The sequence below is a fragment of the Thunnus thynnus genome, chromosome 7 (assembly GCF_963924715.1).
Source record: "Thunnus thynnus chromosome 7, fThuThy2.1, whole genome shotgun sequence".
NCBI lineage: Eukaryota > Metazoa > Chordata > Actinopteri > Scombriformes > Scombridae > Thunnus > Thunnus thynnus.
This window is the reverse complement of record NC_089523.1, coordinates 30,932,828-31,004,419: the sequence shown is the minus strand read 5'-3', so window position 1 is coordinate 31,004,419 and position 71,592 is coordinate 30,932,828. Positions and strand designations below refer to the sequence as shown.

The window sequence follows — 71,592 nt, the reverse complement described above, 5'->3', positions numbered from 1 at the left end:
CTCTTCAGAAGTCAACCAGGGAGAAGTTTATGAAGAGGCCGAGCAGGAGGAGAGAGGGGAAGGGGGCAAAAAGAGACAGTTTGCATCTGCGGCGTGCAGCTTTTCTAATAACAACAAAGAAGAAGTTGAGGAGAAGAATTAAGCGTATTGAATAAAGGGACAGGAGCAAAGGAAGGATAAAAGACAAAATGTGTGGGTGTAAAGTTAAACAACTATCAGCGACGTCATGTAGCACACACGGTCATACAGACAAAGGAAGTAATCTGTTTCTTTCTACCTTTTGTTTTTACAGGTTGCTGTACAGTTTGTATGTGTTCATGCAGCAACTTTGCCTCCTAGAAATGATGTGTTTGTACCACAAAAACTGTTTACCCAACTAGCATTAAAAATCATAACCTCTGCCTGGATTATGTTCAAAGACAACGTCTTTTTGAGTTAATGAAGCAGTATATTTATATATCTCACTGAGTCATTTGCAGGTCAGAGAAGAGGATGAGGGTGAAATAAATGTTGAACAATGTAAAAACTTGAATTTTAAAGTTTTGTCTCAAAGTTTTTGGAAGCCGCCAGTTCTGAATCTGGAACAAGAAAGTACTGTCAAAGCAGATCCATGTTCCCCCGCAGTGTCCAGTCTTCTGCCATGGAAGAGTCTGCAGGTTTTCATTCCAACCAAGCGTTTCAGCTGCTGAGTTCACTAATTAGAAGTCTCTCTCTTTGATTGAAGATAATTAGTGAAATCAGCTGCTGCTGTATTTGGTTTTGATAAAAAAAAAAACTCTGCAAACATTGTCAGACAGCGCAGCACTGGAGAGCGGCGGCTAAACGCTGAGCTCACAGTAGAACATTTAGCTCAAATCACCATCTGGAAGAGTTAATTTACGTTATTTTGTCGGGTGATGATAACAACAGGCTGTACCGGATAACTGACGTATTCTAACTAGAGAGGTGCGGTGTGAGAGAGAGAATATGCACCAAACTAACAAGAGACATGAAAAAGCAGAGTTTGAAACTAAGACTCAGAAATGATGTGAAAGTACTGTGGTGTCCTCCCAGCATGCACTGGAGCAACAGGTTTATGGACATCATACATATGTCCTTATACACTTCATCTATAGTTATTTCAGTTAGTTTTAGGAGGTTTGCAGGTTTGTTGACCCACCTTCAGATGGTATTTTGCTGTTCTGATGCTCAGAAAATCTGATATTAGCTGCTGAGTTCTTATGAGAGAAACAATCCTAGTTTTCCCAGCTGTTTTACTTGCCTGTGGCTGTACTTGAATATGACAAGCCTAATTTTCTAATCTTTAATTTTAAATATCAATAGAGCCGATCTCACTGCACAGCTGCTGTCACCGACCTGGAGTTTTTATTTGTTTTGTCAGATGATGTGATCATAAAATAGCTATCTGCAGAGCAGCGTTTTGGTAATGACTACTGGTTATTATTTAGTATTTATGAACTGTGATCAAATTTCACACCACCTCTGGCATCTGACGACAGAAACAGAAAAATATGTAAATGAGAACAGCATTTACATATCTTGAATTCAGCTGCATTAAAACACTGAGTTGGTGATCATATAGAGCAGGAGACTGAATAGAGGTTCAAACAGACTGTCTCTTTCTCAACACGTAGCTTATATGTGCTGAGACAAAGTCAGTAACAAATGAAACACATAATTAAAAGTACATTTCAAGTCAGCTGTCAATAAAAACAAGCACTTCTATAAGTTAAACAAGTTAATATCACACTTAAAAGACGTGAGCTGGTCCAGCGAAAACAGTGCATAAACATAGTGGAGCAGGGAGAGACCTGGTGCACACAAACACCAGCTGGGATGGCGGCGGATCATCTCCAGCAGCAGCAGCGGAGCCGGAAGGCAACACAGACGCTTGCTGTGGGTTGTAATAGTCATAAGTTTGCATGTCCATTAGCCGATAGTAGACTGAGTCTTCCTACTACGACCTGCGTTCAGCATCTACCGCACATCAGCAGCAGCTCCAGGGGAGCTCAGAGGACAGCGGCTGTCCAAACTGCCTTCACCAGGCTGACTGACAGCAGAGCAAATTCTTCTGTAAATGTGTGTTTCTGTATTTCTGTCACAAATTTGTATCACTGCCGGTATGAATAGTTTTGATGTGAAATGTTCGCAGGTGAGTATTTTGCATTTTCGTGTCATTTATTTGTCATGTCCTCAGTGTGTCTACAGTTGCATCATTCAGTATGTTTTCATTCTTCTTCTTTGTTTTGATTTCTAATCATTGTTTTCTCCCAGGTCCACTTCCTGGTTGAGGATGGTGTTCTCATGAACGCGTGCACATGAATGCCACTTTCTCCACCAGGTTTTGGCAATATGGACTGTACCGAATGGGACTGTGGGATGGAGGAAGCAATTGGTTTTGTTTTGTATTTTGTTTTCCTAGCATCCTCAGTAAAATTAACTCTAGCCTGAATGGCAGCTTTAATTGTCTGTTTGATTTTACCCCAGATATTAGCTAGATGGTTTGACTGGGCAGTATTTAAAACTACTGTTTAGTTCATTTGACCTTTTGTCTGTGGGCTGGGGGACCCCCTGTGTGTCACTGAGTTTTCCTTGTTTTGCATTCATGGTATGTATTTTGAAACTGAGAAACAGAAAAAAAAGCAGAGATCTGAACCAAGTTCCTGGACTTTTGTGCTCTTTTCTGGTCCTCAAAACTTCACAGAACTGCTTGCCAACATCCTGATCAACAGAGTTGCAGATATCTAACCTACACGCCCCCTAGTGGCTGGGTACAGTATAGATCTTAAATCCTGCCCCCTCCATGTTAGCAGATGAAAAATCAAAGTGCACGTCAAATAAGTGTCCCAAAGATGGTGTCTGTCATTTAAGTAGTTCTTATCACGCTGATGTATGTTCAAGTGCTCATTTTTCTGATTTTTTTTATTTTTATTAGTTATCCGATGATATAAAAAGTGGGTGTGACATCATGATTGACAGCAGCCCTCTAACCTCCGTCATATGTGGCAGATGAGCTGAGTGACCGCAGCAGTTTCTAATGGAAGATGCAAATATACATTTTCAATTGTGATTCACTACCAGCTGTAGCTGCTAATTACTGACTGGTTTGAGCTGGTTCTACCTCAGTATACACATGTAGTTTTGGGACACTTGCTGAAATGACAGATCCTGTTTTTTTTCTCAGGAGGACAGTCTTCCTGTTTCATTTCCTGCACCACTGTCACTCTGACAGTACATTCACTCTACCTGGTGACTGAGGTGACTGAACACAGTAGACAGAGGAGCTCTATACAGCTGTCCTGAATCCAAGGCTCAGTTCTGACTTTCATAAGAGAATAAAAAGCCTTCAGAAGATAAAACACCTTTTTTTCTCAGATGTAACACAAGATAAAACATTCCCTTTCATTTCTCTGTCTGTTTTTACTCTTTTATACTGCAATACACATTGCACATTGGCAAGATGTGTGTGTGGGTGTCTGTGTTTTCTTGATGAGGTAAAATGATGCCATTAAAGAGGAGGGTGTTTGTGTTTTTTTTACAGGGTGTAAACAGTGCCAGAAAGGTCTGGGAAGGTTTTTCAGAAGCTTTGGACTGATTCACACATAAATCTCAAAGTATACATTCATTAAATGTTCACAAGCTGCAGTCTGGAGCTCCCTCCAGCTGATTTACTTGCTCATCAAATCTGAAGCAGACACCCACAGCCCTAAAACGGCACAAAAACAAGACAACAATACAGAAAACCAAGACATGAACATATGGAGGTATGTCACAGAGGAGCTACGAAAAGAGTTTGAATTATTTTGAAGTAGGAGGAAATTTCTAATGCACTATTTCAAATGCAGATTTACAGACTGATTACCAAAACAATGTTTGATTCATATGTCAACATTACTTTAGAAGTTTGCCTGCTGGAGCATCTTTGGGCTCCTTGGAGAGTTTCACAGACAAAAAAGTGAGAACAGTAACAGCCAAACCACTGTTACCACTGTAATGAGAGGCTGGGAAGATGCAGGATGGTATGTGATGTATCTTATATCAATGTCACCTGCTGTTTCTGAATACAGCAAATACATAACTGTAGATTTCCCAGTGCAGCTCTTAGTGTCTGGCAGTGGTGGAAGGAGTAAACAATGTAAAAATACTTGATTATAAGTAAAAGTCCTGCATTTAAAATAATCCTGCTTAAGTAATAGTATAGTATTACTAGCTAAATATACTTAAAGTTGCAATACACAACATTCGGCCACTAGATGTCACACTAGAGCACCAACATGTCAGACCAAAACAGACGTGTGTCGCTTACTCAATAAAGTTGGATTAAAAAAAAAAGAAAAGAAAGCCGACAACTCACAAAACTCAGATCAAACTGTCAAACTAGGCAGTGCTGATCAAATATGGATCAAGATTCTGTTACTACTGTTTTCAGAAACATATTTTAGCTGTAATTTAAGAACGTTTGTGACACGGCCACCATCTTGGAAACAGACATGGAGGACACTGAGGGACTCACATGCACTAACATGCACGCGCACATGCATTACATGCACACACTGAATTCCAAACGAGGATTTTTTTTTATTTGAAATAAAGTGAATCATGCCAATACCAAAAATACTGACAAGCTGAACTATATACAAAAAAAACTATAGAATGTCTAGAAATAAAAACATATGGGGTAACTTTACAGAAAAAAAAATATAAAAAATGTGTATAGAAGAAGAAATAGGGAGTAACTATACAGTATACATACATATGTATATGTGTGTGTGTATGATGTTTGGTGTAGTGTGATGTGGTATGATGTGTCTGAGGTGTGGTTTGTGTGTGATGTGGTGTGGTGTGTGTGTGTGTCTTGTGTACGTGGTGTGTGTGGTGTGCTGAGGTGTGGTGTGTGTGATGTGTGTGAGTGTGGTTTGGTGTGTGTGTGTTTTGTATTGTGCTGTGGTCTGTGTGTGTGTGTGTGTGTGTGTAAAAGATGTGCTGCTGTCTGTCTCAGGTTGCATAAAAATGACAGACTGCAGCCAATGACAGATCCAAGGCAGTCCTGGTGTTCTGATCGGGGGCCATTGTCTACAGTCCTTTCTGTGTGTGCCAGTGTTGAAACAGCCTCTCTGTGCAGCACATCACATGGCACACAGCCAACTGGTGTTTTCCGGTGACAGAGCGTACAGTTCCTCCTGCCTATAGTGTCTGTATTCCATTTCGGCATATCAAGTCCCTCTGCAAAGTACTGTAACCTGAGTGAAGCTGCTGGGTTAGGGGGTGCAGTGTTTCTCTTGCTAGAAGAGCCATGATCTGCAAACTCCTCAAAGAGGGCTTGCCAGAATTCCTTCTGCATCACAGCAGATTCCCTCTAGGTTTGTTGATTGAGAACCATTGAACCATTGACAGCCTTGTGGATGGTGCAACACATGACAACCTCTCGGGTGTCCATCCACTTCACAAAAAGCTGTCTCTGATCCACCTTATGGTGCCCCAGGGAGTACCCCTGGTGGCCTTGGTCTTAGGGAAAACAACTCTGTTTGAACGAACGGTACAACAAGCCCCAGTCCTCTTTTTCAACAGGCCCAGGAAAAGTTGAATATTGGTGTAAAAGTTAACAATATAAAGACGATAACCTGATCTCAGAAGACAAGGTCCATGAGGGACATCACTGAGTCATAACTGTTCCCAGAGCCAGATGACTTGCCCTCATACACATAAAGGTTCCATGTGTAGCCACAATTGAATCAGCCAGTACAAACAGTTTGTACCCCCACATAGAAGGCTTGGCTGGGATGTATTGTCTGAGATCTTTGCCTTTGATGCTACCGTTCATTCATCAATTGAAATGTGCTGACCGGGTTGGAAGTGTGACTTTCATGATTCAACAATGTGCTTGTAGAGGAGCTTTATCTTGTGTCCCCCTCTTGCCATCATTCTCCTCATCAGCTTTGATGTCACTTATGTGCAGAGCACAGCAAATGGTGAGGAATTAGTTCCTTGACATGACAGAGGAGGGGAATGGGAGACTGTAGAGTCGGGATCCTTTCCAGAAGTCCACCAGCATAGAGCACTTCACCAAGCCCATGTAAATCACCATAGCAATGAAGGACAACATGTTATTGATGATGATGTTGCACCATGCTCCTCTTTTCCCTTCTTGTTTCCTCACACTATATGCATTTGTGTTTGACAATAAAGTCCTGAGCACAGCATCTGTAAAAAAAAACAGTCTAAAGAATTGCAGTGAACAACCCTGGTCCCCTACTGCAGTCCAGGCTGTCTTACTGGCATAAAGACCAGTGGAGCAGGCTAAACATCCTCATCATCCACAGTATGTCACTGCTGTCCCGCTGTGTGTGTGTGTGGGGGGGGGGGGGGTGGGGGGGGGGGGCACGAGGACAGCCTGATGCTCTGGCTGTCCTACCTCTACCCTGAGCACCTCTGGCAGCACGGGAACATTGGTGTGCTGGAAGCAGCATCCCCCGATCCAGTGGGGGTGGTAGACGACCCAGCAGGGGAGGCGGCACTGGTGGCTGCAGAAGAGGAGCATTGCTGCTTCGGCCTACTGACAGGCTCCCAATCCAAACCATTAACTTTAGTTGATGATCTACAAAACGTGATGTAATGCCCAGGTGTTAGCAAAATATCCCCAATCAGTCATTCACAAGTAATATAAGTGTAATGTAATGTCAAAGGTAGGGAGTCACCACTTTTTTTTCCTGTCTTTTGTTTACCATGCCAGTAAATCTGAATGAATTACACTTAGGTGTGATGTGTAATATGTCCACATTGGCAAAAGTTTTAAACAATCTTTATGCATGATGCTAAGAACTGGCTTAAGCGAGTCGCCAGCGACCTGGTGGATTTTAAAACACTAGTAATAAAGGTGCTTAAAGTGACTGTGCTGAGGTCTGAGTTAGTGTTCAGTCAAAGGCTTTGGGAAACAGGTGAGCTTGAAGTCAGGATGTAAATGTATCTACAGATAGGGCCTGTCTCAAAATTTCAGGAAGTTGATTCCAGTGGTAAGCAGCTTTATACTTAGTGATGACCTGAGGGACACCTGATGATCTGAAGATTTTAGTGGGTTCAGAAGGAATTAACAATTGAGAGATGTATTTAAAATGGATTGTAAAACTGATTGGAAACCAATGCAAGGTTTTAAGAATAGATGTGATGTGTTTGGCTTTTTTTGTTCTAGTGAGCACCCTTTTGTAGCATTCTGGATGAGTTGTAGAAAGGCTGCCGAAAGGCTTATTCACACAAGCATGTGTGTGTGTGTGTGTGCGTCTGTGTGGGAGGGGGTATCTGTTGGCTAGGGATGAACTAAATCCCTCCTGGCGGCCTTTGCTCGGCTTTGCTCAGCAGTAAAGGAGTGACTCAGCTGACAACAGAACATTTGCGAGCAGCTCTGCCGCTCAACAAAGAATCTCTGCTCAGTCACAACACAAAGTCTCACTGCTTCACACACACACACACACACACATCAAGCAGCACAGGACAGGACAAGTGCTCCAAAATATGTGTACGTTCTGTTAAGAGTGGCACTTCAAGGGATGCAAAGACTTCGACTGAGCTCTGTTTTGGTTTATTCTGATCTCTGCTGCACACATCGCCGCTACTCATCTGTAGTCAGCAACGTCTTCATCTTCGTCTTTCATCTCCTCTCTGCTGATTCCTCCCTCTGTCCTCTCCGGGTTGTTTACAATGTCAGCGATGTAAGACTTCACAACTACAAAATGCAACTTTTGATCTTTAGGCAGCTAAGTGTATTGTTAGTCCTGCCCTCCCCTTCCTTGTGGGCTGAGCAGGTTTTCTGTAACAACACTTGTCACTTATCTTCCTGTGCTGTCTTCGCGAGGTAATCTGGCACCGTTCACATGCTCTCCAGAAAAACACAGCAAATTGGCTGTGAGCATATGAGCTGTGCAGCAGTACACAGCCAGCTCCTCTGTCACTGCTCATTCAGCCCTTTCTTCTCCTCAAGATGGTACCAGCCAGGAAAATCAACTCTGATGGTTATTGTGGGTTTGAACAGATGTTTTTTTTTTCTGCCACACATTCATTTTTCCTGTACCATCGCCGTGCCATCTGTGCTTTGGCTACTAGCTTCGACTTAAAAGACACACTATCACACACATGCTGACCATGCCCGTAAGACACCTCTGGTCAAATGTTTTAGGAAACCTCTATTTTCCCAGTTTTTATTGAAATTTAAGCAGTTTAATGTCCCAGTGTACTCAACAAATAAACAATTGCATATAAAAGATTCCACGATTTCTCTTTGTTTGACAAAATTTAATCTAAAATTTCTACTCAAAGTCATAGGCGCCTTAGCAATGGAGCAAGTGAAGCAAATGCTCATCATACGGTCCCCACAATCAAATAAAAAAATCAAATAAGAACTGGAAAAATGGGGGTGTTCTATAACTTTTGACCGGTGCTGTAATTTTGAAAATAGTAATATTAATAGAGGAAAAAATGTAGACAGTAGATAGTGAAATAATAATAAAAAAAGATAAGGTGTGTCTTATCTCCTCCGGCAGGTCATCTCAAGTGGAAAATGATGTCAGTGGCCCAGTCTCTTCTGGTTTGTCAATGTGACCGTTCATAAGGACCTACTGGATGATCTCTGACTGCCATCAGGCTCATATGAGGTTAGAATATAAAAACATTAAAAGTTATCATTAAAATCAACTTTACATTGCACAGCATTTCATCGTAAGTTCTTGGAAAATAAATGCTAGAAACTTTGTGAAGCTTTAAGGTAAGCAGTATCTCATGCACGTGCACAGATGCACAAAAACGTGGGGATGCAAGACGCCTTACCTGCTAATGGTTTCACTGATCAACAGGTGACAGTAATGCACCAAGAAAGGAAGCAATGCATCAGTAAAAGGCAGTGATGAAGAGGACTGCTAGTCAATGCTAACAATGCTGGATTCAATATATTCAAAAAAAATTGGCTTTGCATGTTTGTTAAGCTTTAAGGATGCCCTCAACACATCTCGGTTCTGCAATGTGACGTGAAATTAAGGGACAGTGACCCCAAGTTGTGAGGAAATAAGAATGTGATCTGCAGTCCTCCCTCAACAAGGGAGTCCTGCAGATTGTTAACTTTCACTTTGATGTCGGAATCGAAATAGATTTTGATGTCATCTGCACATAAATAGAGACTGATATTGTCTCTGTGAGCTGTGTGACTTAATAAGAGGGTGTGAATAGAAAATAATGAGGGACTGATCCCTGGGATATCTCATAACTCAAAGCAAAAAACAAGCTTCTTTTGGAGAGAAAACACAATATTTTAGACAATAAGTTCCAAAATAAGGAAAATGCAAGAATGAATACTGTCAGATGCTTTCATTAAGAGCTGTAAGAAGACCATATCTATCCATGAAGACAACTGCTTGTCTTAAAGATACAATTATGGATAGATTCATGTACAGACATCTTGAATGGATAGGTTGAAAATCCTGAATGTGTTTTTGCTGGCACCATGCAGCTGAGTCTCATTCAGAATGTCCAAGCTATCGAATAAAACACACATATGAAAGACTCACTATCCCTCTCGGCTCTCGCTTTCTAACTTCTTTCCTCCTTTAACACTACAGCAGCACTTGTTTCTTCTCTTCCCATCTCATTTTCTAATCATCTTTCTTTCTTTGTTCTCTCTCTTTCTGCTCTCTTCTTACGTATCCTGCCTACTCTTTATTTTTACCCCCTGCTTTGTTCTAAGTCTCCTGTCTCCTCTGATCTTCTCCCGCCTCCCAACTCTCCTCCTTTACCTGTAAAACGAACAAATGAATATTTCAGAGACAAGTGGTGTGTGTATGTGTGTAGCTGACTAACGCTGTGGCCTCCCATGATGCCACTTGCTGCAACACGAAAGCGTTCAACACGGAAAACACAAAGATGCTGCTGGCAGCTGAGGAAGGAAGGAAGGAAGGAAGGAGGAGCAGAAAGAAAAGAAGAAAAGATGGGGGAAGAAAGAGGAGAAAGGAGGCTGTGGACTTCTGTATTTTACTTTAAATATTTTATGAGGACAACAATTAATTCTAGTGGATCTTTAAGAAAAATATCAGTGCTCTTTCCTTCTTTGTTGCCTCCATGTCTGAGCTGTACCGTCTATAAGAATGGCTCCATACGGTTCTTAGTTAATTTCGAAGATTCATTTTGAGAAACATCCGTCCATCTATTTTCCGCTGTTTATCTAAATCCGGCAGCAGACTGAGCTAGAAGAAGTTAGCCCATCTGTGTAGTTATGTCCTGCAGCTCTTCCTGGGATTCCTGAGGCGTTTTCAGGCCAGATTGTTTATAAAATCCCTCCATTGTGTCCTGGGTCGCCCAGTGTCATTCAATGGTTTCACTGGAGCCAGTTTGAAAACCATAGTTGCAGCTTATGGTTGCCGCCATCTTTTCTGTTTGGAGCCAGGACCTTCCAAAGTGTGCAGGGTGTTTCCTTTCACGCTCTGGAAACACAATCTCGCTACCTTGGACGCAAGCTAATGCTAGCTTTCTGGGAACATCAAGTGCTGCACAGTTGGACTAACATTAGCTGTTTCAGTTCAACTGCACTAATCAGGGCAGGTATTGTAGTCCTGGTGAGCCAACTGTCAATCATAGCTGTCATCAAAGCTACTACAAGTCCTCAAATCTTATTAACAGAACAATAATTTCCAAAATGACCACCAGCACACTTATTAGAAGGCATGAATTTAGAGATTGAGACCATAATGACTCTTTTTTTAAAGAAATGATTGATTTAGTATTTCTAGAGAAAAGTTGAGGCTTTTTGAATGGGAGTCAGTTGGAGCATCTAGTGGCTGTCGGTGGCACTTTAACATAATTCTGCATTGGCCTCAGCCTCAAGCCGTGGTAGTTGCCGCTTGCCTGTAATGTCCACATCACCCCATATGCCCACAATACCCCTTCACAAGAAACCCTGGCGGACATATTGCTTCGATCAGACCACACAACATTTAGATTTTTCAGGATGGTCACTATATCAGATGCCCTCTGGGACTTGGTGTAGAGACATCTGACTACATGTAGAACCATGATCAACTATGGCTTGCAGTCTTTCACAACCTGCATGACGCACAAAAGTGATCAAATATCGTTGTCAAACTTGGTGAGATGAGGCAAAAACGTCCGATATGCTAATCAGTCATTAATGTCTCCAACACCCCTGCATACGTGAGTCAACTCTAGCAAAATACATTAACCACAAGTAATATTAATCCCAGTGCATAAAAACACAGTGCAGCACAGTAATCCAAACCTCTCCACTTTGTTTTACTGTGAGCTGTGCTGCTATCTCAGCAGACACACAGCCACCACAAGTAGGATTTATGGATAATTTGACATTTTATTATGTTTATCATGGGCAATGAAATCATCTCTGTTGTAAGAAGGACACACACAAATGTCTGCACACACACAATTAATGAAACAAACTTTTTTTTTTCTCCTCTGTATATCAGCAGCAGTGAAAGTCATTACAATGATTAGTTTGACACACAGACAAAGGGGCACACACATGTAGCAATGCTTTGACGTTATTCTGCTTATCAGTGATTCTGAAAGCTTTTGCTATAAATAAGGGACACATTCAAAACAAATGCATGCATTAACATAGAAAAGGGCATAACTCGCAAGTGAATATGAATGTATTAAGACAGGAAACACACACACACATACGCACAGCAGCCTGCGAGCAGAGTGAAGAGGTTGAAGTGGTGTTCCTGATTGTGCTGCATGAAATTAATAACCTTGCATTTATTAATCTCGGTGTTGTCACGGAGCTCAAAATGAAGGGAGTTTTTTCCTGCAGCTTCGGTACCAAAACTTCTGGGAAACTGATTTCACATGAAAAAATAGTTTGTTAGGACTATCAGTTGAAACCGCAACTAAATAACGTTGGACAGCTAGAAACGAAGCAGAAGAAACAAGGTTTCTTATGCTGTGACACAAGCCAAATCACACTGGTCTCATAATAAAGTTGTTCTTTATATTACAAGTGTTGCAGGAGTTTTGACCTCTTCAGACTTCTTTCCTTCTCCATACACCTTGGAAGTAGGTTGAAACACTCAGAAACCAATCTGAACTATGTTGGTTTCCCGGGAATTGTTTGGTTTATTTTGTTACGTTTTACGGACATGTTTGCAGATGCTGTGACTGTTTTAAGGCACCTTGTGACCCTATGTCCCTACTGTATGTACACCATATATGATGCACAGTTTTACTCATTCACTGTTTCAAGATTCCCCCAAAACACCTCAAAGGTCTACATGGATGTATTAAGGAGAAATGGATCAAGATGGTGTCCATTTATTCCTATCAAAGTTGCTCAATGGTGCTTGAAGCCAAAAAAAGTCTGTCATGTTTTGCAGACTTCCTCACATGTCTGCATTGTTGGGCCCATAGAGCATGCTCAGTAGAGTCCTTCTCCAGCTGAGACGGTTCAGAGCATAGGCGTCCAAGACTCCCTTAATCGGCTGAGCTGGCAGACTTCTGGTCGGTTCTTTGCTTACTTGAATGGGATAAAGTAATTTAATCATGCAGCTCTTCTAGACCGAATGGATTAAATTCTGATAATAAAATGAGTTACTTCACAGGGGTTGTGATAGAAGTTGCAATTACACGGTGTGGCCACTATGTCAAAAAGCTTCACAGCCCAGTGCACTTCCTGGGGGCTTGAGTCTATAGGAGCCCCCCTGGTGGGAAACCTGTAGCAATATGCTGGGGACACAGGCCGTTCCTGTAACAGTGTCAAGGCCCCCCTTGAACTCTGTTCTCACTGTCCCCATCACAAAAATACACAGACATGCCAATCTATAGTTTCCCTGTTTCAGGATGCCCCATAACCACTCTTTACTTTGACCCTCTCAGGTGACTTTAAAATCACATTGAATAAATATGGGAACAAAAATGTACAAAAATGTATACCAGCTGCACAAAAATATCATCATGATATGTTTTGGTCAAATGTCAAAATGGGTCAAATTTGACCTGAACAGCTTGTGAGGGTTACATTTGCAATCAGTAATATTTTCCTTTCTCTTTGCACAAAATAATCGCCAGCTCTGTTTTTGAATGCTATAATCTCCCAGGCCCACTGAACTACCCACAGCAAGCTATACACAAAGTCTTGTTTTTACACAACCTAGTTAAAGGTTAGACTCACTTTTTTTTTTCAACTAGTTTTTGAAGATGTCCTCAACCCCTGTTCTGTGCAAAAATGTATTCCATGTTTATTTATATGAGGCTTCAGCAGTCTGAGTTTTATATTTCTGTGCTAAGCTGCAGTAACACAAAGAGAGAATTTTGGACTAGAAAGACACTAAGGTTGGAAGGCAACCACTTTATTTGACTGACACAAAGGACACAGCACTTCCTGCACTGGTGCTGAATGTTGTCCTTGGATGTAAACTGTGAGGTGGCTTCTTCTTATTTAGCGTGACAGTTGTTTGGGTAGTGTGTCTCGTGCCAAAAAGTGTTTGCAACCCTGAACAATGTCACACAAGCACACAGAATATATGAAATGCACCAAACACATGCACTCACTTATACATGCAGACATAATGTACACTGACTCACTGAAGCAAACTCATACTTGCTGCAGGATAAATCAGCACAGACGTGCTGCACACACACACACACACACGCGATCATGAGCACTAACACTGTACACTGCATTTAATTCAGGCTCTTTGTGTTCGTTCTGGCAGATATAGTAACTGCTGTGAGTGAACATTTCACTAATGCAGAAGATGCCTCTTTTCAACAGATGTCAAGCACTCAGTGGAGGATAAACATGTCGCTGCATACAGTCACTGGATGTAAAGTGTGAAATAAGGTTTAAAATAGGCTGCGTGAAAGGAAGTGTTATGCTGCTGAATGTGAAACAAATAGCGTTGTTGTTTAAAACCCTGAACAGAAGAACAGAGTGAACAGATGCTGCTACTTTTTTCTTTCTGAGCTGACGTGAGAAGGGAAAACTGCAACACTAGATTTACATTTTTCAAGTCTGTAAGGTGTCAAAATGAACACTTGGCAAAGAGGGTTTTCTTGCTGTAATCATTCCTCCTGTTCATACTGACCATTAGAAGATCCCTTCATAATGCACTTAATGAAGTTTATAGACTTATAAACAAAGTTCGGGAACCAAAGACCACGCCTTGTACGCAACTCATTTCCGCACCACAGGGTATTTAAACACCATATCCGCTCCTCTTCCCTTCGTCTCAGCTTGCAAGCACCCTGTGACACACCAGCATAAACTTAAAAAAAAAAAACTTCTTACTCACATCATGGACCTCGAACTGCTCCTCAACGCCTCGGACGAGGACTTGTTCGAAGTCCCGGAGTCCCCCGGCGTCCGATCTTTCCGGCAGCCTCGCCTGCGCTCCTCGGTTTCCCTCATCCCGGCCTCTCGGCCCTCATCATCCGTCGACGACGGTATCGTCGAGCCCTTGATCCCCAGCGGCTCCAGGGGAAGGTCCCGTACTCGGTGTCCGAAGGAAGCTACTCATTCCCGACGCTCACTCCAGCCTCGCTCGAGATCCCGGAGCCCGCCCAAGAGGAGCAGCCACCGCGCGCAGCGCTCTCCTCGCCACCAGCGTACCGACCGCTCCTCGGCCCCAAACATGTCCGAGTGGACCGTCGCTCGCTTAAAGCATTTCCTCAGCCAAAATAACATTCCCTTCCACCGCACCGACAACAAGGCAAGACTGTTTCAATTATACACGAATTCCCTGCAGGACACCACTCTCTCCCGTCCATCTTCCCACGGTCTTCCGGGTTCCCGGCGTCGCGCGTGCGACGACGTCCGTGACGTCACGGCTCGTCACTCCGCCAGACGCACACCCTCCTCCTCAGCAACCTCAGCCTCTCCAGTACAGTCCGTCTCTAACCCTATGCAGGCTCTCTCTGCTCCACAGCCATTTCCTCCTCCTACTTTCTCTTCAGCCGCACTTACATCCCACGCATATAAATCCCACCACCCCAGCATCCCTTCCTACACTCTGGCACCTATCTCTGCTGCCCCTTCCCTCCCGGCCATCTCAGCCGCTCCTCCACCCGCACCAACCTCGGCAGCCGGTCAGACAGCACAAACAACAGCGGGCCCCAACAGCTCCACGAGTTATACCCAACCTTTTCCCCCCCTTTCTTCTTTTCATCCTCCCTGCCTCCTCCCCCACCCCCCTCCTCCCCACCACCCGCACTCTAGCATTACCTGTACTACAGCACCTGCACCTCCTTATCCAACCGCCTCACACACGGCCAGCCTCGGCCTTTTCCCGGCTCTCGCACCTCCTTCCAGCAGCTACACCCTGGCCACCGCCCAGCCACCAGTGCGCCCCCCAGCATCCGCCCGGCCCTCCCCTGTGTCTCCCACCCTCAGGCAGCAGATTCTAACCGGTAATTACATTGATCTCGCTCAACTCATTCACCCTACATCAATCAATCCTCACATCCCTAGGGAACTGCTCACCTCATTCGGCCCCTTGGAACTTAAACAGCCACTTCCTGCCCGCTCCAAGGACCTCACAGTCGCCGAGTTCGCTTTTGCTTTCTCTCTGTATAGGGACATAATTTGTTCAGCCTTCCCCGACCGCAGGTCCGAGCTCGATGATTACTTGTCATTAATTCTCGACCTGGCCTTGCGTTTCGGCGGCAACGGTTTCTATACCTACCATATCCTCTTCGCCTCCCAAGCCGCTGGTCGCCTCCAACAGTTCAACCAGGGCACGTACTGGGGAACACTGGACCACGAGCTATATTGCCGAGTTTTCGCAGCCCGCGCTTCTCTGCACTGCGAAACGTGTGGCGCCCCTTCCCATCCCGCCGCAGCATGCACCCTCTCCGCCCCCCTGCCCCACGCCTCCGTAACAGACAAACGAAGTCCAGCCATGCCATACCACTTGCCATCGGCAGCTCCCCCACCATCCATCACCCCCAAACCTGCCTTAGATCACCCGTCCATCCTCGGCCCCCTCCCCAAAGGCACGGACAGGAGAGGGAGACCTGTCCTCTACCAGGGAGGACGGATGATCTGCAATAACTTCAACGACCTCGGCTGCAGCTCCTCCAGCTGCAAATTCCTCCACACTTGTTCTTTCTGTGGGGGAGCCCACGCCAGAGTCACATGCCCACACAACCCGACAAAGCAACAGCTGTAGTCAGGGCGGACATCACAAGTGCCTTCAAAGTCCTCCCCATCCACCCCGACTACTGGCACCTCTTCAGGGTCTCCTGGAAGGGCGCACACTATTTTGCCGTGCGTCTAAGAGCAGCCCAAAAAAAAAAAAAAAAAAAAAAAAAAAAAAAATTAATTAATTATAAACTCCCGTACGTCATCCACCTACTTGATGACTTCCTCACGGTCACGCCACCATCTTCGCCCCCGTCATACGGTCTCGCCACAATGATTTCCGCATTCATTGATCTTGGCGTTCCCCTATCTCCAGAGAAAACAGAAGGCCCAAGCACATCCTTGGAATTCCTCGGCATCACCCTCAACTCCATTACACTCCAAGCATCTCTGCCCACTGAGAAACTCCACCGCATTTCTCTACTCATTCAAAACTTTCTCATAGCCAACACATGTACCAAACGTCAATTACTCTCTCTGCTGGGCCTTTTCAACTACGCCACCTGCATCATCCCTCAGGGCCGATCCTTCTTGTCACACCCTCTCTCCATAGCCACCGCCGTCCCATCCATCCACGACCACGTCACGCTAGACAGCGCGGCGCGTGCAAGATGGAACTAAAAATGTGGCACCAGTTCCTCTCTTCCTGGAACGGCATCTCCTTCTTTTACGACGACCACGTCACGGATGCCAATGACATCCAGCTATACACCGACGCCGCCCCTTCAGTCGGCTTTGGCAGTTACTACGGCGGCAGATGGTTCTCTGCCGAATGGCCACCCGACTTCTCTTCCCTGGCCCCTTCCTCCACCATTTCGGAAATGTACCCGATTATCATTGCTGCCATCCTTTTGGGGGCATGAGTGGTCCAAAAAGACCATCGCCATCCACTCTGACAACAGTGCCGTTGTCGACATCCTCGACAAAGGCCGGTCACACAATCTGGACATCATGCAGTTCGTGCGCAAGCTCACATTGGTTTCAGCCCAGCACCAGTTCATTATCCGAGCACTCCACATTCCAGGCCACAAAAACGCAATCGCTGATTCACTCTCTCGTTTCCTTTTTCAGAAATTCAGACAACTAGCTCCAGCCTCCAACCCTTTTCCAACTCCAGTCCCACCGTTTTCAGCTACAATCTACAACTGAACCCGCAACTGGAACAACTGGTCACCATTTCACGGGACAACATCATCAACAGCGTCGCCCTCGAACACTATCTTCGTACCTCACCGGCTGGAATTCCTTTAAAGCTTTTCACGTCTCCCGCGGACTCCCGTTCCCTTCACTGGACATTCTTAACCTCTCCTGCTTCATTACATTTTCCCACACTCAACTCAAGATCAAGTCTTCCACCATACAGACCTACCTCAGCGGAATCAATTTCTTTGTCAAATTGATTTACGGAGCACCATGCCCAGCCTTGTCCCACTCTCATATTAATATGCTGATCAAAGGTCTCCGAAAGGCGGAACCGCACCCCGCACCAAAACGTTCACCCCTCACGTCGGACCTTCTGGTCCGATGCATTCACACACTCCGCACAGGCTACTTGTCTCCTCACATAGACAAAACCCTAGAGTCCATGTTTTTACTATCCTTTTTTGGCTTCCTACGCTGCTCAGAAATCACAGCTCCTTCCTACTCCTTTGATCCAGCACTACACGCCACATTGTCCGACATCTCTTTCCACTCTTCAGATACACTCATCTACTACCTCAAACGCAGCAAGACCAACCAGTCGGGCCAACCTCAACCCATCTACCTTTTCCGCCTAGATTCATACATAAGTCCTTACGAACCCATCCACGAGTACATCAACACAAGACTAGCCAACCGAGCTTCCTCTCAAGACCCTCTGTTCATCACGGAAACGGGAAGGGTAGCAACACGTTTTTGGTTCCATCACCACATGCGCTCAGTACTCGCCAGATCCGGAATACCCCCAGACCAGTTCTCAGGACACTCATTCCGCATCGGAGCCGCTTCCACCGCCTCTAGACAAGGCATTCCCGACAACATCATCAAAATCCTCGGCCGTTGGTCATCCCCCGCCTATCATACCTACATCCATCACGACCTGGATAACATTAAGCAATCCCATTCTCGCCTCTCCGGTTGAAGTCTCTTTGGGGGCCTCGTACAGATGCCGGATCATCGAGACAGCACCCCCACCCTGAGTCTCAACCCCCTGTTCCCACTTACCTCCCCGACGTCGACGCCTCTCCTCCTTTCATCTATCACTCTCCTATCCACTCCCTCCTTCCCCTCTTTCCCGCCTGCTCTTCTTTCTCCCCATCCCTCGACCCTCATCCCATTCGACCCCTACCCCCTCATCCCGCATCCCACGACCTCGACCCTCACCCCCGCATCCTCACACCCCCGACCCTCTCCCTTCCCCCATCCATCCTTCCCTCTCCAACCATCCCTCTAACTATCCTTCCTCCTTTTCACCCTGCCTTCCATCACACTCCCAATAAACCATTAAATCCATTTTCTAGAAGGAGTGGTCTTGGTTAGTGAACAATGGAAGTGATGGGGGACAAAATCCACAGTCCTGCTTCTGTGCAAAAATGTATTTAAAAGTTTATTTGAAGCTAATATGAAGCTTCAGCGTCCAAATGAGTCAAATCAAGTAGATATCTTTCAAAGTTACAGTCTTTTTAGTGCCAAAGTTCCTCTTTTTGTCACTATACTAATGAAGCCAGATGAACCCAATCAGTTAAACAAACTCCAAACATGCCTTAACGACATAAAGACCTGGATGACCTGCAATTTTCTACTACTAAATTCAGATAAAACTGAAGTTATTGTGCTTGGCCCTAAACACCTTAGAAACACATTATCTAATGATAAAGCTGCTCTGGATGGCATTACCCTGGCCTCCAGCACCACCGTAAGGAATCTGGGAGTTATCTTTGATCAGGATATGTCCTTTAACTCCCACATAAATCAAATTTCAAGGACTGCCTTTTTTCACTTATGTAATATCACAAAAATCAGGCACATCCTGTCCCTAAAAGATGCAGAAAAACTAGTTCACGCATTTGTTACTTCTAGGCTGGATTATTGCAATTCCTTATTATCAGGCTGCCCTAACAAGTCTCTAAAGACTCTCCAGCTGGTCCAGAACGCAGCTGCACGTGTATTGACTAAAACTAGAAAAAGAGATCACATTTCTCCCATTTTAGCTTCACTACATTGGCTTCCTGTAAAATCTAGAATAGAATTTAAAGTCCTTCTCCTAACTTACAAAGCCCTTAATGGTCAGGCACCATCATATCTTGAAGAGCTCATAATACCGTATTATCCCACTAGAACACTGCGCTCCCAGTATGCAGGCTTACTGGTGGTCCCTACAGTCTTTAAAAGTAGAATGGGAGGCAGAGCCTTCAGCTATCAGGCTGCTCTTCTATGGAACCATCTACCGGATTCAGTCCGGGGTGCAGACACCCTCTCTATGTTTAAGAGTAGGCTTAAAACTTTCCTTTTTGATAAAGCTTATAGTTAGGGCCGACCAGGCTCGCCTTGGATCAGCCCTTAGTGATGCTGCTATAGGCCTAGACTACTGGGGGACTTCCCATGATGCACTGAGCTCCTCTCTCCTCCTCCTCCTCTCCATCTGTATGCATTCATGTAACATCAATGCATGTCACTAACTTTGCTTCTTCCCCGGAGTTTTTTGTGCTTTCTCATCTCACAGAAAAACCTGACTCCCGGGCCGAACCTTCGCGGTCCTTCACAGTCCTGATGGCATCCTTCCCTGGCTGTTGCTGCTTGTGCTTGTTGTTGTTTGTTGTTGTCATTGTTTTTCTTCTGTCCCCCCTCCCCCTTTCCCTCTCTCTTTCTCTCTCTCAACCCAACCGGTCAAAGCAGATGGCCGCCCACCAAGAGCCGGGGTCTGCTTGAGGTTTCTACCCGTTAAAGGGGAGTTTTTCCTTACCGCTGTCGCCAAGTGCTTGCTCATGGGGGAACTGTTGGGTCTCTGTAAATTAAAGAGTACGGTCTTGACCTGCTCTATGTGAAAAGTGCCTTGAGATGACTTCTGTTGTGATATGGCGCTATATAAATAAAGATTGATTGATGATTGATATACTTCCACCGCAGCTCAACAGGGAAACACTGTCCGAGGAAACACAAAAAGGGAATTTGATGCTAAAAAGACTGTAAATGACTAACTCAGACTGCTGAAGCCTCATATAAGCTTCACATCAACTTTTAAATGACTGTGTGGACACACTGTGGATTTTGGCCTCCATCACTTAAATTGAAAGCACATTTGAAGGATCTTTTAATATCCAGTATGAACAGGAGGAATGATTACAGCGAGGAAAACCTCTTTAACTGTTCATATGAACACCTGATTGAAGACATACTTGAAAAATTGTGAACCTATCCTTTAAATTCTCTATGTAAATGTCAACTGGGGAATTACCATGGTATCACTATATTAAGGTATTGGTTTCAGTGTTGGGTAAACACAGCTGTGGTCAGTGATATTGACACATATCTGTCAACTCAAATCTAATCTTACACCTGGAATTAAGTGAAATGAAATAACACTAGAGAATAATGTATTTTCCTTTTTTTGTCTTAAAACTGTTGAAAACCTGCATGTGTCTTTGATGTGTTGTGAGAATAGTCAGTAAGCAGAAGATTTGTTTATTGAAATGTTATATTCTTCAGGTTCAGATAGAAGTGTGATCAGAAAGCAGATTGCTCCTGTTTTTTGTGTTAGCTGAAAACACCATTGTGGTCAATGTCATGTCCTTGTAGTCATGACTATCCATTCAGATCGTGTGGGTGTAGAGAGCTATTTCGAGTAATGGTTTTAAATTGGGGTGTATATAATAGCAGTCGTGATGCATATTGTCTGTTGTCTGTTGAAAAGATATTCTTAAACCACATAGAGTTTACTCTCTTTTATACCTCACATCTACTACAGAAATATTTCATCCAAAAAAAAAGGTATTTTTATCATTTAGTCTATAAAAGGCTCATCACAGGTTCTCACATGAAGAGGATGTGTTCAAAGATCTTATTTTGTTTGACCAAAAGTCCACAATCCAAAGATATTCAGTTTACAATGATATAAAACAGGGTAACAGCTGTAAATCATTCAGATTCTAGTGCTCTGATATTTGCCAGTTAACACCAAAAAACTCTTGCGGTGCATTCCTACACAGGAAACCGATGATGAATGTCTTTCAACCTTCTACCAAGCGGGACCCTGTTTGTCACCAAGCCAGTGAGTCCATTCAATGACCGAGAGGTGTTTCTTCTAAGTCTCCAAATAGTAGACTTGTACATCACTGATGATGGTGGTGCCTGGACCCACATGCATGACTGCTGTTGGTACAAGTTGCTCCGGTCTGCTTCTCTTTACAAGTCGCAGGACTGGATGTCGCTGCTCATCCTACTACTGCCGAACACCCACTTCCTTCGTCTCCAAGTTGTGGCTGCCCTCCCTCAGCCATGCTGTAATAAGAGTTATAGTAAATGACATCACATGGCTGATCTGCAAAGATCTTTGACACAAAAAAGATAAAGCAAGTGGCAAAGAAAAAGTAAAGAAATGTCTTTCATATTAATATTTACACAGTGACAACTGCATGCTTAGTATGCCTGCAACGGATCAAAAATGTATATTAGATTTAACAAATAGAGGCAACAGGTCGGCCTTGGCAAATGTGGCACAGACTCAGCTGCCCTACAGCAGAGAAGAGTTGATCTATTTGCCAACTACTGTTGTCATCATTTGCTCATAATTGGCAGGAGTTAGTATTTCTTTTAAAGAGGAGAGCAACTGCAGTCACAATGAACAATCTTCAACAGCACAAAGTTCACCTTTTAAAGAAAAACTGGAGAATTTCCTTGTTGTTTGCAAAGAAAGATGTCTATATTAAGGCGATTAGCACCAATATATCAGAACTTGCTAAGAACAGAAAAGGACACTATTTACTGCCTAATGCCCACATTATTACTAAAACACCAAACATGAGGACTATCAGGTTTGCAGTGAGCTGTATGTTCTGTTACCAACTACACAACTCCAAAGCCCCTGAGTTTGAGGACCTATCTTTATCCAAAGTGGAGCATGTAATCATTGAGGTAATACACAAAAGCCTTTGTGATGTTTTTAGTGAATATTCTGTGGTGACAGAGACAACTCTGAGCTGTCACCCCTTAACTCACCTTACGTTTATGACGGAAGCTGCTTTCGTCAGTAAGAGCAAATTCTCTGGTATCTCCAACCATTTGCTCACTTCTTCTTGTATACCGACTCTTAGTACTCCTGCAAACTTCTCTTAAAGTTTCAGTTTAAAGTTTTTCTGAAGCCATTTTATGAGCCTTGCTGTAGTCCTCTTAGTGGTGTTCCTAATATTTTGTCAACTCCATTAACATACATAAGAGGGGACAAAATATTAGGAACACTCTTCAATGTAATGCACTTTAGTACATCACCACCACTCACTACGACCTCGATAATAAACATAAAGTGGAATTATCACCTTTCTGACAATGCCAACAAAAAACTGAAAATGTATAAGCTTCATAAATGTAGAATTTATGGCAGAGTTGTTGTATTGGATTGCATTAGATTGCACAGGTGTACCTAATGAAGTGGCCGGTGAGTGTACACTTCCTGTGTGAGGGACGCTGGCCAAATGAGTGTGTATGTAGGTCCTTCAACGTTTGGCAAGCCGGTGACTTGAGGCTGCTCTTTGATTGGTTGCTTCAGATTTTTCACCGGGGTGCAGAGAGCTCCACTCAGCAGCTTGTCAGTCGGCCAGTACTGCAGGAGAGACCAGTTCAAGTTGAAGAGTTTCAGATTGGAACAGCCACCAAAATGGCTTTTGACAATTACATTCAGACTTGTGTTTGTGTATTATTATTTCTCCTCAGTTCAAGACACACAGCAGATATAACTGTCTCAATGTCCTATTTTTTTTCTGTGACAGCCCTAAAACTGAAAGCTGAAACTGCAGAACAGTCACCTTATCAGAAACCTACAGCGTTCCAGGAGGCATTGGTAGCAGAACTTACAAAGTCTTCAGATGAGTGCAGCTCAAATGCTTAAGATACATCAGAGTCAGAGTCAAAGAAAAAGAAGAAGGACAAAAAGAAGAAACAAAAAAAGAAGAAATAAAAGAAATCACAGGCTGGTGATTTCAGAGGTGGATGTTGAAAAAACAGAAAATGTGTTTGAAAAGTTGTGAAGTGACAGGTGTACAGTATATGTGTAATTCTGAAACATGTCACATGATTTGATACAAACTCTGAATTAAATCTATTTGATTGAATAGTTTAGTTAATGTTAAAATGACTGTAAGTCAGTGCTATGGCCTTAAATGTAATGTAGCTGCATGTATTGATGTTGGTGGCGGCAGTGTGCTGTATGTCTATAACTCAGAATGATTTCTCCTCATTTCCTTTTTTATCTAACTATTGATATATGCATACAACTATTAGTGCATTTATTTCAGTAAGAACCCCTGAAGAGTCTATCTTGTGATACAACAAAGTCCTCGACCTTGTCAAAGGTGGCTCTACAAAGGCAAATGCCTCCAGCAGCGTGAGGGTGGACAGAAACACAATCGTCAATCAAGCATTGATTGCGGAGCTGGCAGCAGTCGGTCCTGAGATGTGCAGGCTTGTGAGAGCTTCTTTCAAAAAAGGTGATAGCCTCCAAAAGTTTGCTGACAAACGTGCGGCTCAGGGTGTTTTGGAGCCAAATGCTGGCCTCATCATTGTCATGAAACAAGCCAATGACCTGCTAGACATTGTGAAAAAATAAAGGTGCTACATTTGTCCTGTTGACAGTGTGGCATGACTACAATTGTTTTTAATGTTTTGTAGCCTATATGTTTTGATGTTTAGTTTAGTTTCACTGCTCTATAGTACAGCTCGGCCCATAAGCTAGGTTTGACCTCTGTTTTTTTTTTCTTTGGTGAGAGCGTGTGTTTGGATACTGTTGAACAAAACAAATGTTAAATAAATGGCTTTTACAAATTCCAATGATGATCACCATTGACATTTTTGAATGTGGGATGCAGGCTTCAAACTCATAGTTAGTTTTATTGTTAGTTGTTGGCTGTACTGACTTTATTTTTGTCGCTACTGGCTATTGTCTAGAAGGGAAATCATGATCAGCATGTTTTAATAAATCATTAACTAATGATTTGCGAAGATGTTATGTTATTTCAAGAAAGAGAAAGAATTCACACAGTGCTGCTTCATGTTGCTGGGTGAGCCAGATGTGCAGGAAAGACCAGAAGGTAATCCATGTGTGTATTATTTTGAATTCTGCAGGAGCAAATAAACATGTCCTATCAACACTAATTAATATTCCATCAATAAACTAAGATGATCCGTTGAATCATTTTGGTATTAAACTCAAAAAACTTACTCAGATCTTTTCTGTTGTTACTGAATTTGATCTGGAAAGCAGATTTTGCTTTTTGACCGTAATGTATCTATAAAAAGAAAGAGTCTATTATAATGTGCAGTACTTTGCACACGTAGTAGGTGTGCATGAACTGTATGTCATATGGAAATATTGCAAATGAATATCTGTTCGCACAAAGGTTCTGGATTATTAAACCAGCTTTAAGTGTGTCTCCAGGGACTCATTTCACTTATTGCATATTCCCTCAGGTACAGTTATATGTGCGTATAACCACGGAGTGTATAGCAGTAGATAATGTGTCCCTGTGTGTCCACGCATTTATGCCTTTTAGTATGTTTCATTCTCAGGAAGAAAAAGCCAATTAAAGTGATGGTTTAGAGGAAGAGAAGCAGGATGAGATGATGGAATAAAAACAAATCTAAAACATATTCAGTGTATGACTGTATGTTGCTCGTATCTGTCCCTTATTTTCACTTCTGTCCCTTCTTTATTGTTCTGCATCAACAAGCGTCAACAAATCCCCAAGCAACTCATTTTTTATTTTAGTTTTGCTGGAGAGAGACTGCATTGTCTTGAAAGACTGGACTAGAAAAAAGTTAAAAAAAAAGATTTCCAAAGAAGTCTCTATCAAAACATGTTTCTACAACATCCTCTGAAGTTGTTGGATATCTGAAATAAAACCCCCTCATGCAGTCTTAAAGGACACAACAGGACAGTTTGGTTGAGATGGGAACAAGACTTTTCAACTACTCTGCCAACCCGCAGTAACATGTCCTCTGCTGTACCCACAAGGTTGTCTGAATCTCCGAGGCCCCGTACTGAAACACAGATCCCCACATTTTCCTCTTTCATGTTCTCACCAGAATTCAAAATTACAGGACCACAGTTCTGCTGCTGCTGGCAGAATTTATAGCCATAATCCATGTTTTTTTTAAATGTGATATACTATTCTTTTTGTGTTTTTTTTCTGTTATTTTTATACTGTTATGATGTTGGATGTTAAATATGGTCAAAGTTCCCAAACTTGAGGTGAACGTATGTAAAAATGCTCCCTGCAAGTCAAAAGTCAGGGCTTTGACCTGCTCTAAATGCTTCATATGCAAAGTTTCCCTTTACTTCCTCCTTGTGACGACATCAGATTGTTTGAACTTGCTCACAAACGACCGTCCGCTCTGCAGCATTTATTGCTAAAGTTGTTCTATATGTTGTTTGCGTTGTCCACTCGCATATTTCAGATCTGATTCAACATGTACGTTTCTATTTGGAGTAAAGAAGGAAAAGAAGTGAAATCCTGCTACTACAGTTTGTTTACGTAGCCTCCGGAGTCGGAGGAAGCTTCCTGAAGCTGACCAATCAGAACAGAGTGGGCTCATCAGGAGGCGGGCCTTAAAGAGACAGGAGCTAAAACAGCCTGTTTCAGACAGAGGCTGAACTGAGGGGCTGCATAAAGGACCAGTAGAAGATAAATCAGGAGTTTTTAACTGTAAATCATGCAGTAGAGCCCTATCTCCCCCTCATGGAGGTGCTGTGGAGGTGCTCATATTTAATACAGTGCACATATTTAAGGGGGCGGTATACTCTGTTAGGACATTACTACGTCAAATTAGGGGACTGTGTCCGGGCATATCTGTAACTAAACCAACAATTTCAACATTCACACCCTCTGCAGAGCTGGTAATTTTTACTTTATTTTTGTAATGTCACACCGGGAAACACAAAAACAATATGAACATACTGTATCTCTCAAATATGAATGAATGAATGTTTGCATTATTAGGAACTGTACAAGTCGTCGTTATTGTTTTGAACTGAGGGAATGTTTTGATTAACACTGATATCAATAAACATACACTCGGCTAACTGAACGGGTACAGTCACTGAAATGTTTCCAGATCATGAGAATAATGTCAGTACAGGCTTGTTGATGCTTCCCACTCGTCTACAACAGCAGCTGATAGAAGTCTGATCACTTGCCCCTTTAATTTCAGACTGACAGCCTTAAATTAAAGGGGCATGTAAGACATGACAGCTGTGTCATTATAAAGTTATAAAGATTTTCAGTGTGCTCTCTTCAGTCATCAAATGAATACACACACACAAAAAAAAACACTATAAAGAAAAGATTTAAGGGCAGTTTCAAGCGGTTGATATTTTTTGCTTTCTCTGTGTGGTCATGTCACATTATATTATTTTTACTTGGTCTTGTTGGCCACGGACCAGCCCTCTAACAGCAGCTGTCCATGAGTGAGTGACTGAGTGAGTAATGAAGTTTCACTATTGATCAGCTGGCCGAGTGTTGGAGTTTCCCCATTGACTGTTGCTCTTTCAAAGGACATCAGCGTGTTTCCTGCTGGCTGGTTAGATCCTAACTTGTAAAATGTGGACTTAGCCGCAGGAGACTGCTGTTCGTTTCCCGTTTCCTACCACGAGTGTCACGTTTCCAACCAAGTCTTTTGAAAATTAATTACAATTGTTGTGGTGTTTACTGTTCCCATGACAACAAAGGTTGCCTAACTTTAAGGATGTAGTAACTTTAACCCACACCATGTTTCAAGTGATCATTTTAACGCAAACCACAGTCTTCCCTAAACCTAACCAGACCTTAACCACAACATTGTCACACCATAGAACATTATTTGTTTTTGGACAGATGTGTAAAGATTTTGGAAGGCAGACACAAATGATGACTTCCTGCCAATTACTGCCGATAGAGGCATCTGATTAGAAAATGTGTCACTCTGAAAATGCTCTGGAGTGCATATGGTCGTTTAATTTGGAGAACTTATTGGATCATTTGCTTGAGTAAAAGCACCAACACAGCGATGTAAAAATTCTCCATTACTAGTAAAAGTCCTGCATGAAAAATCCTACTACAGTAAAAGTATTATGAGCTTGATGTAGTTAAAGTATTGCAGTAAAAGTAGTATTTTGGTCCCTCTGACTGATATATTATTATATATGACATCATTAGATTATTAATAGTGAAGCATCAGTGTTAGAGCAGCATGTTACTGTTGTAGCTGCTGGAGGTGGAGCTAGTTTACACTACTTTATATACAGTTAGCTAGTTTAGTCCAGTGGTTCCCAACCTAGGGGTCAGGCCCCTCTAAAGGGTCACCAGATAAATCTGAGGGGTCGTGAGATGATTAATGGGAGAGGAAAGAAGAAAAAACAAAGTTCTGACACACAAAACTGTTTTCAGTTTTTGGACTTTTTCTCTAATCTTTGATTTTTGGTGAAATATTGGATCATTTGAACATTTATTGAAATGAAAGCATGTGAGACTTCTCAAAATTGTACTTAAGTGCAGTATTTGATTAAATGTACTTAGTTTCTTTCAACCTCTGCAGACATGATTCATAAAATGAACATGCAGAGTTTGACCCTGAGCCCTTTCAACAGTCCTGATGCAGCAAAATGTATCACAGCTTGAGTGTTTTAAGTAACTGCTGCCGTACATTACTGGGTCGGCCCAGTGCTGTCAGGCTGAACTTTGGTTCGTGTGTGCTTCTCTGAACCCTGCTGTGGTTTAAAGCCAGATCTCCAAGTCCTTAATGCAGAGGAGATGTTAGAAACAGTCTGAGTCTAAAAGCTTCTGTGAGGCTGCTACTTTACTAAAGTCACCCGATTGTCTCTGTGCTGTCAGGCTCAATAATTTAACTTACTTGTACGTCTGCAGATCAGATATTTCTGTCACAAGCTCTTTTTTTTAACTTTTCTGTTATTGTTTCTCTTACATGGTCACACTCGGGTCAAGATGTTGTGGTACGTCTTAAGTACTGAGCTGACAAAAGTAAATCCAGCTTCAGTAGTTTCAAGGTGTCTCTATCAATCCTGAATGTTGTGGTGCTTCTAAGAAGGAATGTAGGCAAATAATTTTAGTCTTTTGATTCAGCTGCTGAACATATATTCAAATGCCGAAGCTAAAACATTATCATTTCCATGTCATCACACCTGCTTTAGTTTGATTTTTCTGACAACATAGCTCATGAATAATTCAGCAGCTGACTGTTAAATATTTGGTGCCACAGCTTTTTACCAGGATATGAATGCATCACCATGACAGTCAGTCAAGTTTCTCCTCTGATACAGATGGTGTCAGCAGCTACTTCTATACACGTACCACAGGAAGAGGAGCGTCTGAGATGTGGTCCTGCTCCTGAACTTAGTTAAAATCTAATAAAACAGCAGATGCAATATCCACCCAACTTGTACAGTGTGCTACACTGTAGCATATTAACATCAATGAACAGTGTATACTCAGCAACTAGTCAGCCTCTGTCAGTCCAGTCACTCTCTAATGTCACTTATTCAATAAAGACAAAAAATACCACATATATAACCAAATAAAAGAGTGTTGTTCCTCAGCTGTTACTGGACTGAGGGTGAATGCTATCTCTTTTATATTGTAATGTAATGGGGAATATGCAGCACGCTGGTCATTATAGTTAAATAGAGCCAGACGTGTTGATTCAGTACCCAACATGAGGCCTGAAGGGACTGATTTTGCAGTAATGACCTGCCTGCTGTACATTAGCTGCTTTATTACACAGCTGTTTAGAAAGACATTAATCATTTATTACAAGCTTAAGTAAGGCGCAATATTCTGCCTAAACCAACTGTATTATCGAAGGATCACAGTGTTTTTGGTCAAAAAAACAAGTTCTTTGCAACTTCTGTTCTGTTTTGTACTGTTTGTACTGTACTGACTGTTGGAAGACTCAAAAAAATCAACGAAAAGATTTGGAAAAAAAAGTGTCACAAGTTGATTTATATCCAAAACTGCCGTGATTCAGAAACAACAGACAGCAGCTGTTAATTTTTGCATGATGATGATGTTTCAGGTTTATTTTAGATGCCACAATGTTGATGAAAGAGTTTTAACCCACAGGTCAAGATACATTCACAAAATTCTCAGTAAGTGAAAAGAAAACCACATGGACCTTGATGATGATGATGATAAATGTTTATAAATGACTGTTGCATGACTATATCACCACCACACAGCTTCCCTAATAAACTGAAGAGACAAAAAGTATCTGCAGATGAAAACATCAGATCTGTGTGAAGCGATGAGGAGACTGTGACAAACAGAAATGTCATATTTCCATCATGACTGAAAAATTTGTGCCACCAGCTGTTTATCTTGAACCAACTCTTAATGCTCCTAATATTTGCATAATGTCTGTGGGTGGAAACATGCATTTTGTCTATTTTCTGGACTTTTGATTAGAATTTCTGTATTAATTTGTATGGAAACCTCGCTATAGTGGAAGACAACCCGACAAAAAGATTATTGTCAGAACTTTTTGCTTTCTTTCATCTGGTGTTACAACTTCTGTGATATGATCAGTGACTTCTATCCACTGAAAGCACTGAAAGCATCACTGTGCAACTGTAAACATGGCAAAGCAAAAGAAGGATGATGTCGGTGTTGTTGGGTGTCTGAGTCAGACCAACAGTATGTATATCACACAAGTGTTGAAAGATGGCAAACTATGATTGTTCAGGGTCCGACGTGTACGTGATCATCTTAAAAGATAAAAACAATGGACCTCATGAAAGAACCACTCTTACGAACAGATTCATTCTTAACAGGCACGTATGGGTGATTTAAGAAAATTTATGGCATTCGTCAATTTTCTCCTACTTACAATTTTCTCTGAAGTACGAATGAAATTTATGAGTCCAGACGTTTTGCAGGAGAGATGAACAGATTCTTTACAGTAGAGAAACACTCATTTGACTTAAAATTATAATGTCTCTAACTGTTTAAATATGACACTGAAATCAACTAAAACTACTACTAAAACAAAATTGCAAAAATTAATATTCTGTTCACAATATCATCATCATCACTACAGCTGCCAATTTACCGAAAGGCTTTTATATTTTATGATTTTTATTGGCATATATTGGCGCATCAACTTCTACATTTCAGTAGTTGCCAGGAATCTTCTCTCACTTTGATAGCAGCCTCAGGGTGTTTCTGCAGCTTTCTGTATCATGCTGTGCTGCAGCTGACAGTGTAACATCACCTACTGTAGGCTATAATATTCTCTCCTCTAATATCCCTGTGACTGTCACATGACCTCCTCCCATATTAGTCATGGAGCACTTTGCTTTAGGAAGACGTTTTTTTAGCATCTAACTTCATGTCAAAGCATCCCCTCCGTTCCTGTCACAGTAGAGCGCTGCTCTGATGGATTCATATTTTCTAATTGTTTCTGGTCTCCTACTAGTGACACTACTGAATTTGTTTCTCGTCTGCTGATTTCTGACAGCAGGACTGGAAGCTCTGCAGTGTTTTTACTCTTTGGTAACATTTCTGTGAATGCAACTCGCCCAAAAACGGAGCAGAACATGGAGCCATTTATGTCAACTTTGTGGGCATGGATTATGCTGATGATCACATCTCGCCTCCTCATGAACAGGTGACATTCATCAGGCTGAAACGAATGATTTATGTCAAATTCGGCAGTTAAGAGAATTTATTGAGTCTTACTTCGAACACTTGTGAGAACAAACCTCAGATATGTGTTGTCCAATATTGGAATAAAATTGCCGCCATAGAGGATGAACCCTTAGGATGTAGGTAACAACATGGCCATTCCTCTGCTGCTATCCTAATGAAAAACTTCAGAAGTTAGGATGCGGAAGTTATCTTTCCATATTGCATCCATCCAACAATGTTGCATCCCGGTGTGTAATCAGCGTCACAGCCTCACAGGGCCGCTAGCGAGGCTGTAGACTGTTGACTACAGAGTTGCAGTTCTTCATTTCTCTGAGTAATCAAAGTGTCTGGATGAGTGGAGATTGGCAGACGTGGACGTGAGACCCATCAGAAGCATCTGAGTGTTGTGAACTCCGAGCACCCCGACGTCCGCTAATGGATTTATAACAAGCAGGAAAACGGACAAACAGTTTAGCCTGAGAGCAAGTGGAAAACACAGGGGCTGGGAAAATTTTCCGGAAGGTCGCTGCTTGATCACAGCCTTGGAAAATATTGCTGATGTTATTTTTCATCTTCTGAGAAGGAAATAACTGGTCGTGACAAGGCTGGAAGAAGGAGGGAGGGAGGGAGAGAGAGGGAGAGAGAGGAGGGAATAAGGGGGGAGTGGAGGTTAGAATTACCAACACCAGCGCAAAGAGCTGTTTGATGTTGAGATGCTGTGATAAATTATTGATGTGGAGCCTGTTAAATAAGGCCAGTGCTCATTTGATTACAAATCTCATTAGGGCTTTACAAAATATGCTTTAATAACAAAATCCATCAACATAATCGCTATGTAAAGAGATTGATCACTGTCATTACACAAAGTATACAGCTGCAATATTGTCACTGTAGGCTACAGATTTAGCCTTACTGTGTTTCTCCTCATACTCACACTGTGAATTTATTACATTATAAAGAATGTCAAGAGTTACTATTACAAAAAAAACAGATATCACTGGGACATATATTACTATACCTGATGTTATATATCTGAGAGCAGCTGAAAATGTTGATGTTTTATTTTACAGGTCCCTTCATTTTATACTAATTTCCTGGAAATTTGCAGGTATTTAACAGTTAATTTTTAGGACATTTTACATAAAGGCTGGTGCAATTTGGTACAAATTATGAGAAAAAAGTTGGTTTGGTTGGTAAGTATATCAGTATATTTGGGTTCATACATAGTTGTTAATTTGCAAAAATTCTTAATAAATTATATTATTGACAATTCTTCGACAGAAAATACTTAGTTTTCAGTGTGTAGCTTTGTGTGTCAAACAATGTATTAGCATATTAGGTTTTTTCAGTAATTTCCTCTCTGTAACTATTAATTCTTAGGACATTTCTTTGAAAGGGTTATGTGATTTGGTAGTATTTGGGAAATATGCTGATTACAGAGTTTTTAAGACAAAAAGCTAATATGCTAATACACTGTTTGACACACAAAACTACACGCTGAAAACTAAGTATTTTCAGTTAGTTTAAGATTTGTCAATAATCTAATTTATTAAGAATTTTTGCAAATTAACAACTATGTATGAACCCAATACAATGAATCAGCTCTTACCAACTAAACCAACTTAACACTTTTTCTGTTTTTTTTCTTCGCCACCGGTACCAAAGTACCAAATCACACCACCCTCTCCATAAATGTTGGAAAAAATGTTTCCCACTAAAAATGCATCAGCTCAGTATGAAGACACAAAGCATAATTGGATCAACTGGAGCTGTTGGCTTTGTGCAGGATAAATCTTATAGACTCAGTAATCATGCCTTTGATTTATAATTTTAGGTTCACACACGTTTCATTCATGTATGAATCAGACCTTGCCATGGTAAGTGTCAGCATCAAGTCCAAAGTGTGGCTTCACTTTCAATGATAGCTTGATGAATGGAGGCCAATGAAGTATCTGAATTACAGCTGCAGCTTACATTACTGAGGCAGGAAGTGTAATGTACTACTTTGGCAGCTTTAGAGGCGACCAGCAGTTAAAACCAGCAAACAAGTAATGATTCTCACTTCTGTTACAGATGTAAATGTTTCAGGGTACTTTATAGTGAGTTGATTCAGCACTTAACACCACTCGACCCTCCCTCTGAATCTTCTTTATATTTCTCTTATTCTGTTCAAATCTCCATTTGATCTCCACCAATGTTGCACATCGAGATCAGTTTACTTGTCATGTTTACTACAACTGTGAAAATAGTTGAATGTCTTCTGTAGCTTTGTCAAGTCTGAGGAAATAACCCCTGATGATGGATGTCATCAGTGCAGAGTCCCCAGACAGTCACAGTGGAAAATGTTTTGAACTACTTTTGTGATTCCTCACTATACTTGTGCACTCTCCCCCCTAGACTGCTCCAGCCTTGGCCATCATAACAGCCACAGTCATCACCAGAGCTAAAGCTTTGCCATAGTCAAAGAAAGCTGTGGCTCGTAGTGATGAACCTGCAGAGAATTATCAGTGACTCTGCAGCTCCCCTCGGCTTTACGGAGGTTTATAGCGAGTTCAGCTCCTTGTTCAGCTGCCTGGCTGCAACTTTACTGTTTTGGTTCACTTTCAGCGCTCTCATAGCGTTGTTTTTGGCCACAGCAGGCAGCTGTTTTCAGAAAAAAAGCTCTAAAAAGCCACTGTACACTACCTGCTCAGCACCAAATGGCAAACAGACGCAGTTAGCTGTAGACTAGCTGGTGAACATAGTGAAGCATTTAGCAGCTAAAGAGCCAGATATTTCCAACAGGAGTTGGTAGAGAGCAAAACCAGAGCTTAAATAGAGTGAATGTTGGACTTACAATCACCAGGTGGACGGAAACACTCCAGATGAATGATAATGTTGCTCCGTAACTGCTGGAAATAAGCAACTGTTTGAGCTATAAAGCTCCGTAAGTCACATGAGCCACGCCCAACACATTACACACTGACAGCTCATATATTATTAAAAACAATATCAATTACAGCCACTTAAAGTAAAATATCTTCTTCCATCCTGACAACCTGTCATAATCACAGCCACGACAGCAACCAGTAAAACACAGTGTAACACAGTGATCTTCTGTATTTTTCTTCTTGTCAACAAATCTCATGTTTAGATCCAAACAAACAACGAGCTGATCTACTAACAAGCATTGTGTGTGTATCCAAAACCTGATATATCTTATTCCTCTGTGCTGTAGGGTCTGAGTTTGTTATGTTTTGATATTTTGTTTATTGGATTAAATCCGAAGTGGCAGAAACGAGAAAACAAATTGTATTTTTGTTGTCTTGTTTTTTAACAAGATGCAGAAACAAATAGTCGAATTCTTCTCGTCTTGTTTATAGGTATAAACCCAAAATAGACAGTGGAAAAACAGTTTGTTTTTTTGTTTTCTCTTTTTTTGACTGCAAAACAAAAAAAACAAACTTAATAAGCTATTCCACCTGTGGGCAGGGTTGCTCCTGATTGGTTACTGCACACTGTCAATTATTTTTCTACTGTGCCACCTTTAAAATGCCACCTGCTTCCCTCTTTGCCAGCAGGTTGACACCTCATCTGATTATGAAAAATGCATCAATCTTCAAATAAATTAAAGTTGAGTTACCATAAAGCATCATGTCTGTTTTCAAAGTTCAAAGAATAAGTTTGTCCTCATTAATGCTGTGGACAGTGTAAATAGACAGTTAAGAACAGTGGGATGGAAGTAAAGGACATAATGTCAAGAACTGTACTTACAAATCCTGACCAGCACTGTGTGTGAACTCTTCATCATTAGGACTACACAGAGCTCTGGGCATCAAGGTGTGCAAGCTATAGTGTTGAAAAATAGCATTTTATGGTCTGTAATACTGGAAAGCTTTCAACATTTTTTGTATAATTTAAAAATGATGAGTGTGGTTTTACACATCAAATTTCTTTGCCCCGCCACATAATTATGGCATCGCTCACCCAAATGTTCTTTCTTCCTCAGAAATTTCATAATGTAGGCTATTTGGTCTAAAGACTAATTTTCCACTGTGCTATATACTGTGTGAACACTGTATTAGGAGTTGACTGTTTGTCAAAATTTGAACAATTTTTCAACATAGCACATACATACTTTACTTTCACATACATACTTTATATGGCATAAATAAAATGTCATAACAATACCATTAATTAACATAAATGAACAAGCTATGGCTGCAGAACACTGACTTGGAAGCCAAAAGGGAAGGTCTTCAAGACCTGCAGGGCTGTAGAGAATACAATAAATAAATAAATACTAATACTAATACTAATAATAATAATAATGATAATAATAAAATAAATGAAAAATGAGCTGTCAACACTGAGAATGTCTACTTGTGATGTCAATCAGTCCTTTCAACCCATATTTAAAATGTTCTGGCTGATTATTTACAGCATTGTCCAACAGTATGCTCACATCTGGGCGACGCAAACAAAATTCTCCACATATAAAGTATAACATCAACAAACTGAGCCTAACAACGAACAACAAAAGTTTAAAAGTGAATAAATAACAAAAGACTACCTTGGCATAAGGCCTCCTTAATTTCTGATTGTGTCCCTCAAAGCATTGACCACCTCCTCCATTTCTGTTATTTCAAAGAGGCCATCTGGGAAAGCTTCATCCCTGCATTTGGGGCAGATTTACTCTCACATACATACTTTGAGGCAGAGTATGTATGTGAAAGTAAAATTTGTATGGACCCTCTTCATTTGCGTGACATAATGGAAGTGTTTGTTGTCTGTTATTATACACACTGGAGTATATACAATACTAGGAAGAAGAAAGACATTAGATCTCCCTAGAATTTGGAGAGTAGCTGTGCTGTAAATATGACAATGTTTCAGTCTTCCAAAGGCAAACAGTCAACCCCTAACACAGTGTTCACCCAGTATATAGCACAGTGGAAAATCAGTCTTTAGACCAAATAGCCTATATTATGAAATTTCTGAGGAAGAAGGCACATTTGGGTGAGCGATGCCATAATTATGTGGCGGGGCAAAGAAATTTGATGTGTAAAACCACACTTATCATTTTTTAATAATATTAAAAAATGTTGAAAGCTTTCCAATATTACAGACCATAAAACATTATTTTTCAACACCACAGCTCACACACCTTGATGCCATGCCCAGAGCCCTGTAAAGACCTATTGATGAAGAGTTCAGACACAGTGCAGGTCAGGTTTTCTAAGTACAGCTTTTGATAGTATGTCCTTTGTTTCCATCCCACTGTTCTTATCTGTCTATTTACACTGTCCACAGCATTAATGAGGACAAACTGAGCTTACTCTTTGAATTTTGAAAATAGACATGATGCTTTATGGTAACCTTATTATTTTATTCGAAAATTGATACAGTTTTCATAATTAGATGAGGTGTCAACCTGCTGGCAAACAGGGAAGTAGGGAACTCTTATTTTAAAGGCATCGCAGCAGAAAAATAATTGACAGCGTGCAGTAACCTATCAGGAACAATTGACGGAGTGCAGCAACCAATCAGGCACAATCCCGCCCATAGGCGGAATAGCCTATTAAGTTCATTTTTTTGTTTTGCAGTCAAAAGCGAGAGAGCAAAAAAGACAAACTGTTTTCTCGTGTTTTCTCATTTCTGCCACTGTCTATTTTGGTTTTGTATCTATAAACAAGAAGGAGGAGAATATGACTTTTATTTTCATTTCTGCATCTCATTAAAAAACAAGAAAACGAAGACCACTTTGGATTTAAGCCAATAAACAAACTATCAAAACATACACAAACCCCATAGACTTCCGTTGTTGTTCAAACATGATTGAAAAACATCAGTGAGCCACACCGCTGCACTGGGTGACATGTTGTTGAGGCAGCAAAATTATTTTTATTTGTATTTGTAATCGAATAAAAGTGGAAAGAGGATTAAAATTCCTGTTCTTGTTTTCATTTTTATTACGCTTTTAATTTTAGAAAATCAAAGTTTTACAATAAGTGTTCATGAATAAACTGGAGTCTCCAGATCATAGACAACTGTGCTGACTACTGAGCTAAAACTTTACACATCACCTCATTGCAGAGAGACCTCTACCTATTTATGCACCCATAACACAGAGACAACACAGCGTGTAACGTGTAGGGAAGAACTTCAAAGGTGATTCTTGCTTTGCACTTTTCATTTATTGCTTATTTTTTACAACCTAACTTTATGGAAAGGAGAAGTGGAACAACAGGTTATGGAGAGTCCCTTGGGAGCACTTTGCATGTCTCAGTAGCTCAGCTTTATCTCTGGGGAACACCCCCGACTCAGGGAGTGATGTCCAAATTAGGAAATGTGCGTCATGTAGCAGGTGGTTGTGACAGGAAAGAGACTGAGATAGTGATGTAAACGACCTGCGCGCTTGTGTTTGACATTTATTTTCCCAAAAACAGATAATTTTTAAGATATTTCTATGTAACAAATATTTGTAAAAAACCCACTATTTGTGCTTTGCTGAATAATGTATTTTTATTCAGACACACGCCTAGTTCTATCACTATGATACTTTCTTTTTAAGAAACATAACTATACCTGACCTTTTGAAGGACATTTACCTTCTATTCTCTGTCAGCTTTTGCCTTTTCATAATCATCTCGCTTGAAATCTCTCAATACTTGTTAGCAGTTGGTAAATTTAAATCTAGGCTTTGTTAAATTTGGTTTTAAGAGTCCTCTTACAACCACGTCCCTTATACAATGACAGGGAAGCAATTGCTTTCGAGTATTTTGCGACCTGTTAGCACCTCTCTCGTAATTGTTTTTAAGAGGGGAATTAGCTCAAATGGTAGAGTGCTCGCTTAGCATGCGAGAGGTAGCGGGATCGACGCCCGCATTCTCCATTACCTTCTATTTATATATACTTTTTGTTTGTTTAGAGGCTGATGTCCCACCGTCACGCCATTACAAAAAGATATTTTGTCGTGTCACCACCATACTTTCTTGATGAGGAACATAACTATGCCTGACCTTCTGGAGGACATTTACCTTCTGTTCTCAGGCAGCTTTTGCCTTTTCATAATCATCTCCTTGAAAACTTTGAATACTCACAGTTGCTGAATCTAACTCCACGCTTTAATCCTCTGAGCCCACGGGCGTGGCCACCAATTTCTCAGGAAAATACTGCACGAGACACACAGTAGTAGTAGTGTAGAGCAAGAAGGAGCTGGACTTTGGACGTGACGCTTTCGCCGTCATGGGATACACCTGTGAGATGATGTGGCACTTCTCAGGAAAATACTGCACGAGACACACAGCATGTCAGTGGGGAAAACCAGTCACTAACTTCATTGGAAATCTTCAGCACCTGGTGAATACTTCCCCAGGTGGCACCTCCAGAGGGGAATTGGCTCAAATGGTAGAGCGCTCGCTTTGCATGTGAGAGGCAGCGGGATCGACGCCCGCATTCTCCATTCCCGTTTCTTCTTTGGTGTAAAATGGGTCTTGTCCCTGAAAGTCGTCGTCGCAGCATTGTAAAGTCAACGCTGTGCATCCAAATCTTCATGGCAGGAAACACACAATGCCTTGATTCGAAGGAACTGACGTAAACCAGGATTCCTGCTGTGTGCCCATAATAAGCAGAGCAAGGGTGCCCAGTTCTTACAGGTACACCCTCTGACACAAATGTTGATCACGGAAAACACATATTTCCTTTAAGTTCCCAAAGTTTTTACCACGCACCTTGCGTAATCTCCTGCATCTCTGTGACCACTAGTAGTTTTTTACCCATAGTCAGCAACGTCGCATTGCTTGATGTCCATGTTCACAGCCTCTCATTGGGATTGTCCTCACTCAACAGACACATACGCAAGTCCGACGGAAGTGGGGGCGTCCAACCACGAAGGGATTCGAACCCTCAATCTTCTGATCCGAAGTCAGACGCCTTGTCCTTTAGGCCACGTGGTCACGTGGAAAGGGACGTGTGCATTTCAATGGGGCTACGTTGGTAGTAGTGTAGAGTAAGAAGGAGCTGGACTTTGGACGTGACGCTTTCGCCGTCATGGGATACACCTGTGAGATGATGTGGCACTGTTGGTCAACCCATGGGTTCGAAACAGTGGGAAGTTTACGTCGACTTTCATTGCATCCGCAGGCGGCACAAGGACTTGTCCCTTTACGACAGCAGTTCCTGGCCAGTACAGGGATCGAACCTGTGACCTTGGCGTTATTAGCACCACGCTCTAACCAGCTGAGCTAACTGGCCTGCTGCTGGGAGTCCTCTTACAACCACGTCCCTTATACAATGACAGGGAAGCAATCGCTTTCCAGTATTTTGCGACCGGCCTGTTGGCACCTCTCTCGTAATTGTCTTTAAGAGGGGAATTAGCTCAAATGGTAGAGCGCTCGCTTAGCATGCGAGAGGTAGCGGGATCGACGCCCGCATTCTCCATTACCTTCTATTCTGTGGAGCCAGTCAGCATCCACTACTTTTTGTTTGTTTGGAGGCTGATGTCCCACCGTCACGCCATTACAAAAAGATATTTTGTCGTGTCACCACCATACTTTCTTGATGAGGAACATAACTATGCCTGACCTTCTGGAGGACATTTACCTTCTGTTCTCAGGCAGCTTTTGCCTTTTCATAATCATCTCCTTGAAAACTTTGAATACTCACAGTTGCTGAATCTAACTCCACGCTTTAGTCCTCTGAGCCCACGGGCGTGGCCACCAATTTCTCAGGAAAATACTGCACGAGACACACAGCATGTCAGTGGGGAAAACCAGTCACTAACTTCATTGGAAATCTTCAGCACCTGGTGAATACTTCCCCAGGTGGCACCTCCAGAGGGGAATTAGCTCAAATGGTAGAGCGCTCGCTTTGCATGTGAGAGGCAGCGGGATCGACGCCCGCATTCTCCATTCCCGTTTCTTCTTTGGTGTAAAATGGGTCTTGTCCCTGAAAGTCGTCGTCGCAGCATTGTAAAGTCAACGCTGTGCATCCAAATCTTCATGGCAGGAAACACACAATGCCTTGATTCGAAGGAACTGACGTAAACCAGGATTCCTGCTGTGTGCCCATAATAAGCAGAGCAAGGGTGCCCAGTTCTTACAGGTACACCCTCTGACACAAATGTTGATCACGGAAAACACATATTTCCTCTAAGTTCCCAAAGTTTTTACCACGCACCTTGCGTAATCTCCTGCATCTCTGTGACCACTAGTAGTTTTTTACCCATAGTCAGCAACGTCGCATTGCTTGATGTCCATGTTCACAGCCTCTCATTGGGATTGTCCTCACTCAACAGACACATACGCAAGTCCGACGGAAGTGGGGGCGTCCAACCACGAAGGGATTCGAACCCTCAATCTTCTGATCCGAAGTCAGACGCCTTGTCCTTTAGGCCACGTGGTCACATGGAAAGGGACGTGTGCATTTCAATGGGGCTACGTTGGTAGTAGTGTAGAGTAAGAAGGAGCTGGACTTTGGACGTGACGCTTTCGCCGTCATGGGATACACCTGTGAGATGATGTGGCACTGTTGGTCAACCCATGGGTTCGAAACAGTGGGAAGTTTACGTCGACTTTCATTGCATCCGCAGGCGGCACAAGGACTTGTCCCTTTACGACAGCAGTTCCTGGCCAGTACAGGGATCGAACCTGTGACCTTGGCGTTATTAGCACCACGCTCTAACCAGCTGAGCTAACTGGCCTGCTGCTGGGAGTCCTCTTACAACCACGTCCCTTATACAATGACAGGGAAGCAATCGCTTTCCAGTATTTTGCGACCGGCCTGTTGGCACCTCTCTCGTAATTGTCTTTAAGAGGGGAATTAGCTCAAATGGTAGAGCGCTCGCTTAGCATGCGAGAGGTAGCGGGATCGACGCCCGCATTCTCCATTACCTTCTATTCTGTGGAGCCAGTCAGCATCCACTACTTTTTGTTTGTTTGGAGGCTGATGTCCCACCGTCACGCCATTACAAAAAGATATTTTGTCGTGTCACCACCATACTTTCTTGATGAGGAACATAACTATGCCTGACCTTCTGGAGGACATTTACCTTCTGTTCTCAGGCAGCTTTTGCCTTTTCATAATCATCTCCTTGAAAACTTTGAATACTCACAGTTGCTGAATCTAACTCCACGCTTTAGTCCTCTGAGCCCACGGGCGTGGCCACCAATTTCTCAGGAAAATACTGCACGAGACACACAGCATGTCAGTGGGGAAAACCAGTCACTAACTTCATTGGAAATCTTCAGCACCTGGTGAATACTTCCCCAGGTGGCACCTCCAGAGGGGAATTAGCTCAAATGGTAGAGCGCTCGCTTTGCATGTGAGAGGCAGCGGGATCGACGCCCGCATTCTCCATTCCCGTTTCTTCTTTGGTGTAAAATGGGTCTTGTCCCTGAAAGTCGTCGTCGCAGCATTGTAAAGTCAACGCTGTGCATCCAAATCTTCATGGCAGGAAACACACAATGCCTTGATTCGAAGGAACTGACGTAAACCAGGATTCCTGCTGTGTGCCCATAATAAGCAGAGCAAGGGTGCCCAGTTCTTACAGGTACACCCTCTGACACAAATGTTGATCACGGAAAACACATATTTCCTCTAAGTTTCCAAAGTTTTTACCACGCACCTTGCGTAATCTCCTGCATCTCTGTGACCACTAGTAGTTTTTTACCCATAGTCAGCAACGTCACATTGCTTGATGTCCATGTTCACAGCCTCTCATTGGGATTGTCCTCACTCAACAGACACATACGCAAGTCCGACGGAAGTGGGGGAGTCCAACCACGAAGGGATTCGAACCCTCAATCTTCTGATCCGAAGTCAGACGCCTTGTCCTTTAGGCCACGTGGTCACGTGGAAAGGGACGTGTGCATTTCAATGGGGCTACGTTGGTAGTAGTGTAGAGTAAGAAGGAGCTGGACTTTGGACGTGACGCTTTCGCCGTCATGGGATACACCTGTGAGATGATGTGGCACTGTTGGTCAACCCATGGGTTCGAAACAGTGGGAAGTTTACGTCGACTTTCATTGCATCCGCAGGCGGCACAAGGACTTGTCCCTTTACGACAGCAGTTCCTGGCCAGTACAGGGATCGAACCTGTGACCTTGGCGTTATTAGCACCACGCTCTAACCAGCTGAGCTAACTGGCCTGCTGCTGGGAGTCCTCTTACAACCACGTCCCTTATACAATGACAGGGAAGCAATCGCTTTCCAGTATTTTGCGACCGGCCTGTTGGCACCTCTCTTGTAATTGTCTTTAAGAGGGGAATTAGCTCAAATGGTAGAGCGCTCGCTTAGCATGCGAGAGGTAACGGGATCGACGCCCGCATTCTCCATTACCTTCTATTCTGTGGAGCCAGTCAGCATCCACTACTTTTTGTTTGTTTGGAGGCTGATGTCCCACCGTCACGCCATTACAAAAAGATATTTTGTCGTGTCACCACCATACTTTCTTGATGAGGAACATAACTATGCCTGACCTTCTGGAGGACATTTACCTTCTGTTCTCAGGCAGCTTTTGCCTTTTCATAATCATCTCCTTGAAAACTTTGAATACTCACAGTTGCTGAATCTAACTCCACGCTTTAATCCTCTGAGCCCACGGGCGTGGCCACCAATTTCTCAGGAAAATACTGCACGAGACACACAGCATGTCAGTGGGGAAAACCAGTCACTAACTTCATTGGAAATCTTCAGCACCTGGTGAATACTTCCCCAGGTGGCACCTCCAGAGGGGAATTAGCTCAAATGGTAGAGCGCTCGCTTTGCATGTGAGAGGCAGCGGGATCGACGCCCGCATTCTCCATTCCCGTTTCTTCTTTGGTGTAAAATGGGTCTTGTCCCTGAAAGTCGTCGTCGCAGCATTGTAAAGTCAACGCTGTGCATCCAAATCTTCATGGCAGGAAACGCACAATGCCTTGATTCGAAGGAACTGACGTAAACCAGGGTTCCTGCTGTGTGCCCATAATAAGCAGAGCAAGGGTGCCCAGTTCTTACAGGTACACCCTCTGACACAAATGTTGATCACGGAAAACACATATTTCCTCTAAGTTCCCAAAGTTTTTACCACGCACCTTGCGTAATCTCCTGCATCTCTGTGACCACTAGTAGTTTTTTACCCATAGTCAGCAACGTCGCATTGCTTGATGTCCATGTTCACAGCCTCTCATTGGGATTGTCCTCACTCAACAGACACATACGCAAGTCCGACGGACGTGGGGGCGTCCAACCACGAAGGGATTCGAACCCTCAATCTTCTGAGCCGAAGTCAGACGCCTTGTCCTTTAGGCCACGTGGTCACGTGGAAAGGGACGTGTGCATTTCAATGGGGCTACGTTGGTAGTAGTGTAGAGTAAGAAGGAGCTGGACTTTGGACGTGACGCTTTCGCCGTCATGGGATACACCTGTGAGATGATGTGGCACTGTTGGTCAACCCATGGGTTCGAAACAGTGGGAAGTTTACGTCGACTTTCATTGCATCCGCAGGCGGCACAAGGACTTGTCCCTTTACGACAGCAGTTCCTGGCCAGTACAGGGATCGAACCTGTGACCTTGGCGTTATTAGCACCACGCTCTAACCAGCTGAGCTAACTGGCCTGCTGCTGGGAGTCCTCTTACAACCACGTCCCTTATACAATGACAGGGAAGCAATCGCTTTCCAGTATTTTGCGACCGGCCTGTTGGCACCTCTCTCGTAATTGTCTTTAAGAGGGGAATTAGCTCAAATGGTAGAGCGCTCGCTTAGCATGCGAGAGGTAGCGGGATTGACGCCCGCATTCTCCGTTACCTTCTATTCTGTGGAGCCAGTCAGCATCCACTACTTTTTGTTTGTTTGGAGGCTGATGTCCCACCGTCACGCCATTACAAAAAGATATTTTGTCGTGTCACCACCATACTTTCTTGATGAGGAACATAACTATGCCTGACCTTCTGGAGGACATTTACCTTCTGTTCTCAGGCAGCTTTTGCCTTTTCATAATCATCTCCTTGAAAACTTTGAATACTCACAGTTGCTGAATCTAACTCCACGCTTTAGTCCTCTGAGCCCACGGGCGTGGCCACCAATTTCTCAGGAAAATACTGCACGAGACACACAGCATGTCAGTGGGGAAAACCAGTCACTAACTTCATTGGAAATCTTCAGCACCTGGTGAATACTTCCCCAGGTGGCACCTCCAGAGGGGAATTAGCTCAAATGGTAGAGCGCTCGCTTTGCATGTGAGAGGCAGCGGGATCGACGCCCGCATTCTCCATTCCCGTTTCTTCTTTGGTGTAAAATGGGTCTTGTCCCTGAAAGTCGTAGTCGCAGCATTGTAAAGTCAACGCTGTGCATCCAAATCTTCATGGCAGGAAACGCACAATGCCTTGATTCGAAGGAACTGACGTAAACCAGGATTCCTGCTGTGTGCCCATAATAAGCAGAGCAAGGGTGCCCAGTTCTTACAGGTACACCCTCTGACACAAATGTTGATCACAGAAAACACATATTTCCTCTAAGTTCCCAAAGTTTTTACCACGCACCTTGCGTAATCTCCTGCATCTCTGTGACCACTAGTAGTTTTTTACCCACAGTCAGCAACGTCGCATTGCTTGATGTCCATGTTCACAGCCTCTCATTGGGATCAACAGACACATACGCAAGTCCGACGGAAGTGGGGGCGTCCAACCACGAAGGGATTCGAACCCTCAATCTTCTGATCCGAAGTCAGACGCCTTGTCCTTTAGGCCACGTGGTCACGTGGAAAGGGACGTGTGCATTTCAATGGGGCTACGTTGGTAGTAGTGTAGAGTAAGAAGGAGCTGGACTTTGGACGTGACGCTTTCGCCGTCATGGGATACACCTGTGAGATGATGTGGCACTGTTGGTCAACCCATGGGTTCGAAACAGTGGGAAGTTTACGTCGACTTTCATTGCATCCGCAGGCGGCACAAGGACTTGTCCCTTTACGACAGCAGTTCCTGGCCAGTACAGGGATCGAACCTGTGACCTTGGCGTTATTAGCACCACGCTCTAACCAGCTGAGCTAACTGGCCTGCTGCTGGGAGTCCTCTTACAACCACGTCCCTTATACAATGACAGGGAAGCAATCGCTTTCCAGTATTTTGCGACCGGCCTGTTGGCACCTCTCTCGTAATTGTCTTTAAGAGGGGAATTAGCTCAAATGGTAGAGCGCTCGCTTAGCATGCGAGAGGTAGCGGGATCGACGCCCGCATTCTCCATTACCTTCTATTCTGTGGAGCCAGTCAGCATCCACTACTTTTTGTTTGTTTGGAGGCTGATGTCCCACCGTCACGCCATTACAAAAAGATATTTTGTCGTGTCACCACCATACTTTCTTGATGAGGAACATAACTATGCCTGACCTTCTGGAGGACATTTACCTTCTGTTCTCAGGCAGCTTTTGCCTTTTCATAATCATCTCCTTGAAAACTTTGAATACTCACAGTTGCTGAATCTAACTCCACGCTTTAGTCCTCTGAGCCCACGGGCGTGGCCACCAATTTCTCAGGAAAATACTGCACGAGACACACAGCATGTCAGTGGGGAAAACCAGTCACTAACTTCATTGGAAATCTTCAGCACCTGGTGAATACTTCCCCAGGTGGCACCTCCAGAGGGGAATTAGCTTAAATGGTAGAGCGCTCGCTTTGCATGTGAGAGGCAGCGGGATCGACGCCCGCATTCTCCATTCCCGTTTCTTCTTTGGTGTAAAATGGGTCTTGTCCCTGAAAGTCGTAGTCGCAGCATTGTAAAGTCAACGCTGTGCATCCAAATCTTCATGGCAGGAAACGCACAATGCCTTGATTCGAAGGAACTGACGTAAACCAGGATTCCTGCTGTGTGCCCATAATAAGCAGAGCAAGGGTGCCCAGTTCTTACAGGTACACCCTCTGACACAAATGTTGATCACGGAAAACACATATTTCCTCTAAGTTCCCAAAGTTTTTACCACGCACCTTGCGTAATCTCCTGCATCTCTGTGACCACTAGTAGTTTTTTACCCATAGTCAGCAACGTCGCATTGCTTGATGTCCATGTTCACAGCCTCTCATTGGGATCAACAGACACATACGCAAGTCCGACGGAAGTGGGGGCGTCCAACCACGAAGGGATTCGAACCCTCAATCTTCTGATCCGAAGTCAGACGCCTTGTCCTTTAGGCCACGTGGTCACGTGGAAAGGGACGTGTGCATTTCAATGGGGCTACGTTGGTAGTAGTGTAGAGTAAGAAGGAGCTGGACTTTGGACGTGACGCTTTCGCCGTCATGGGATACACCTGTGAGATGATGTGGCACTGTTGGTCAACCCATGGGTTCGAAACAGTGGGAAGTTTACGTCGACTTTCATTGCATCCGCAGGCGGCACAAGGACTTGTCCCTTTACGACAGCAGTTCCTGGCCAGTACAGGGATCGAACCTGTGACCTTGGCGTTATTAGCACCACGCTCTAACCAGCTGAGCTAACTGGCCTGCTGCTGGGAGTCCTCTTACAACCACGTCCCTTATACAATGACAGGGAAGCAATCGCTTTCCAGTATTTTGCGACCGGCCTGTTGGCACCTCTCTCGTAATTGTCTTTAAGAGGGGAATTAGCTCAAATGGTAGAGCGCTCGCTTAGCATGCGAGAGGTAGCGGGATCGACGCCCGCATTCTCCATTACCTTCTATTCTGTGGAGCCAGTCAGCATCCACTACTTTTTGTTTGTTTGGAGGCTGATGTCCCACCGTCACGCCATTACAAAAAGATATTTTGTCGTGTCACCACCATACTTTCTTGATGAGGAACATAACTATGCCTGACCTTCTGGAGGACATTTACCTTCTGTTCTCAGGCAGCTTTTGCCTTTTCATAATCATCTCCTTGAAAACTTTGAATACTCACAGTTGCTGAATCTAACTCCACGCTTTAGTCCTCTGAGCCCACGGGCGTGGCCACCAATTTCTCAGGAAAATACTGCACGAGACACACAGCATGTCAGTGGGGAAAACCAGTCACTAACTTCATTGGAAATCTTCAGCACCTGGTGAATACTTCCCCAGGTGGCACCTCCAGAGGGGAATTAGCTCAAATGGTAGAGCGCTCGCTTTGCATGTGAGAGGCAGCGGGATCAACGCCCGCATTCTCCATTCCCGTTTCTTCTTTGGTGTAAAATGGGTCTTGTCCCCGAAAGTCGTCGTCGCAGCATTGTAAAGTCAACGCTGTGCATCCAAATCTTCATGGCAGGAAACGCACAATGCCTTGATTCGAAGGAACTGACGTAAACCAGGATTCCTGCTGTGTGCCCATAATAAGCAGAGCAAGGGTGCCCAGTTCTTACAGGTACACCCTCTGACACAAATGTTGATCACGGAAAACACATATTTCCTCTAAGTTCCCAAAGTTTTTACCACGCACCTTGCGTAATCTCCTGCATCTCTGTGACCACTAGTAGTTTTTTACCCATAGTCAGCAACGTCACATTGCTTGATGTCCATGTTCACAGCCTCTCATTGGGATTGTCCTCACTCAACAGACACATACGCAAGTCCGACAGAAGTGGGGGCGTCCAACCACGAAGGGATTCGAACCCTCAATCTTCTGATCCGAAGTCAGACGCCTTGTCCTTTAGGCCACGTGGTCACGTGGAAAGGGACGTGTGCATTTCAATGGGGCTACGTTGGTAGTAGTGTAGAGTAGGAAGGAGCTGGACTTTGGACGTGACGCTTTCGCCGTCATGGGATACACCTGTGAGATGATGTGGCACTGTTGGTCAACCCATGGGTTCGAAACAGTGGGAAGTTTACGTCGACTTTCATTGCATCCGCAGGCGGCACAAGGACTTGTCCCTTTACGACAGCAGTTCCTGGCCAGTACAGGGATCGAACCTGTGACCTTGGCGTTATTAGCACCACGCTCTAACCAGCTGAGCTAACTGGCCTGCTGCTGGGAGTCCTCTTACAACCATGTCCCTTATACAATGACAGGGAAGTGATCGCTTTCCAGTATTTTGCAACCTGTTGGCACCTCTCTCGTAATTGTCTTTAAGAGGGGAATTAGCTCAAATGGTAGAGCGCTCGCTTAGCATGCGAGAGGTAGCGGGATCGACGCCCGCATTCTCCATTACCTTCTATTCTGTGGAGCCAGAAAAGACAGCATCCACTACTTTTTGTTTGTTTGGAGGCTGATGTCCCACCGTCACGCCATTACAAAAAGATATTTTGTCGTGTCACCACCATACTTTCTTGATGAGGAACATAACTATGCCTGACCTTCTGGAGGACATTTACCTTCTGTTCTCAGGCAGCTTTTGCCTTTTCATAATCATCTCCTTGAAAACTTTGAATACTCACAGTTGCTGAATCTAACTCCACGCTTTAATCCTCTGAGCCCACGGGCGTGGCCACCAATTTCTCAGGAAAATACTGCACGAGACACACAGCATGTCAATGGGGAAAACCAGTCAGTAACTTCATTGGAAATCTTCAGCACCTGGTGAATACTTCCCCAGGTGGCACCTCCAGAGGGGAATTAGCTCAAATGGTAGAGCGCTCGCTTTGCATGTGAGAGGCAGCGGGATCGACGCCCGCATTCTCCATTCCCGTTTCTTCTTTGGCGTAAAATGGGTCTTTTCCCTGAAAGTCAACGCCGCAGCGTCGTCGCAGCATTGTAAAGTCAACGCTGTGCATCCAAATCTTCATGGCAGGAAACGCACAATGCCTTGATTCGAAGGAACTGATGTAAACCAGGATTCCTCCTGAGCGTTACTCCTGCTGAGTGTGCCCATAATAAGCAGAGCCTGCGAGAAGTAGCGGGATCGACCCGCATTCTCCATTACCTTCTTTTCTGACGATCCAGTCAGCATCCACTACCTTTTGTGATGTCCCCCAATCATTGCACTACAAAAGGATACTGTGTTCTGTCTAGGGATGTGCAGAGAGCCTAGTATTTGTATTTATTGAGGCAGCCAAATTATTTATATTTGTATTTATATTTGAATAAAAGCGAAAAGCATCCTGTTTTTGTTTTTGTTTTTTTCACGCTTTATATTTTAGAACATCAAAGTGTTACAATAAGTGTTCATGAATAAACTATCTTACGAAGGAGGTCCCCACACTGGGTCTCAAACTGGAGTCTCCAGATCATAGACAACTGTGCTGACTACGGTGCCAAAACTTCAATCATTGCCTCATTGCCCACAGACTTCTACCTATTTATACACCCATAACACAGGGAAAGCACAGCGTGTAACGTGTAGCGAGGAACTTCAAAGGCAATTCTTCCTTTGCACTTTTCATTTATTGCTTATTCTTTATAACCTAACTTTGTGGAAAGGAGAAGCGGAACAACAGGTTATGGAGAGTCCCTTTGGAGTACTTTACATGTGTCAGTAGCTCAGCTTTATCTCTGGGGAACACACCCAACTCCGAGAGTGATGTCCAAATTAGGAAATGTATGTCATGTAATAGGTGGATGTGACTCCCCTCGTTGAGACCTGCTGACTTTGCACTACAGTTGGACATTTCTCAAAGAACTTCCATACAAAGTCAAGAGGTTGTGTTATGTATCACAACAGTCTAGCTAAGCTGTAAAAGAATACCGCATTCCTGCACATGCTCAGTGGCATCTGTCTCATACAGAACTACTCTCCTGAGAGGGACAAAGGAACATGTTACCCAGTGCAGCGGTGTGGCCTGATGTGTTTTTTTAATCGTTTTTGGACAACAACAAAGGTCTACGGCACAGAACAATAAGATATATCAGGTTTTGGATACACACACTATACCTGTAAATAGATTTTTGTTGGTTTGGCTCCAAAAATGAGATTGGTTGACTGTAAGAAATATATATAAAATGACCAGCCTTATTCTTTCACATCAGTTGCGATGATACAGACATGGCAATGTCACCCAGACTATAGCAATAGCCAGCCATAGATGTAGTCACTGCAGAGCTCGTCCTCCCTCTAGAAATATGGATGAGAGGTAACACCAAGGAAATTTCCCACTGTGGCCTTTCAGAGCTCCGTACATCAGGCTTATCTTGGCTCAGGCTTGAAGGCTGTACATTTACAACAGAAACTATGGGGGGTTCTAATGAAGAGATGATATCAAGTTGCATTTTGGGAAGTAACTATTGCTAGTGAACAAAAGTCAGGATGTTTTAGCCTCTGCTGCATCGATTGTAACCATTCTCTTTTAATCTGTCATGATTAGCAAAAATCTGCTGTTTCATTCAGCTGTTAAGCTTCCTTTATTGATTTTTTTCTCTATATTTCTCCTTTCAGTCTGTCTCGTCTTCTTCCTTCCTGTGATGTGAAATGTTAAATGGCTTTTTCAAGGAGTCATTTTTCCTTAACACACCTTATTATCTTTGTTCCTCTTGCTCTCTCTCTTCCATTTTTTCTCTTCTCTTCCCTTTTGCATGAAAATGTAAACGTTCTTTTAAGGTCAAGGGCCCTTTTTTATCTTTTCTTTTCTCTTTCATGTTTATGAAATATAAGTGGTATGTTAATATCAAGTTCTCTTTCTCTCCTTAATGTATGAACATATACATGCTCTTTTAATGTTTCTTCATCTGTTTTAATGTAACTTCTCACTCTCTGTTGTCTTCTATTTTCTTCTGCTCTCTCTCCCCTTTTCCTTTCTTCTCCTATTCTTCAATCATCCTTTTTCCCCTCCTGTTTTTCTCTACCTCAGCTCTCCTCATCTCTTCTTCTCTATGACTCTCATTTATCACTTCACCCCTCCACCTCCAACCTCCTGCCCTTTCTCTTCCCCCTCCTTGTTTACCTCACCCATCTTCCTACTCTCCCCTCTTTTACTATCCTCCCCACCTTTCCTTTACATTTATCTCCTTGTGAATCCATCTGATTTTCTCCTCTTCCTCCCTCTCGCCATCCTTGCTTCCTCCGTCTGTTACTTTGCTCTCCTCCTTCCTAGGTGTACTATTTTTTTTGTCTCCGCCCTTCCCTCATCCTTCTATCAACGTTCCATGTCTGCAAAATGACAACTTACACTGCAAGGTTCAGTTAATTATTGGCCCATTGTGGCGTTTTCTCCGCCTCATCACAAATAACAAGGGCAGAGAGACAAAGAAACCCTGAGCACTGGAGAAGTTTGAATAAGGAATGTGTGTGTGTGAGAGTGTATGTGAAGAACTGCTGCGCCTAAGTTTTATGTGTGCATCAGGGTTGTGTGTGCATGTCTGTGTGTATGGCTGTGTATTTGCAGTGGCGTTGTGCGCCATTGCACAAGTGTGTCGTTACATGTAACAAGTGTGTGTGCACATATGTGTGTGTGTAGGAGAGTTTGTAAGATTATGAGTGAGTCAAGCAGCAGCTACCATGTCTTGAGGCTGAAGCACCTTAAAGTGTCACTGACGGCCACTAGATGCTCCAACTGACTCAACTTCTTTCTAGATATAATAAATCAGTTGTTTTTTCAACAAGTCATTATGGTCTCAATCTTTATATTCAGGCCCTCTCACAAGTGTACTGGTGGTCATAATTGCTCCTTTAATAAGATATGAAGACTTATAGTAGCTTTGATATCTGCCATATGGATGTTGATGATGATGATGACAGCTGTGATTGACAGTTTGCTCACCTGCTGCTCTCCCTGGCTCAGGGACTTGCAATAAGTCGGACTATTGTTGCAATATTTCACTAAGTTTAACTTTCTTGATTATGATACTTGCCCTTTTAGCACAATTTAGCTATAGTAGCTAACATTAGCTCAAGTGTGCAGCGCTCAGTGTTCCCAGTAAGCTAGCGTTAGCTTGGGTCCAAGGTAGCGGGGTGTGTTTCCAGAGCATGAAAGGCAACACCCCGCACTCCTTATTTAGATCCTGGCTCCAAACGGAAGAGGTGGCGTCATACCTCGCTATGTCCATCTTCATATAGGCCTACAGTCTATGGTGTGAGTGCAGAAATGTCATTCAGTCATTAACACCGCAGGGTAAATCAGGGTAAGTTTGGGGATTGTTATAAGACAATTTTGGTTAAACATCAAGGAAATTAATATAAGTGTATACAATGTTCTTGCAAAGGACAAGACACGTGTGTGTGTGTGTGTGTGTGTGTGTGTGTGTGTGTGTGTGTGTGTTCTACATTTTAGCAGTAAAACAGTTTCAGATATGGAAAACTCACATGTTTTAACACAGTTAGAAACACAGCTGACAGTGAAATATCCTTCATTTTTTTTTGGTGTAATTGGACAAACAGATAATGCATCTAAATGTTTTGGCTACAGCTACATTGGAGTTTGATTACAGAAAATGGATCTAGATAAAAATATAATGATACGCTGCGGTGCCCTTTCTTGCACGCTCATTTTTATATCCCCGTTTGTACATTCAGTTATACCTGAAGTGACAAATGTTCCTTTAAACAATAGTATAATTAGAAAGAGTGCTGCTGTCCTTGTTCACCTGATAAAAGTGCAGACAGAAGAAGACAGACCAACCAGAATAAGTCACTCATGCTTGAACAAAGACATGATCCCTAAACTGCTCCCCAACAGCACCCTGACAGTGCATGGCTAGCACTGCTGCTGGGGATTTAACCCAAGGCTTGGATCTGGATCAGTGGATGAACTTGTTGTATTTTCCCCTTTTTTCACCTGGAAAAGAAATCAAGCAAACCAAAATGCGTCACTAAAAGCCACATGAGACCGTTTACTCGGCTCATTAGTTAGATGTGTCAGGGATGGGCGTGAGAATGTAAACGTGAAGGTGGCTGTCACTGTGTATTATTTGTTTTCTTAGAATGAATGAAACTGTGACATCAAGGTGGAGATAAAGATGACTTTTTATAGCTCAGAAACACTGTGAACAATGTTCTGTCACTTCTTATTGCTCTATTTACAGGTGCTGTCTCACCTGTCCTTCACTTGTTTCATCTGTCTCTCCATCTTTCCCTCCGCCTGTTTGTTTTATCTCATCTCTCCTGCTTGTCATTCCCTCTCTTTGAATCTCTCCGTCGTCTTCCCACTCACATTTTCTCCACAGTTAATTGATTGTCACTAATCCAGCTTGCTGCAAACCCTCCCACCTCATCTTCTTGCTTTTTCTTCCTCCCACAGTTACCAGCTGAACTGTCTATGCCAGCAGGTGGGATGGAAGGATGATGAGAGAGAAAATAATGATGAGAACAAGCATGAAAAGGTGAAAAAGACATGACACAACTAATTCTTGATCTAATGAAAGCAATGCACTATTTATACAGCACATTTCCTACCCAGAGTTTGCCAAGTGCTCAACACTGTGAAAGAAGTAGGTGAAAAAAATGACATACTGGCCTATAAAATACATTAAAAAGTATGCAAAAGAAGTTTAAAAGGCCAAACAAAGAAGCTTAAAGGGGACATATCATGCTTTTAGTGATTTTCTGTTAGTTATATACTGTTATGATGTTGGATGACAAACACAAGTTCCAAAACTTGAGGTGAACGTACAGACCAGTCAAAACTTTGGAGATACCTTCCCATTGACTTGAATGAGAAAGTATGTACAAACTTTTGACTGGTACTGTTAATAAAAATGCTCCCTGTAAGTCAAAAGTCAGGGCTTCAGCCTGGTCTGAATGAGCTGACGTCGGCTTCTCGCACATGTACTATAGTTTGTTTCATGGTTTGTCGATGTAGCCTCCGCAGCTGGCGGATGTCTCCCGAGGGGCAGCTTCTGAGAGCTGGCCAATCAGAACAGAGTGGGCTCATCAGGAGGCGGGCCTTAAAGAGACAGGAGCTAAAACGGCCTGTTTCAGACAGAGGCTGAACTGAGGGGCTGCATAAAGGGCCAGAATAAGATAAATAAGGAGTTTTTAACTGTAAATCATGCACAGATATTCCAGTAGAGTCCCAGAATATAAATATAGAGCTTGAAATATGCGTACATCCTCTTTAATGGTTTTTTCAGTAGTGACTTAAAAGATTAAAATTTTTATCCGACTTTTAGGATCTCTATCTGTGTAGTGGCTACATCTATTCTTGTACTACCGTGGAATGTGAACAGTGGTTGATATTATAATTATAAATCAGTTGGTTGTTGTAAAAGTGTGTAACAGGATTTTTATGAGTTTCCATTGTAGTGAACATGGTGGACCGTCTGTTGCACCCTCGTCCTCCACCACCGCGTGTGTGTGTGTAGATGAGGACAGTGTGTGCAGTTCAGTTTATACAGTATAGGAGTTAGAGTTAGTGGTGATTTCCACACTGACACTGGACCTGCCAGACCACAACATAACTTAGACACACATGGGTTCACGGTCATCCAGACAGGGTCAAAGTCAGATGTTCATTCATCATGTCAACCAGTCAGACAACCTGGTAACCCAAAACCTGTTCTTGTCAGTGGTTTATAAATGATCTACGAAGATTTAGTGATGGCACCACATTATTAGTTATAAGTTATAAAGCCTTTATAAAGAGTCCTCTCTTTAAAGCTAAAACTAACACGTACAAAAACTATTTCATCCCTTCAATCATCTTTCAACTAAATTGTGAGAAAATGTTGAAATTTAAAAAAAAATGTATTTATATTGAAACTGTTTGTGTTAAATTGCTTCAATTTGTATATTCTGCTCTCTATATTTATACGATGTGTTCATGTGCTTTGTGTTTTTATCCTGTGTTACACTGCTGCACAACCAATTGCCCCATGGGGACAAATAAAGTTATTGATCGATCGATAACAAGTCATCTGAATATGTTCACTTGGGCTTCAGGGAATAATGATCAACATTTTTCACTATTTTCTGACATTTTATACTGAACTCCACTGAATCAATAGATTATTAAAGAAAATAATAGTTGTTTACAGCCTTACAGTACTGCTATGATGGAATAATATGACCTGTTCCTCACCTTGATAAAAACACAACTTTACAACAAATGAGCTCAACAGAAACTAAAACTATTAAAGTCCTCAAGAGCCCCTTTTCAAGACCACGGCACCTCCATCTGTCATAGTATTTTTGCTTATTGTAATATGTTCATGCAAGTCATCTCTTGAATGGTAAACCTTTGACAGTTTAGGAACATTATTGTCTTTATTTATGGTATTTTGTGTATTTTAATGTTTTATTTATATTATGGACCCAAATGGTATGGAGTAAACCTGGGCTTTTGGGGACCCTGGAGGTCTGGGGTCAGTGGCCCACTTTCTCCGGTTGGTAATCCAGCCTCATGTTTGGCGATTGAGCTTTCAACAACAACACATTTGGAGGAATGCATATGATATATGTTTGTGTTTTGGGACTTTCAATGACTGTCATGTCCTTTTCTGTTGTTCCACCTTTAGGATGGGATGTAATGAACACTGCGGCCTCCAGAGGATGCTAGTGAGGCTTTACACTTTCTTTTTTTTTCCTCTAAATGTGTACTGGTTGTGTGTGTGTGTGTGTGTGTGTGTGTGTGTGTGTGTGTGTGTGTGTGGATGACAGGATATAGTAGTGGGCGCCACCATAATGAGAGCAAGACGCAGTAGAGACTCTCACACGCTGAATTGAAATGAGCACACATAAATTAGGTACATAACATAAAAAAAAACATAGTATCTAGTAATTTATGGCATCACCCATCGGCCCTCATGATGAGTTTTGAGGAGATTAGTGGTGATAAACAAGAAATTAGCACATGTGACAACTATATTTCATACAAGACATGCAAAATATGTTTGTCACGTCACGTGTTCAGTGCATGTATGTGCCGTTCATATTTACACGCTGCCTGTGTGTTTGTGTTTCAGTGTGCATGTGTGTGTGTGCGTGTGTGTAGCAGCAGGTAATGGTATGCTAAACCTGCCATTAATTATTCAAGCACAGGAAAGAAACAAGAAAACAAGGACACGAGCCAAGGCCAGCGCCTCCTTCTCCTCCTTTGCATCTCTGCTCTCTTTCACCTTCATCTCTCATTTTTCATTTCTTCTCGCTCATTTTTCATCTTTCAATCACACCCGTCATCCGTTTTCTCCTTGGTTCTTTACATTTACTTTTTTTTTTACTTCCACGTCGTCTCTCTATATCTCATTACAAGTTTCTCTTGTCCTTTCGCCCTCTGTTCTTCTCTATTTCTCTCCTTTTCTCTTCTTCCCACCTAATTTTCTCTTTACTCATCAGTCCTTCCTTATCTCTTTTCCTTTTGATTTACCTTCCGCTCCCTCCATCTTTCCTTTTTCATACCGTGATCCACCCTCCTCACTCCTTCTTTCCTCTGTCTCATTCTTCCCATTTTTCATCTGATTTTCTCACTTCTTCTTCACCATTTCTCTCTTTGTAATCCCTTATTTTCCCCTCTTACTTCATTTTCACTTACTTACTTTTACTCATCCTCCATTTTCTGTCAATTTTTTCTTTCTTCTGTCACCATCTCTTCACGTTCTCTCTTTTCTCCATCTTTACTTTTTTTCCTCATCTTCCATTTGTTTCTTTTGTGTAGTTTACCTTTCCACCGACTCTTTTCCTCCCCTCATCCCTGTTTCTGCTTCATCCATTATACCTGCAAACAACCAGAAGTTTCATTATATTTGTCCCTACTTTTCACGGCTGTGGAAGCGGCAGAATACCAATGAGCTTCCAGAAGAAGTTACAGTAATATGAAGCGTCAGGCGTCCGCCTGCAGAGGGGAAATATTTTCTCCAGCTGCCTCTCCTGGAGCTCGATGAACACCGGCCGAGGAGTCCTGCAGATCGGATAATAATAAAATGTCGCTGCAGCCTTGTCAGGAGGAGTAATGGCCTGCTTCATTGCTTTTCTGCGCCATTTTCTGGTAAAAGGCAGACATATGAATAAGAGTCTGAATATTATTCAGCTGGATTACGTGCACACCTGGCCTTCACTCCTCAGCATGTGACTGACAAATGGAGATACTGCAGGATCGCTGCCGCTTCCTTTTTCCCACTCAAGGCGTTTCTTACAGATCTTGTCTGACAGTCATTAGATGTTTACATACTGTGTATCTGTGGGTACAGTGCAAATAGGACCTGCTGGTGGTCAGCTGCCTCTCTTTTTAACAGGAGACAGGTTGTTTTTTTTTTTCTTCAATACTTTATTTTGTGGGTTTTCATAAAGCAATAAGACAAATCAACAGAAACAGTCAAATAACAGGTAGCTCAGACGTGTGAAAATAGTCTGTTTTACTTAATCTGAAAATTTGAAATCTTTGCCTTTTCCTGTTATTTGTGACCATTTGATAAACAGAAATGTCTATCATGCTTGAGTAAATGAAACCGCAATCAACAAAACTGGTTAAAAATCATTTTATTACAACATTAGAAAGGAGGGAGGGGAGAGAGTTTGAGGGAGAAGAGTGTGGAGTTTAGGTGAGGGGGTGCAGGAGGCGTTTTTTAAAATATTTTCACCAGAAATAAAACGGCTTTTACTAAATGAGAAATCCCATTAACACTAGCTTCACAGTAGAGCATTCAGGCCCGGTCAAAACAATGCAGCTTAGCTAGCTGCGTTTATCCAGCACCAGCCGCATGTTTAATATACAGCAGCTGTGGATGAGACGGGAATTAACTGCTGAAAGTCAAAGATGTCGTATGTAAGTTTATGTTCTGCTTGTTCAACAGTCGTTTGATAAATTACTATTAAACACATTCGGAGAGGATTTGAATTGATATTCTTATTGCTGGTGATTTTCCTTTGACGCTGCCTAAAACCTCTTCAGGTGACACCAAAAATTCCAGGAAAATTATTACAATTGCTTAAAAGTGACGTGCATTAGATCTCCAACAAGGACCATGAGATTAACTGGGTGAGTTACTCATCCTTCCCGCCTCGTCTAGGTAGGCAAGAAATGAATCCCAGAGAGCCGAGAACTTTTTAATTGAATTGGTTCTCAAGGACCTGAGTTTTTTAATCTGTATGACTGAGATCATGTCAGCCATCCATCTCCAGAAGGAAGTGGGAGAGGATGATTTCCATTCCTTCAAAATGAGTGTCGGCAGCAGTCATCCCCAGCATCAAAGACTTGTATGGCTGCAGAGAAGCACAGAGTGGATTGAGAGCAGCTGAAGATGGCGAGTCCAGCTTCCAAAGAGGAGGAGGATCTTTTATAGGTCTTTGAGTACCAGTCAGTGAAGGGCAGAACCTGAAGGTGTGAGACAATGTGCCTGCTGTCACTCGACATCTGTCACACAGTGGCGAGACAGAAGGGTAAACCTAGTGCAAGCTGAGTTTAGAATAGTGAAGACTGTGAACAACAACTGGATCAGCTGGTGTCTGCTGCTAACAGATCAAACAAACAGACAAACTCTTGTCTCATGCAACTTCGGATAGTTCAATGCCCAGTTCCCCTTTCCAAGCCTCCCTGATCCTCACAGTAGAACCATCAAACAAACATACAAAGAAACTTAGAGACAAGATGCCTGGAGTCAGGAGGGTTCTTTAAGATATCAAAAAATGTATGCTTCTCTTGGAGGGTTTCAAAAGGAGACAGGTTATAATGCTGTTGATCCCTTTTTCTGACATATTTATGGCTCAGAATGAACTCTCTCCTCTATCCACTCATACACAGAAAACTTGTGGACAAAAAGACCTTAAATAATATAAAACATGTGCCCTAGAACATGCACACATTTTCTGAGTAACCTCACTTACCATGAAAATAACATAACAGGTCATGCCTGAAGGGGTCAGCGGGCTTTAGACGAAAAACGCAATGACCCAAAAAAGATATTTCTTTTCCTCGCACTCTAACATCAGGCCTTTACCAGTTTGGTTGTGAAAAGCAGGAACTGTGGCTGAAGTTTTCTTTTACTGACCTATGACGACAGCAGCAGACGATAGATGACCACAACTGGATACCAAAACTAAAAAGAGACACTCAGCATGTGTCAGATGTGTCGCTACAGTTTTAACATAAATTGAAAGTCGCTTAAGTTTTATAGGTGATAAATATTCAAAAACAAAAACAGTGACCTGCATTAATGATTATTAAACCTGCGCAGGTAATCAGCATGTTTGTGTTGGGAGACGGCAGCAGCCAGAACACACAAAAGCTGAAACTGAAGCTCAGTGAAGCATCTCTAATGATTCATGTTAGATATAAAATTAAGTGGAAATGGATGAGCTTGTCACAAGAGAGAGAAAATCTATTCAGAGCAAATAGTTAGACTGTGTGAAATGAAGCAGTCAGTATAATCTCCTGGTTATTCTTACAAATGATCATGACGGACATGTGATGAGGACGGAAGGACGGGACATGTGCTCGCTGCTGAAGCTGAGTGTCCAGTTTCAGCCATCATCTTTTATTTATTGTGAGAGTATTAGGAGTATTATGGGAGATGACTCTTGTTTATAATTTGAAGCATCCAAGAGTTTAAGGACCCACATGACAGCATTTCACATTTTCGTCTGAGAGAGTTTTGAGAGTTTTAGAAACTTTAACTATGGCATATTACCTACATATATGGTATTTTATAGTTTTTTTGCTAATTGTAATATGTTAATGCATCAGTTGGTATCAGTTTGAAGCTGTCAGATTGTGAGATGAATGTGTGGTGAATCGCAGCGCTACGATATAAATAAATAAATGAAATGAAAGCAGAGACACGTCATCAGCTCGTCATCCGTCTGCAAAGTTACACAAACTACTTTTTTGTTTCATCCAAATCATTTTGGTTTGTGTGTGTCCTGGGGTATATTAAGTAAAACAAGTGTGTTTCCCTCTAAATGTTATGTTGTTAAAATCTGCACTTAAGAAATGTCACGCCAGCATGAGTATTCTGATTTAGTTGGTTCGTCAAAGCTCCAAATTGGTTGTCGACGGACGTGTGTCACAGCGAGATCTAGAACACCAATTTGGATTAACGATTAAAGATTTCATCGCGTTTCCCTCATGATCATCAACTTTTGTCTCAGACAGGCCAAATTTACTCACTGTAAAGGCGATTTAATCAACCTGATCTCACAGAAATACATGAAATGACCACCCTCATTACGTGGTGGTTGCACGTGCGTTAAGAATTCGTGGTCATTTCATGTATTTCTGTGAGTTCAGGCTGCATTTGTCTGTGCTTTCCAAAACTGTTACAAATCACTGTTAAAAAATGGTGATGTTTTATGTTGTGACAGCTCTGTAGTTAAGGTCTGGTTAGGTTTAGGGAAAGATCTGGACATTTGTTACCTTACATAGACATCATCTGAACTGCGTCACTTCTCTGGGTCATATTCATGTGTCTACCACGACAAAGGATCCTAATGGACTTTCAATTGTTTCCGTGGTACCGGCACATAACTTTAACACATTATGTGGCACCATCGTGTCACGCAGGTGAGATCAGGTTGATTTAAGCCCCTTTATAGTGAGTGATTTTAGCTTGTCTGAAACAACAGCTGATGATGTATGTAAAGGTTTGGACGTAGAGGTGATTGATGTTTGTGTTCCACATAAGAATTTTATGCACAAGCCTGAAGTTTGTGTCTCATCACAGTCCAAAAGTTAACATTTCCTTCTTTATTAAAGACTTTTTAAAACATTTAGCAAATGTTGTCATTGAGTATAACCCTGTGGTTTTGATGAATACTCCAATTTCAGAGTTCTGTGGCGTATGCGCTCAAAGGCAACGTCTCTATCATAACAAGAACAGAAGCAGTTGGGTAATTTGTAGGCGTGATGTCCAGTCAATCATTTTGGGCGATGCTAGCATACATGAGCAGCTGAATCATTTTAAATGTGGACCCCATTGTCTGCTGGTATTGTGCTTGATTAACCAGATACAGCTAATCTAAAAAAAATATACATTGCTTTAAACACATTTTATAAACATTAAACTACAATCAGGCAAAACATTCATCGCCTGTCATGAGTATGATGTACACTGACTTAAATACACTGATGAGAAAATAATAAACTCTCCGTCCTCCATCTGTCCATCTGCTCAGTCTTTCTCTTCAAATAAAATTAGTCATTCAGTCGTTCTAATTTGTTTTTCTGTCGTACTTTTATTTGTTTCATTAGTGATTATATAAAGTCAGTTGTGTTTATGTGTGTGTTGCTCCTCTTTTTCTCATTTAGCCGTCCTTAAAAGCAGTCTCTTCTTTTGTGTTTGGTTTCATCCCTTCTTCCCTCTCAGAGGTGCAGTATCAGTCAGCAGCATTTGATCCATTAAAGAATTCATGAAGCCTGCAGACTCTGCTCTATTTCTGACTCTTCTCCTCTCTGTATCTTTACTTTAATTCTCTCTTACTTACTTTTCTTTCATTTGTCTTGCATCTCTTTCTCTTTTGCTGCCATTATCTGCTACTGTACTTACTTCCTTCCCTCTCTCACATCTCAAAATACAAAAAATCTCTCTCAGTGGGGAGGCTCTTAATAAGGTCACTTCAGAAAAACCTCGCAGCTCAGAGGGAAAAAGAAATAAGTCTCTCTTCTACAAAAAACTCACAGCCTCACACACGCGTGATGTGAAAATCACTTCTGATGTTTCTACTTTAACATCATACTGTTTATAACATATATATATATTGTATTAATATGCATTTCAATTTCACTTCATATTTTATGCAGACAGAATTATGTGTTTCTGACACATTTTACATTACACAAAGTCATTTGCTCTACTTTTAATATTAAAATATATTATTAAAAACAGGTAGTAGTGCCCTTGGGCCCGTAGTCCAAAGGCAATTTTCAGTGAACACAGACAAGCAGATAAAAATGAATAAATAAAAGGATTTCTCACAGTAGATAATCGCCATCAGGACTACATAACCTTCACCTAACAGTTTCTGATTTTATTACAATTAGTAGATTTCAAAGCCATCCTCTCAGGTTGATTTTTGCACCGGTAATAACTGGTTGTCAGATTTAGCCTCAGATGCAGGCAGACAAAAAGCAACATTTTTAATTTTTCCTCTGATAGTTGTCCATTGTGTCTCTATGGGTCATGCTAACTTTGCACTCACCAGTTCCGTTATACAGAGAAAACGAGAAGCTGCTGAGCTTCGTCCATGTCTTTCCAAATAAACATGATTTTTATATGAATTATTTCACACATTAGTCTGAACAAAAGCAAAAACAGAAACTAGCTGCTTGTAGCAGCCATTATGGCTATCTGCATAAGGATCTATATCCGGGGCAGCTTGTCTGCTAACCGAACCATCCTGCATATCATCTGCATATTCATCCTCACGCCGGTTTGTTTACATGTATGAGGTTGACTTTACCGCAGTGCAATGACGATTTATCCCGTGGACTATTATGAGGACGATCGAGAGTCATTTCACTTTGACTGGCCAACCGAATTTATTTTAGCTGGAGGACACAGAGAGGAGATAAGAAAGACAGAAAGGCAACAGTTGCTAGTTTCTGTGTTTGCTTTCGTTCAGACTCAGAAACAAACCTTTGAAACAACTCATGTAAAATTGTGTTTATTTGGAAAGATGTAGGAGGCTCAGTAAATCGCTCCAATATACGTTAGTTTTTTGTGACTCTTCATTTCTCTGAATCTCTGTAACACAGCTGGTGAGAGCAAAGTAAACACGACCCACAGAGACACAATGGCCACATTTATGGAAAATACATCAGGTTGAAATAAACCAGAATTATTTTTTTAGGCTTAAAAAGAGCAACAAATCGATGTAAATACTAAATATCAACCAGTCTGCTGCCCCAGTGCAACACTGTGATTGTTTTGTTGGTCATTCAAACTTCAAAAATAAAGAACAAAATGAAACATTTCCCACTGCAAACATCTTGCAGTAAAACTTTTATTTTTTAAAAACAGGTAGTGATCTCTTATCTATCTATCCATGACACTCACATATAGACAAACAGAGGAAAGTTAAGAGAGACGAGTGGAAAAAAAACAACCTGAATGACAAAATCAATTTCTCATTACATGGGAGACAGCTTAGTGACTCACACACACACACACACACACACACACACACACACACACACACACACACTGGTCAGAGCTGAAATAACAATGCTAAGCTTCCCTAAAACTCATGTTGTAGCTGTTTGCACACCACAGGCAAATCCCTATTTAAACCTGCAGTCTCACTGGGAATTAGAAATTAATAAGTTTTATTACTGAGGTGGTAAATAGAATACAGCCTTAATGCTAATGTCATCAAGCTTAAGCAATAATTCAATAAAGCAGCAATTCATCTCCAATGCAGTGTCTGAGGAGAGAAAGGAGGGCAGGAGGTTAAGAAATAAACAACAGTAGAGCTGAGATGCAGGAGGAGTGAACAGCAGACTTTGAAGAAATTAGATGCTGCATATACAGTATGTTAATATACAGTATGTTAATACGTCAGTGTTGTGTTTACAGCTTGTTGCACTGCCTCCAAAAGCTCAAAAATGGTCAATTAATGCAGATTTAAAGGAAAATGTATTTTTAAAATCTGTAAAAGAAACACATTTGTTACATTAGTCATTTAAACCCCAACTTTTTAGTGAAGAAAAAAAGTATTTCTAAAGACTAGTTGGAGGTATTCCAGTTCACTTCAACACAGTTTTCTCAGCTCCACCATCAAGTGGTCATTAAAGGACCTGCAACATAAAGCACATTTGTGTCATCATTCAGTTATATGGTGTCTGCTGCTTGATTGACGAAAAACAAACAAAAAACACAAGTACGCAGTTTCTGTATCAGGAGTTAAAAAGTTATATTAAGCAATCACACTCCAAACTGAAAAAACAGCCGACATACAGTATATTGCTGTTATTAAAGTGGAACTTTGTAACTTTTAAATACATAAAAAGTATTTTGTTTCTCATAGAAAACAAAAGTTAGACATCAAAGTAATAGCAATACTGTACTAAGTTCACCCATACTTTCGTTTTGGCCACCAAATACTACTTTTTGGTGGTCGGGTACAATCACTTTGCGGATGTGCCGGCTGAGAGTACCATCATATCTGTGTCCTCAAAGGTTCTGCTGTTAAAGCAAAGACACACTCCATAGCGGTGGACCATAGCAGTCACTTCATAGTTCACCAACCACCATAAAACATAAAAAGAGAAAGGAAATAAAACCATACATGTTGGGAGAATACAACAGCCAACCATGAACCAGAGTGTTGAGAGTTACAAGTAAGAAGAGACAAAAAAGACACCAACAAACAGTGGAGTGACACAAGATTCACCTGTCATGGTCCAACAATAATAAAGTGGACAGAGGGTCCACTTTTATAGTTTGATTTTGCCTATCAGTTAACTGACAGGTGTGGCATGTCTTGATGGAAGCTGCAATGTGTTTCTTAAAGGTGCAGTGTGTAGAATTTAGTGGCATCTAGCAGAACGGACTTAACAGAAATGGAGTATAATATCTATAAGTATGTTTTAATAAGTGTATAATCACCTGAAAATAAGAATCATTGCATTTTTGTTACCTTAAAAAGAGCCCTACATAGGGAGCGGGTCCTCTTCCACGGAGCCTGCTGTGTTCCACCGCCATGTTTCTACAGTAGCCCAGAATGGAAAAACCAAACACTGGATCCAGAGAAGGCCATTCGCATTATTTGCGAGTTTTGCAGCCACTATAGGTTCTCCTACACGCTTGGAAGGGGAGGGGGAGGGTATGTCACTGCTAGATGACACTAAATCCTACACACTGGTCCTGTAACACTGGGCCACAAATATGCCTCAGAATATGGTTGTATGTTACACCAACACTCATGTGCCCAAACTCATCATGACCAAATTGTGAAAATTGGAGGGCACAACAATCTGATAAATAGGATCTCCGACAAAGCCCTCGCCATGTAGCAACTATTTTCTTAACAGTACCTCATTTTGAATGAAGTATCCGTGTGCACGACTTTTTCACCTCATCTGCCGGAAGAACAACCTGGAACAACTCTTTCAGTGTGGGATTGGATCTTTGCTCACTCACCAACACACTATGCGAGACAGACAAGGGTGTGATAGACAAGGACGTTTTGCATCTGCACCTTGACTGGCCGTATTCATGGGACGTGTCACAGCACGTGCCTTGAACACCTCAGGAAACTGTTTTTCATTTTCATCAGAGCCAACCACCGCTCGTGCTGGTTGATTAGCCCGGACACATCCTCCAGCCACATCATCTCCCAGAATCAGCGTAACACCAGGCAGGCAGAGCAGGGCGCACTCCCATTTTAACTTCACCTTCAAACAACTCACAAGTTAATGTACCGGCACATTAAAAACAGACATGCCCGTGCCCAACACAGGTAGAAAGGATCCTGTGTCAGGTTCCTCAGAAAAAGGCAGAGTGGAGTCCAGCATAAATGAATCAATAATCCCATGTCACGTAATATGGTCATTGGCACCTTCCCATCACTACCAACCAGAAACACATGTCCTTTGGAAATAAAAGGCAAGTAGGAACTGATGGTGCTTCACTACTCAGCTGGTCAGCAAGAACTAAATTGGAAATTGGTGCAGCTAATGCAACCAGCTTCATGTGCTCTCTATTGTGCTTGTTCCGCAACTAGAGCACAGCGCAGCCTTTTTTCTAATGACCATGTTAATGGCAGAAATTTAAAAAAAATTTCAGATTCATGGACACCACGATCAACTCTCTGCTCCGAAAGTGTCAGAAGGTTCCCCACTGTTACCTCTGTGGGTCAACCAATGATCATCTGCCAGCACAGCAGCCTCCGCTCCCGTCTTTTCGTTCATTTATGTGCATTGCAATTCGTTCAGGGACCGAGTTTTTAAACTGTTCAAGAACAATCAAGTTACACAAATCATCAAAATCTTTCACTTCCAATGCAAAACATCAGTGACTGAAGTGAGTCACCAAATCACAGGCAAACTCAAGATATGGTTTGTCCCCCTTTTACCAATTTCTAAACCGCTAGTGGTAAACATCAGGGACTAACAGCTTTAACCTTTTCATAATCGCTACTGTCGCTTGCGGTCAATGAGGGAAAAGCCTCCTGAGTGCGTCCATGCGGTCCGACTCAACCCAGCCCCTCATTCCTGCAACACATTCAAACAAAGTGAAAAAAGTTTCAACCTCTCTCATTAAATTTAGGCACCAAGCGTAAACTACTCAAAATATCACAAAAACTATCATCGCCCGAGCTGACTCTTCACTCTGTGACATGTCACACAATTAACTTCCCTTAATTAAACTCAGTTTCTCGCTTTCTACGTCCAATTTAGACCTTTCAGTTTGCTGCCTCATTCTTTCCAGTGCCGATGCTTCGTCAAATTCTGCTTGCTGTCGTACCCTTTCCGACTCCAACTCCTTCTCTTTCTCCAACTGCATTTGCAATCTCAACAATTCCTTCTGCTGTCCGAAATTTAAGGCCAAATCAGGGAGCAAAACCTGAGAAACAACAGCCCCAACCAGATAAGTAGAAGTAGAAGACGTCTGGGAGGTGTCAAAACTTCCATCTCATACAAATTCTCCTTCACAATAGCCTTAACATTTTCCTTTAGTCTTTTGTCACCAATACATATTTTATATGAACTCATTAACTAAAAGAAAGGAATTTTATTTAACAGGGATTAATTTAGTTCAACAAATGAAACAAAAAATGTTGTTTCTAACAAATGAAACTGACAGGGAAAACATGCTGCCAGGTTAGCTAAGATAATGCCAAATAGACTACAGAAAAGCACAAGAACTTCAAAGGTAACATAACAAGATGTGGTGCCAGGGAAGAGGGAGCCACCAGACCACCAGAATGGAGCGAATTTTATGCAACCAGGAGACAGTGGACAGCTGCCTCCAATTCCTCGATGACCTCCAGCTTCAACCAACCAGGAACCAACAACACTGAAAAACAACACAACACACGTTCTGGCAGAGGCCCTCTGGCCATCACAAAAGTCTTTATAAATTAATTGATACGTTAATTAATGACGTCACATCTCTTCCACTTAAACCAGCGTCTTTCATACTCTGTCTCTTCATTTCTAACTCTGTAACTTATTCTCTCCATTTCTGAGATTTCTTGTATTGTTACTTTACATCTTTGAACTGATGAACTTTGCGGTTTTAGCTAATTTCTAGTTATTTGTTTCAGAGCTGCGATTAGAAGTATTTTATACAGTATAGGTACGGATCTGTTTCCTGCTTTAGCTCTGGTGGTGATTTTCCAAGAATGTTATATATATATATAAATATATATATATATATAATATATATATATATATATATATATATATATATATATATATATATATATATATATATATATATATATATATATATATATGTATGTATGTATGTATGTATGTATATGTATGTATATATAGGGTTAAAATGATTTTAAAACGGGACAGAAAAAGAAAACGTGCGAGTGCTTCATTGATGTGTTTATTTTAGAAAGTACATTTGGTAATGAAAAATCTTGTGTAAAATTTCCATCAAATTCTCTACAATATTTAGAATTTGCTGTTTTATGAATTTCATACTTGCATACTTGCTTCCATTCTTCTTCATTCAGCTGATCTATTTCAGAGATCCAGTTTTGTTGGATGCTATTATTGGTGTCCATATCATTCTCAAGAGTTTTATGTATCTTTATAGTTTTTGATACCTTGTTATGATGTTTAATCAGAAAGCTAATTAAAGGGTGTTTTCTTTACTAGTTTGGCTTTTTAAAAATTAGAGAGAGAAGTCCTTACTTGCAGATATTTATAAAAAGAAATTACTACCAAATCGTATCTAGATACTAATGACTGAAATAAATTTATGGTATTGTTGGTCAGCATTTTGTTTTTAATCCTTTTGATTCCTATACTGGCAGTATCATCATCATCTGTTCTGCTTGGTTCAAATTGGGGATCTGATACCATTTCTCAGAAGTATTCCAAATCATTACTTATGTTATGGATCTTACATATATCTTTTCAGCTTTTTAGTGTGTTATCTACCCATCTGTTTAGCCCTTTGATTTGTGAATAATCCTTTTTGTCTATATACGGCAGTGTTTTCATGGATATTGGTATGGATTCTCTCTCGATCGATAGCCACTTTGCTTCTGCTCTGTCCATCGACCGTCTCGTCATTGCATTAATTTGTATTGCATTAAAATAGCTCTGCAGGTTGGGGAACGATAAACCACCACATTCTTTTGTTTTGGTTATTCCCTATAAAATTAGTTATTAATCCATTCAACTGTTTAAAAGATGCTGTAGGAATTGGTATTGGTAATGTATGAAACAGGAAGAGAAACTGTGGGAGGATCATCAGTTTAATTGCATCTACTCAGCAGAAAATGGAGTCTGGTATCATTTTCCACCTATTTGGTTTGTGTTTGATTTTGTTCTCTAAAGGCTGATAATTAATTTCATACATTTCGTTAGAAAATTCCTAAATATTTCATGTGGCTCTGATTCCATTTTAACTTGAAATTATTCTTAGCTGTGGTTATTGATTCACATTTCGTTTCATTTCATTTATATCCTGAGAGTTCACTGTATTCTTTTATTGTTTTTCTTATAGTTTCTGTACCAGATCTGTGAGATACAAATGAGTAACTTCTTAATAACAACCACAATGTCAGACACTGGACTGCAGGTTTTTAATGAAGCAGAAGATTTGCTCTCTTTCTTTCATCTCAAAGGAATTCAGTCCAGTTTAAAATCCTTATGCAAGGTTTGCACACTGAGCACCGAGAGTACACAGCTGTAGGACGATGTACTCGAGGTCCAGTAGAGGAGATGTGTGGATGTGATTAGATAGCAATCAGCGTACTTGACACGCCGGTCAGTACAACACTTTGATGAGACCTGGGAGGTGTGCGTTGACCTGAAGAGACATTTATGTATATCTTCTGAGAACTGTAATTCTAGTGCTAATTGCAGTGGTATTTCATCACCGCGGCTCACTTATTATTCAAACAGTGTGGCATCCATCACTTTTTGTGTGCAAAACCTAGAAAAACAATCAGACATCAAGTGAACTGCGAGGGAGTCCACGTGTTGTTCCACACTGATTTGAAAAGATCAGTACAGTGTGAAGGAGGAAAGATGTGTCTCATGTGAGGTTAACGACTGCTTTGGGAAATGTTTAGCTGCATTGTGAATGTTGCCTTTGAGATGAGGGGGAGCTCAAGTCTTTTTTCAAGGGCTCCCCTGTAATTTCACACTCTGTATGCAGACAGACAAAAGGCTAAAATGAACCAATTTGTCAAGAATTGCCAACAATGAAAGTCGAAATTAGACTCGTAAATGTGTTTGAGCGTTACTGCACAAGGCTCAGAGAGAATAGGACATTAGACCACGGGGAGTTAAAGAGACTTACTGTACAGCACTGGGACTGGGAAGTTAAGGCCAGACCACACAGGGAGTGACTGATGAGGGTCTTAAACTACCAGAGGAAGGCTGTTCTCTAAAGGGCTCTTTGTTGAAGAAGGTTAAGGTATGACACATCAGGATCTGGTTTCTGTTCAGGAGGTGAGTGATTACTGCTGTACTCTGCAGGGATGGGAGTGCAGAGCTGCACAGTGGGGAGATTAGCCTTTAGTGAGGAGGCGCAGAGCGCCTTTGATAAGTTTCTTTCCTCCAGTTTTTACATTTTTCTATCTTCCCCGGGGAAGTAAAAGAACGTGTCTGGTCTTCGGTAGGGCAACTGTGTAGCTGCTATTCCATGATTTTCATACAGGAAGTTCTGCATTTCAAGTGTCACTTTTATGTCGAGTGATAGAGTCATGCTCATGTCATATCTGACAAAAATACTGTCATCCCCCAGTGGCAAATGTAGGCTGGATATATCAGTCCCACGTGGGATCACTAGTTGTGAACACAGGAAGTTACATGGCAGCAGAAAAATATCAGGATAAGCTGGATGTTTTAACGCATTAACTATATCAACTTTATAAGTCAGGATGTTGTACTGGATGTTGTACTGACAGCTTGTTTTGATATTTTCTTGCATCCTAGTTGACAAAAAGTAAATAATGCACCTCACCAAGGCGCCCCCCTTTGGCTCAGGGATTAAAGACGTTGAGTACTCCTGGTCCAAGTGGAACGTCATCGGTTCAAGTCCAGCTGGGGACATTTGATGCATCTCTCTCCTCTCTTCCTGTCATTTCTCTACTGGTGCAATCAAATAAAGGCATGAAATGGTCAAAAAATAAATAAATAAATAAATAATGCGGCTTTAACCATTGTGTACTTACCATGGCCACAATATTTCTTAAACCTTAATCATGTTTATCTGAGAGCTTTGAGTTGCATAAATATGACAATAAAAACATTTTTCATTGCTATAATCAACAGAATTATAATATTATAGCTGTTGTTGAAACAACTTTTTATTGATATATTTTCTTTTACTCTGTAGTGTTTCTTTTATTTCATATTACCTTTATTGCACTGTAGTTTAAACAGTAGGTGTTTTACTATTGGCAAACAATGATATTTTAATGAACTTAAAATGAATATTGTATCTCTAATGTAGTTTAGAGTTTGGCCTGTAACAAGACCTGCTTGAGCTGCTCTTTAGGGCTCGTTCAAAAAACACTTTGGGCATTAGAACATTTGCCGCTACATTCAATATAAATATTTCACGATTAAGTGTGTGGGAGGTGTGCTCGCATTACGGCTTGAAAAAGGATCAACTATGTTTTTAAAGTTCAATTTTTGTCACAGTAATTATTCAACTAGCAAAATGATGAGCACATAAACTGCACCGAACAACATGTTAATCCTAATATTCTCCCATAAGAACAGCATGAGTGCTACTTCTTTCTTTGAAGCTTCATGCATGATGTTAGAGAAATGAATTCTAGCTATAACAGCTGAGAAGACTGGGACACAGAGAGAAGAGGATGTTTTTCTCCCGGTTAGAAGCCTCTCTGTGGTCAGCTCTTAGTACAAGGGGGAAGTAACAATCTCCCTTCCCATCAAGCTCAACCAGGTAATAAACCCTGCCACTGTGCACAGGATTTAATATATCTATGATCCATTTTTAGGTTAATGGAAAGACTTGTTTGACTGCGAAGCCTCACACCACAAGGCCTCTTGGCACAATTAATAACTCACCTCAACACACTACATTTATACCTTTTAGTACCTAAAAACATTTAAGACCACAGTGTTGTTAGTTCATTCATGTTCTGTTCAAAACCCCATTTGAAACCACATGGTTTCTCTTCACAATGTTAAACTGATTTACACATCAAGTTGTCTGCGTGAAACAATCTTATTGGTCAAAGACTGCTGATAATCCCTCTAAAGCATTCACCACTGAGGTCATTGCTTTTTATGTTTCAGCTTGTGGTAAGTTTTATTCTTGTTCTCTCCTGCTGTTTCTTATTCATGTTCACTACTTTGAACAGAGTCAGTACACACATATTAATATCTGTTGAGTAAAAGCCATAAAACCCTCGAGCACGTTAAAATTATTGGTACTTTTCAAAATTGTTGTTTAGCTGTCTGACTGCAACCTTACTCTTTTGATTCACTCTCGGCGCTCTCATAGCGTCATTTTCAGGCGCAGCAGGCAGCCGTTGTCAGAGAAAAAGCTCTAAAAAGCCACTTTACACAACCAGCTCAGCACCAGTTACAGCTAACAGACACAGTTGTGGACTCGCTGGTGAACATAGTGGAAAAATCATGCAGTCTGTTCAGTTGGCCTGGAAATGACAGGCATTATATGTCGACAGGAGCAATATCCAAACTCACAAAAAGCTTGAATACCACCACCGAATACCACCTATCCTTA

The 71,592-nt window shown here is 42.0% G+C and overlaps 19 non-coding genes across 19 annotated transcripts; 5 read left to right on the top strand and 14 right to left on the bottom strand.

Moving 5' to 3' along the window:
* Nucleotides 1-38,872: 38,872 nt before the first annotated feature.
* Nucleotides 38,873-38,945, bottom strand: trnar-ucg (transfer RNA arginine (anticodon UCG)). The gene has a single exon. It is a non-coding gene; the product is annotated as a tRNA-Arg (tRNA).
* A 224-nt stretch (nt 38,946-39,169) lies between these two features.
* On the bottom strand, nt 39,170-39,243 carry trnai-aau (transfer RNA isoleucine (anticodon AAU)). The gene has a single exon. It is a non-coding gene; the product is annotated as a tRNA-Ile (tRNA).
* A 113-nt stretch (nt 39,244-39,356) lies between these two features.
* On the top strand, nt 39,357-39,429 carry trnaa-agc (transfer RNA alanine (anticodon AGC)). Its single transcript has one exon. It is a non-coding gene; the product is annotated as a tRNA-Ala (tRNA).
* Nucleotides 39,430-40,319: 890 nt separating this feature from the next.
* Nucleotides 40,320-40,392, bottom strand: trnar-ucg (transfer RNA arginine (anticodon UCG)). Its single transcript has one exon. It is a non-coding gene; the product is annotated as a tRNA-Arg (tRNA).
* Nucleotides 40,393-40,616: 224 nt separating this feature from the next.
* Nucleotides 40,617-40,690, bottom strand: trnai-aau (transfer RNA isoleucine (anticodon AAU)). The gene has a single exon. It is a non-coding gene; the product is annotated as a tRNA-Ile (tRNA).
* Nucleotides 40,691-40,803: 113 nt separating this feature from the next.
* trnaa-agc (transfer RNA alanine (anticodon AGC)) lies at nt 40,804-40,876 on the top strand. Its single transcript has one exon. It is a non-coding gene; the product is annotated as a tRNA-Ala (tRNA).
* Nucleotides 40,877-41,766: 890 nt separating this feature from the next.
* trnar-ucg (transfer RNA arginine (anticodon UCG)) lies at nt 41,767-41,839 on the bottom strand. The gene has a single exon. It is a non-coding gene; the product is annotated as a tRNA-Arg (tRNA).
* A 224-nt stretch (nt 41,840-42,063) lies between these two features.
* Nucleotides 42,064-42,137, bottom strand: trnai-aau (transfer RNA isoleucine (anticodon AAU)). The gene has a single exon. It is a non-coding gene; the product is annotated as a tRNA-Ile (tRNA).
* Nucleotides 42,138-43,213: 1,076 nt separating this feature from the next.
* trnar-ucg (transfer RNA arginine (anticodon UCG)) lies at nt 43,214-43,286 on the bottom strand. Its single transcript has one exon. It is a non-coding gene; the product is annotated as a tRNA-Arg (tRNA).
* A 224-nt stretch (nt 43,287-43,510) lies between these two features.
* On the bottom strand, nt 43,511-43,584 carry trnai-aau (transfer RNA isoleucine (anticodon AAU)). Its single transcript has one exon. It is a non-coding gene; the product is annotated as a tRNA-Ile (tRNA).
* A 1,066-nt stretch (nt 43,585-44,650) lies between these two features.
* Nucleotides 44,651-44,723, bottom strand: trnar-ucg (transfer RNA arginine (anticodon UCG)). The gene has a single exon. It is a non-coding gene; the product is annotated as a tRNA-Arg (tRNA).
* Nucleotides 44,724-44,947: 224 nt separating this feature from the next.
* trnai-aau (transfer RNA isoleucine (anticodon AAU)) lies at nt 44,948-45,021 on the bottom strand. The gene has a single exon. It is a non-coding gene; the product is annotated as a tRNA-Ile (tRNA).
* A 113-nt stretch (nt 45,022-45,134) lies between these two features.
* On the top strand, nt 45,135-45,207 carry trnaa-agc (transfer RNA alanine (anticodon AGC)). Its single transcript has one exon. It is a non-coding gene; the product is annotated as a tRNA-Ala (tRNA).
* An 880-nt stretch (nt 45,208-46,087) lies between these two features.
* trnar-ucg (transfer RNA arginine (anticodon UCG)) lies at nt 46,088-46,160 on the bottom strand. Its single transcript has one exon. It is a non-coding gene; the product is annotated as a tRNA-Arg (tRNA).
* A 224-nt stretch (nt 46,161-46,384) lies between these two features.
* Nucleotides 46,385-46,458, bottom strand: trnai-aau (transfer RNA isoleucine (anticodon AAU)). Its single transcript has one exon. It is a non-coding gene; the product is annotated as a tRNA-Ile (tRNA).
* Nucleotides 46,459-46,571: 113 nt separating this feature from the next.
* Nucleotides 46,572-46,644, top strand: trnaa-agc (transfer RNA alanine (anticodon AGC)). The gene has a single exon. It is a non-coding gene; the product is annotated as a tRNA-Ala (tRNA).
* An 890-nt stretch (nt 46,645-47,534) lies between these two features.
* On the bottom strand, nt 47,535-47,607 carry trnar-ucg (transfer RNA arginine (anticodon UCG)). The gene has a single exon. It is a non-coding gene; the product is annotated as a tRNA-Arg (tRNA).
* A 224-nt stretch (nt 47,608-47,831) lies between these two features.
* Nucleotides 47,832-47,905, bottom strand: trnai-aau (transfer RNA isoleucine (anticodon AAU)). The gene has a single exon. It is a non-coding gene; the product is annotated as a tRNA-Ile (tRNA).
* A 109-nt stretch (nt 47,906-48,014) lies between these two features.
* Nucleotides 48,015-48,087, top strand: trnaa-agc (transfer RNA alanine (anticodon AGC)). Its single transcript has one exon. It is a non-coding gene; the product is annotated as a tRNA-Ala (tRNA).
* Nucleotides 48,088-71,592: the final 23,505 nt, after the last annotated feature.